The 60,948-nt window shown below is 38.9% G+C and overlaps 1 protein-coding gene across 2 annotated transcripts; it reads left to right on the forward strand.

Annotated features, from left to right (window-relative positions):
* The first annotated feature begins 30,773 nt into the window (after positions 1-30,773).
* Positions 30,774-60,576, forward strand: wnt7bb (wingless-type MMTV integration site family, member 7Bb). Of its 2 annotated transcripts, none has more exons than XM_033968483.2 (4): positions 30,774-31,302; positions 37,990-38,216; positions 56,732-57,003; positions 59,206-60,576. In XM_033968483.2, the coding sequence occupies exons 1-4, from the start codon at positions 31,232-31,234 to the stop codon at positions 59,683-59,685; spliced, it is 1,050 nt and encodes a 349-aa protein (XP_033824374.1). In that variant the 5' UTR covers positions 30,774-31,231; the 3' UTR covers positions 59,686-60,576. The 2 variants fall into 2 exon arrangements, with proteins under 2 accessions (XP_033824374.1, XP_033824373.1); XM_033968482.2 differs by lacking the exon at positions 30,774-31,302 and adding an exon at positions 32,686-33,065.
* Positions 60,577-60,948: the final 372 nt, after the last annotated feature.

Below are 60,948 nucleotides of genomic sequence, written 5' to 3' on the forward strand. Positions count from 1 at the left end.
ATTAAAAAAAAAATTAAAATAATAACCAAAAACACCACAAAGAGATGTAATAAACTCACCATTAAAATGTTCCACGCGTTTGTGCTGTCATCTGTGCGCACGCCTCCACGTACGGGCCACGGAGCAACTGGAGAACTTCACCCGGGGTAAGGCGCACTGTTCCCGGGCAGCGGTTTGTCTCTCTGCCCGGTGGCTCCCGAAAGGCACTGCGCGCACCACCACCACCACTACCACCGCTGCTGCTGCTATCTCTCTGTCTGGCTTTTTGGCTTGCAGGCTGCGCATTTCACTCGCTTAACCTAGAAATTGATCCTCGTGCGAGAGTTGTATTCTACGGCGGTCTGAATGTCGTGCGCACGGGATTACAAACTACACAATCACAAGTTTTTCATTCGCTCTTCACTGCAGCGTCCCTAATATCCCTATAACCCGGTGTTATCCTCGTGCGGCTTCTGCTTCTGCTGCTGCTGCTGCGGGGGCACATCGCACGTTGTTATTGCGACTTACTACTTACGCCGGCGTTGTTTTATCCACTCTGCGTTATCATCGGGCTACGTGTGGATGAACAGAGGCAGCATGTGGCGAGGGTGAAATCTCAAAGCCCACTGGAGTTGGAGCACTTTCCCGTAGGAGTCGAATGGAGTTATATGGGCAAATGGCACCAGATACCGAGATACCAGCCTTCTGCTCGGCGCACTTTATCATGTGGTCGGATAGCTATCGATGTGAGGGTCAGTTCAGGTCAGGTTTTGGAGAGTCATTCTAAATAGACCGTGCGTAAACAGGGAAGGCTAGTTTAATAAAAAAAATAAAATAAAATACAAGAAATAAATGAATTAGGGGGCAAAGTAAATGTAGCCTACAGTATGCCTATTACCCTATGTTATAACCTTAAAAGAAAATCTCATTCAAGATTAAAATACCTGCATAAATGTGAGGTCCAAACACTAAGAAAACATTTATAGCAACATCACCATACTGACTGACTTTCAAGTTTTTAAAAAGTGTGTAAAACGTCTGTATAAATGGTTAATAAGCACCTGAAGCAAATAAAAAAAGGACAGTCCAGGTATTTAATGTTTATACCTGTGGCACGCGCAGTGATTTTGTAAAACGTGTGAGTGAGGTTTTGATCTTGAGTAAAGAATTAAACCTTTAGAACAGGCTGAGCTAAAATAACCTTTTCCTACAGCACATCGACATTCAGTCAACTGAACAAATGCTTTGTATTCAATGACATTTCCATATTTCATAAGCTTCTGTTCACTAAAAGTAAAATATTTGTAGATTTTTTATCATCAGAGCTGCACGGGAAAAAATCTGACAACTAGATGTTTTCAAATCAGAATTCAGTTCACAGCACACGCTTTAAACACATCCACAGGCATTAACATTTGAGAAAGTCCTGAAATATGAACTGCTAAACTAATAAATCAAGCACATTTCAGAACATGTGGTAGAGGTCTAAACTACAGGGTTAGCAAGTTCGAATTTGTTTGAAGAGCACATTTTATAACGTAAATAATTCCAATTTAAAGTTCAATTAGTTATGCAGCTCTAATTATAAGGTATAAAAAATCTCTAGACAAATATCTTAATTGAACTTTGTCAAGTCACTTGACTTTAGGATTCTTTGAAGGAGACATATTACATTGACTTTTATGAGCTTTTAATCATGTTATAACGGTGTTCCTTCATCATTCAAAGTTCTGTTTCAATTGATTCATGCATGTTTGAGTAATTCTGTTTCGCATTAGAAACTAGAGCTTGGAAAAACTTCAGTTTTTACCTACCCCTACGCGTACATTTTGGTTTATCAAAAAAAAATTAGACTTTGTGTCATAGGTGGGGTTCAAAAGTGTTGTGTTGCCATTTTTTGATAATAAAAACACATAACTGAAAATCTTCTCCGATGCAACTATGAAGAGGCTGGGCTTAACAATTACATTTTTAACAAGTCATTTTAACAAGCCCTTTTTCTGTTAAGCTTTGTTAGATACATTTTAAGGTTTACAAAGAACAAATGCAAATATTGTTCTATGTATAGTATAGTTTAATATTAAATAATAAGAGAAAAGCATAATACATTTCCTTAAACAGCTTAACTCAAAGCCACACAACAACTTTCTCTGTAAATTCACCTGCACCTGTTGAACCATCAGCTCTGAATTGCAATATACTCTACAGACATAGGACATGAGCAAGACTAATTTCCCATACAAAAATATTCACCCTAACAACATCACATCTCAACAACCCCTATTTATAACATGCTTCCTAGTTAGGAGGCTGGAGAGCTCCAATACATGCTGGTAAAGGCAGAGTGAGAGCTACTTGTGGAATAAACAACACAACCCTATTGACCAGGCCGTGTAGAGACAAGGCTAATGCGATTAACCTATGTGTGTGAGCACGCAGCATTTGTGACGTCGCCTCTGCAGTTCATGTGATAAACTCAGAGCGTTCAGAGAAGTCAGGATTACAGCAGGGTGATCGGGTTCAGTGCTGTGAGCCGAGGCCAGGGGAAGCAGCCAGGGGCAAAATCTGTGTTCACAATTGCACACAATAATAATGCAGTGTTGTATTCACTCAAAATTATAAGTGACTGTTGGTGGTGATGTAACTTTTGCTGGGTCTGCCACTTTACGGAGATGTAGAATCTTCAGGCTGTGCATTTAACAGCATGACATGAGACTTTATTGATCCACTAGGGAGACAGCAAATGTATGTATGTACAAGTAGAACATAAAAAAAAAGTAAATTAAATACATCAAAATCTATCAATTAAAATCCCTGTTCCATGTTTTGGAGCAAAATTGGTTACCCCAGTACAGATTTACTGCTTAAGTAGGTCTTGAGGGTCCACTGTGTACTGTGTGCATTTAATTTTAAAACATTTTATTGTCTGATAATCAGGAAGCATGTAGTTAGCATGCTAGTTACCCGCTTGTCTCCACGGAGATGAATATGTTTAATTCTATACTGAGGAATACTCCAGGCAATGCAATACCATCTCCACACCTGCACCTTTAAGTGAAGTTTCATTAACCGGTGGGTTCATAATTATGCGCACATCACATCACAATTTGGGCTAAAGGACTAGAACTGGACCAAATGAAGTCTACATCAGGACTAAACCAGAACCAAACCAGTACAAGTAAGGATGTATGTTTTCCATATTGCCTACATTTCAAAACTGCTGTTAACAATTAATAATAAGCAACTGTACATTACCAGGAACATGTATGGAGTTAAAGTTAGAGGGACTCTGACAGTGCTATCCTATGCCTGGACAAATGGTAGGGCATCTGGAATAAATGCATGCAATGCAATTGGATGTATATAACTGCACATTTGACTGTGCTGTAGATAACCTATTGGAGCCACATAAAGAAAACCTTGAAAGAGAAGAAGCCACAGTAGTCTTCTGTGTCTTCACATATTAAAAAATAAAGCCTTTTTATGCTATGAACTGCAAAGAAATATATACTTGTCCAATCCAATTGTCTGGTCTCTACATTTGCAATAATAGTGTGTACCTCCAGCTCTCTGAAACAGAAAAATGTTCAAATCACATTTTAGTATCAAGTGTCTTGCAGTAAATGTCATTCCAGACATCATTTTCTTGGAGTACTTTTACCTAGTGGTGGTCATTAGTGTGGCTGGATTTGGATGCATTTTTGGAGCATATTGCACTTTTTAAAGTTAGCTAAATTAAATACAAACAAAAACAAAAAAACAAAACGGTTATTTCTCCTGGCATTGACTGATCAGCCATCGGTGTAGTCTGGTACTGCTCCATAAAAGGTTTGACCTCCTCTGGTACATTCTTGTTGAGCTGACCATTGGACCAATAACAGAACCGTGGCAGGGAGGCAAGTTTTGAGGTGCCACATAGAATAATAGAATTTCTTAAAATTTTACATTAAAAATCTTTTCTTACAAAAATGTGCCACACTTCTGGATTTTGAAGTAATCCACCCACGTCATACTCCCCTGAATCAATCAATGCAACACCAGACGGATTACATGGAAAAGTCCGATGGCACATCAGGCTGAAGCACCTGAAAGCAGGGCCAGGGGTGGAGAACATGCTTGCATTGAAATGGAATATTTATGTCTGCTGCTCTAACAGTTTCAACTTTGGAGCTAACAGCGCTTGCCGGGGGTGAAGAGGGCTGGAATTGCACATAAGTAGTTGTTACCACATTGGTGAATTGGCTTTGTGTCCCAACCCCAATAATTTGCCGAATGTCTCCACTCTCTCTCTACTCTTTTCTCTCTTCAGCTGTTCTGTTCAAAAAGGGCCAGAAAAAATGCACATGGTATATGAGTATGCAAACCTTTTCTAATTCATTTCCATTATTTCCAAAGTTGATAATTAAAAAAAACCTGACAGTGTTAATAAGATGAGGCAGGTTGGTTCTATACTATATTGTAATTTTTACTGTATAATATTTTTACTCTTGTTTTTAGGGAGACAGGTTTGCCATCTGTCCAGGGACAACAGATGAAAAATTGCCTTTTGGCTAATTCTGGTGCATTTGCAGCAATGCTATTAATGTACACTGTCCCTGTCAAATAAACCAATAAATAAAATAAATAAATTATGTGTGTGTGTAAGTGTGTGTGTACTTTTCTGGCAGTAAAAATCTTTCTGATTGGCCAAGGACAGTATCAATGACACCTACAGATGCACCAGAGTTTGGAGAGTAGAGTGAAACAGAAAACTCAATTTGGCCAAAAAAATTACATTCCTATATTTGCTATATTTATGTTTAAATTCAACATGCTTGTCAGGCTAACAAAGAAATATTCGTCACAGTTATTGAACATAATATCACTGAGGTCCAACAGATTGAGTTTCTATAAAAATCATACCAAAACGGTTATTTATGTGTAATTAGTAACGTCTAATGACATCTGCAGCTGCTCCCACACTGCAGAGTCTCATAGGGCTAAACAGCTACACTTATGTTTATATTCAAAGTCACTCAAAGTCACATTGTGAGGGAGCCTGAATGCACACAGCCTTTCTGTGTCTATCCTACAGACAATGGGACTTCATCAACATTCCAGACACAACACGCTCGGGAAGGCAAAAGCACTTGATATTTAGATGACGGATACTACGTCCATCTTTGCTTTTCCTTGAGGTCAGCTGGTTTCGCCTCATCTTTACGTGTGTGAACTGGTAACCGTGCTTTTCCGGCGGGCTTGGATGTTTTGCTTGAATGCTGCGTGAGCTCAGACTGTCTGGAGGCTCCGTGCAGTTCGACACATGCTTATTTGTAAACAGAATGCTTTGCCTCCAGTCTCAGCATAAAGCCATTTGGTACAAAGGGGCCATTCTTACCCATGTTTGGGCCTCAGTTTGCTCAATATGTGTAACAGCCAGACCATTGCACATATCTGGTTTCTTTTTGCTTTTTCTTACCATGAATTACTGAAGCAAATATTGACCTCATTGTTCAGTGATATCGTATATGGCAGGTGTAAAATAAATAAATGAATTAAATGCTATTTATCTTTGCTTCCAACAACCAACAATGCAACCAATAATTCAAAGAGTACGTTTAAAACAAATATATTTTCATTGGGATAGAGACATAACACAACAGGTACCTACAGGTATTCTTAAGTCAGTTCCAAGACTGGACTATAATGTACTGAATGCTCAAAATTTTAAGAATCAACATACAACTGACTGCATCAATCTGATAAAGGACATCCTGGAGGATAAATGAATATTTTTGGAATCATTATAACACAAATGAATAGTTGAAATAGTAGTTTAGGCAAGGCAAGGCAAGTATTTGTATAGCACAATTCGTACACAAAGTAATTCAAAGTGCTTTACAGAATAAGAAGGACATTAAAATCACACAAATAAAAACATAATAAAATTAACTTTAAAACAGAACAGTGCAGAATAAAAACCTTTCAGTCGTATGCACAGCTAAACAGAACTGTTTTGAGCCTGGATTTAAACATTGTCAAAGTAGAGGCCTGTCTCACATCTTCAGGAAGACTGTTCCAGGTTTTAGCTGCATAAAACTGAAACGCCGATTCCCCATGTTTAGTCCTGACTCTGGGCACCAGCAAGAGGCCAGTCCCTGAAGTCCTCAAATTGCGAGATGGTTGCGAGTTTATAGTTAATCTCCAAGTTATTACTCAGTACGATGGAGAGGCGAGCATGTTTTTCCAAGGTATTTTTGAACAACAACTACTACTGTGATTAAATAAATGCTAGATAGACTAGTTAAATGCCATACAGGAAAATACCAGCAAAGCAATAACATGTCTGTGGCAGGTGATGGACCCTCAACCACAAAATTTACCTAGTGCACCTTTAAACTGATTTGATCAATACTCCAAGTGAGAACCAAACACATCTCCTCCTTCATGCTAGCTAGAGTGTTAACCCTGGACTAGCTCCTCAGGAAAACATGTTCATTAGACTCTCAGCAGGAGTCCTTATGTGGGCTTCACCCTGTCATTGACCAACGCATGAATGATTCAATGTGTGCTTGTAACCTGCAAAGAGCTTAAGCAAAAGTCCCATAGACAATGGTCAGAGTAAGGCAAAGCTTAAAATCCTGCAGCCTAAACAAGATCTCATTGTTCCTGTTTTTTTTCCACATTAAGGGGGCATGCCATTCCCGTCCCCACCCCCAGTCCCAGGGCACTTGCGGGGCTGCTCCATGCCACTCTGGGCTCCATCTGAGTGGGTTGTAATTAAACATGGCTCCCTCTCAGTTTCGTGGGCTCTGTGGGGGGAGTGCCTGGATGAAACGTACTCTTATTCTGCATCCAGACTGATCAGGGATTATCTGAGGCAGGGGCGTGGCATGCACCCTCCATAATCTTCAATTAGTTCACTTCACGGTGATGTGTCGGCCGGTCCTGTCACTATCTTTCCCACGGCTCCTTCAAAAAACAACTAATAAATGCCACTGGGGTTTGACTTTTGTACTGCTTCGACCCTGTATAGACAAATATAAGATTCACAATTGGTTCTCCATGATTTTTTGTTAGACTAGAGAATGAAAAATGCATGTGCGGAAAAAGTTGAGTTTGAGTGGAGTCATATTGTGATGGCTAGACGATGGAGTCAAAGGTCAGTCAAAGATCATGCTGATTTTAATATGAAGCTGTCAAAATATTTAGTGCTTTACAACTTGTCGATATGGGGTGACATATTAAACCAGTGGTCATACTGTTTTGAATGGCATGCATGCAGTCTAAACCATAAACATGGTCATCTGCCACAATGCTTGAATTATATAAACAGATATTTCTTTTATTTGGTTGAAATGGCTAAGGTATTAGGTTAAGGAACATCCGCATTTGAACCATCCTTCAGGAGCAGTAGGACCCATCTCTAGATCTTGAGCTAAGATTAGTCAAAACTTAGATGGAGAATTTTAACTAATGCACATGTGTAGGTTTTGGGTTGATGGGATAAACTGGAATACCCACAGGAAACCCACTCACACACAGGGAGGTCAAGGAGCTGAAACTGTAGCCTCCTTGCTGTGAGGTGAGAGTGCTAAGAGTGAAAGATGAAAGAAATTAAATGAAAGAAAAAAGCCTCATGTGTATCAATTAGGTTTATGTATGCCCATAAAATTGCGCAGGGGACAGTTTGAAGCCTCAATGGTCCAGGACTTGAACTTGGGACCTTCTTGCCATGAGGTGACTGAGCCAAAAGACATTATTGGTCTTTAATGGTCTGGTTTTCTTTCATTAAAAATATCAGAAAATGGAAAAAAAGGAAATGAAAAAAAAAAAAAAATTGGAACTTCACTAAATTATTTATTTTTTCTTTTCTTTTAAAATTTTCCTCCCTTTCCCTCTTTTTCTTTAGTTTTCTTGTTCTGTTTTATTACTTACTGACCCATACACACACACAAAAGGCACATACACACGCACACACTTACACTCCAATATAAGAAGATCAGAAGAACTTCTTACTGTCTCGTCACCCCTTTCAAACCTGGACGTATGCACTGTCTCTTCCCTCAAGTCAAAATGTCTAATGTCTTTTATTGTTTGTATTGTCTCTAATAAAATAATAATAATAATAATGATTAATTAAAAAAAAAAATCAAAAAAGAAATAAATACAGTGCCCCACATTTTGGAAAAATTGCAATATTTTAATCTTTGACACCATCTCAATTTTTATTAGGAAAATGCATATTCTCAGCACATTTCTGACATTCTTTTGAGTCAAAGGCCTATACCTCCAGTGGAGATTTTATTGGACAGGATGTATGAGTTCAAGTTCACGTGTTTATGTAGCCCTTTTAACGTAAGTAAAAAGAAAGTTAGAGGCCTGACAGCTTGCACTTTGCTGAGAGGGCAACTAAATTGAGACGCAGTGCTTGTGGGATGTAATCGGAGATGACAGTGAGGTTGGAAAGAGCGCTTTATACTATAGAATATGAAACTCCCAGTGATGGAGTGAGCAAAGTAGATTAAAGCATAACTATATCTGACCCCATGTGGTAACTCTATTTAGAGACGATGCAGCATAAAAATACTACAAACTGAAAACATTTTAGGGAGGTGTGAAAACTGGTTTAATATGTTTTATTCACTTAGCATTTTATGATGGGAATGGACAAAAGTAAAAAATTAATTTGTGTCAAGTTCAGTCAACTCACATCACTGATTAACTTAATTCACAAAAAGAACACATTTTTTAGTTTTAGTATTTACCACAACAATATAAAGTAATAGTTGGGACAATTACACTTGAAAGGGGGATAGTGAGTTTGAATCCAAGTCTGCACACTCTAGTTCTTTATCACTGCGAGATCAGTCTGAGGAGGTCTACACTCCCCATTTGACTGGAGTTTTTATCTAGTTATTTTTGTACAAAGGCCTGTACACGATTTTAAACCATGAGCAATGAATCAAAATGAACTATAAGCCACGCCCAGAGATATAAGTGTCTGAGATAATCACCAACAGTTGTTTCCACATGGTTCTCATTCAACACCACTGATTGGATCATATTGACTGTACCTGGCAGCTGCTTCCTTATGATCCTCATCAAACAAAATGTACAAACAGTACAGGCAATATTATTCACAATACATGGCGAAAGATAAGTGAAATATAAATATAAAGAAAGAAAGGGATTGTGAGAGCTAGAAGTAAGTTTGGAAGTAAAGTATACCTTAACCTTATTGCAGGCAGCTTTAATGCATTTTTAGTAGGGTTCAAACGCAATATTCAAACACTCCGTACTTTTTCTATCCCTTAGCAGCCCATCCATGCAATTAAGAACCAATAATCTTCATGTAATCAAGTCAGATTTATATTTCTTAATAACTGTATACTCTGTGGAGCGGCCATCCCTTCAGGAGAGCCTGCACTTATTACTTTGCATTACCCCGAACTGTACAAACATAAGCGTTTTAATATTTCATCTTTCAACAGGCGGCTCAGGTTCTGGGGGATTGCATGTTAAAGGAAAACGGGCTGTGTATCAGACCAAGTGCAGTGTTTGGAGAGGAACTGAATACTTAGTGGAACCGGTTCTCTGCTCTGGCACTCACAAGGCTAAAACAGGAGAGAAGGGAAATGTAAGGTCCCGGAGTACAGTATTATAACAGGATATGCAGGGTAAAAGTCCAGTCATATGTTACTGGAGATTTTGATCGCACTAGTAAATGTCAAACTGATATGATATACGACATTGGGAAAGTGAAAGGAATACGGCCGGTTTGCTCGTTTTAAGTCATGGGAAGATTATGTGTTATTTAAGTCAATACGATGTTAATAAATATGGCTGTAAAAGCATGTGATTATTATTCTATTCTTATTCTAATGGTAAATGTAAATAGAAATAATTGCCCTTTGAATAAACATGAGAGGGAGGGTTGTCTTAATATGAAATAGACCGATGTTTCCCTATAAGGAGTGCTGGGCCTACTCGGGGTACAGGGCAGTTTCAAGGGATCTGGAATGATTTCAGATTAACAAGCAATATTTATTCTTTTGGGTTTTTTTGGTAGGATGGTTTTGGCATAAATATAATAAAAACAAGAAAATATTATTATAGTTATAACTTACTATACATCACTAAATAGACAATGGTTGAAAATGTGTGGTAAAGAATAAAAATCTTATACTGTAATAATGTGAAATATGTAAAACATTTTGGTGTTTTTTTTTCAGTTAGGTATAATTTATTCCTCTTTTATGACGCACATTTTATTAATTGAAATAATATTGTTTGGTATACCAGTCATACTAGACTTGTGAGCTTATCGTCATAGCACTTGTGGTGAGCAGTGTGACAAGGCATCACCGTAAAAATGCATCATCACTTTTATGATCCTTGCAATACGTCGTCATATAGCCATTAAATGAGCCGATAACTGTGTTTGCATACGCCAATAAAAACATTAAATAAGATGAGGTAACTCTGAGGTGTACTACAGTTCATGTGTTATTGCATAGGGCTAAAGGACGCAGTTACACCCATGTGTGAAGAGCCATGTTAATCTGAGCAGAGGTCATCCCAGGTAACTCTTCCCTCCTCCCATTGGCACAACACAGCTCCATTGTTCACCAGCGCTGCCATCTGCAAGACTGTGACACGGGCAGACCATGTGACTGCCCTGACGTTACCCCTGCCCCGGGTAAGGACAGGCCTGGAGGGATGACTGACTTTCAGAGGTGTGTGTGTATGTATTTTGTTTGTCTTTCTGATAGTCCTAGATAGGCATGGCTGACGTGCCTTAACAAGATATGGGACAAGCTGTGATAATACATTCAGATAGGACGTCTATTTTCGGTCACGGGACTCACTGCACTCATTCACCCCACATGCGGAAAAAAATGAAAAGCACTTCCAAGTAATTTGAATATCAAAATAAAACAATACTCTTTGAACTCAAGGCTGCACACGTTTCCCACACGCATGCACATTATAGTATGGAATTCTAGTGTTTATTTTGTGATGAAATAAAACCACAAGTTGTTACAAACTTGTGGACTGAAGCCTGAAGTCCAAAGCCACAATAAATGCAGGGCTGAAACAATATGCAAATACGCTACACATGATCAGGCAGATGATTGGCTTGGACAGCCACAGAAATCTGATAAGGAAGACCATATTTTTGATAGGAACAGTGCAATAATGAAATGAATCAATTGTATGGCTGCATAAAATGATCAAAGGTAATATTGGCTAACACAGTCATAAATACTGCAAGAAACAAACTGAATTGCAACAACCCTGTACAGTTTTGTTATTTAAAAACAAGGTTATTAAACCATAAAACTGCTGATTTCACTCACAATTTTTATGATGAAATCCTAATTTTGACCTGTTTTGTTATTAGATTTGTCTCTTTATTTGTCAACTTTATTTCTATAGCACATTTACAACACCAGCTGCCCGAAGTGCTTCACACACTCAATAAATGGTAAAAACAATAAAAAACAGCTGTAAGCGCATACATTTGAGTGCATATAACATGTTTTCATGTTTTCTACTTGTCAATTAGTTTGGTGTAATAATATCTTTGGTAAATATTTCTCATATTTTTACATCAGTTGAGTGAGAGTTTGTGGAAAAACTTGAAAAGTACAAAAATACAGGAAGAGTTGAGTTTAAAAACCACTACCCTTACCTATGTTATCAACACAGAAAATTCTATTAAAAATGAGGAGACAATTTATCCACAAGGAGGAAACGGATCAAACCCCAAATGCCTATAGTAGCTTTGCATGTGCTTGTGTTCACCTGATGTGGCCCGGCCTGGTTTGTTGGGGTATTACTATTCTTGATCCCTCTCAGCGCTCCTGGACGCTCTCCATCTAAAGGCATTATCAGATGACCTGAGAGCCCCTCCCCCCTCCCCTCTCTGTTGTCTTACTCAGCGCTCCATGTGTTCTTCATAACAAGCTGTCAGAGCTGTCAGGGCACCCATGACAAATGCTGCTTTTTCTGTTTAAAACGTCTTCAAATCTCCACCATTGACAGTTCTGTGCTGCAGGTGCAACAACACACGGAGCTCTCAAACTTACAGAGACCTGATAATGACAGTAACAACAGGATTGTAACACTTTACATTTGTGTACATTTTTCATGAAGTATATGACTACAGCAACTTGTCAGATACATTTTCAAAAATGAGCTGTTAAAAAGATTTGTCTATAGATCTTGAGAATACACTCTGAAAAGCTATGTGCTTAAAAACATTACTGAGACTTGCACTATTTTGTTTTAAATAAATCAACAGATAAATCGGTTGCCTGCCCTTCACTATCACATTTTAATAATAATAATAATAATAATAATAATACAGACTTTAATTAGCTGCCCTAGGGTACAGGCACACATTTGAGTCTTTGAGCCTCAGCTCTCCAATCAATAAAAGTGTCTTGGCCAAGGACAAAATAAACAGTGAGATTCAAACCACCAACCAGAGATTCTGCCTATAGACCACCCTCTGCCTTTAGTCACTTTTGCACCAGCACAATCCTCCACAGTATGTGACATGTGAACTGTGCAAGAATATGAATTTGTATTGTTTTGTATGTGAAGTGTATTTGTTTTACTCTTCATTTTTTCATCAGTGTTATATATTGTAGCTTTACTGCATTTAAATGTTCATAGCATAGCCCATACTGGACAGTATTATTAGTCCGTATCTCTTAATCCACACAGATTTGAAGTGTGTGTTGTTCTGGCTCAGATTAAGAACAATCAGTTCTTTGTTGATGGACACTCGAGGGTCAGGCTCGGTCAGGGAGCATTACAAGTGGAAATGTGCGTGTAGACTTATTCAGAAGAAGACTATTGTAAAACAAGTGGAATAAACATAAAGCTGTTTGACTCTATAATGTGTTTTACACTAAAATATAATGCAACACAATGTAAAAGTATGCCAAGTATTCAGAATACAGTACCCTGATTGGACCATTTAACAGAATACGTTACAAAAATATTTAGATGTATTCAGTAAACTGTAACTTAAAAAAGTATTTTTCCCATATACTGCTTTGGATGATACCTGTAACTTGCCTAGAATCCAGAATACACACTCCTCCAAGCACTAAACTCAATCAGCGGTGAGAAAATTTAGATTTTGTTCAAAATGATGGGTAACTAATGAGCTACTTCCTTCCACATATGTCACTGAAAAAAAAAATTTAAGATTTCACGGCCCTATTTGAGGCCAGCTCAAGATGCGGTGGAGGGAATGGTGACCAGACTGTATAAAAAATACAGAGAGATATCTTTTTGCCAGGAAAACCTGTAACTGCTCTCAGACAATAACGTCTAATAGTGCAGTGTATCATAACTCTCACTCCACCTAATTTGTTTGTTTGTATATTCGGACAGCTTACACTGCAATCAACAAAACTCCATTCTCTTCCAATGCGTTTCTCTCTCTCCCATAGTGGACTTGGGCTGATTCAGCACACAGGGCCCCCCAGTGTCCATCTGCAAAGAAATAACTTCAAAAGTGCATTGCTGGGCAGCCAATCACAGCACCCCGAAGATAAAATGGGCGGGCTGAGAATTTGAAACAGCCGAGTTAGCTCAAGTGAAAAAATCAGCAAGTTGAAAAAAAAAAACCTTTCAGATTTATGATTATATGGTTGTAATAAATCATACTCATGGCTTTACAGTTGTAATTTATTTGTGAATATTTTTTGGCTTTTGTTCGTTTTAAAACAACATCTGTGTTAGCTTTGAGTTAAAGGCCTTCTTGATCAAATCTGTGTGCACGATAAAGGAACGTAGAGCAAATGGGGGAGATCAATGGAAACGCGTGTTACTGTGACCCTGTAAGTGAACCGTGTGATTAGACACAACTCAAATGGCTGAGTTACTACACTTTAAGGTTTTGGAGGGTACTTATTTAAAAGGTGCCAATTGGTCTGGACAAAACTGAGAATGATTGTACGCAAATGTACTTCATTTACTGCATCAGGAATTTGCAGAGGTAGTACTTGGTTAGATTTATTAAGTACATTTACCTGAGTAACTTTAAATTTGTACCTCTCAGTGTAGTTTGCAGACACAATACTTTAGTCCAATTGATACATATTTTAGAGTGTATTTGAGTAAAGGTTTTGGTTACTCTTCCCATAATGACAGTAGCTTCATGTTGACCATATTAAATTATTTGAACATTTGTGTTTCTTGCACCATTCCTTCAGATATTATTTAGTCTTTTCTTCACTATATAAACCACATCAGATCAGTACAAAACAATGCTGATCAAGTGTATTGCTCATGGACACAATGACAGCATTTAGGCTCATCTGAAACTGATGCCATTTTTAAGTATAGATAATATAGTAATATAGTAGTAGTTGATAATATTGCAATTGTTGTTTGGAAGAAAGTTAAACATAAACTTGTAGTGTAACCTGTCCAAGATAGAAAGTGTTATTTCTGGACTATGTGGCTAATTTAACATGACATTTCTGATGCACTGCCTCATTGGGATTAAAAAAATAAATAAAATAAAAAATTGTGATAGTAACTGTATCAATACTGGCCTCATCCCTAAATAGTAGCAGCCTATATTAAAATGTGTATAATTCTATAATGCAAGTTTCCAACTTTCCAGGTAGGTTTTAGTACATTTACTTTTTCACATAACTTCCCCCGGACAGGAAATTACAGTCTGTTAAATGATATCTAACATACGCCAAGATTTCTTTTCCTAATATATTTTTCAAATCTTAGCCAACACTATTCATGATTTAGATTTTAGCACAGTCAGGTGTGGTACAAAAACACTATACACACTCCTGTTTAACATGCAATCATTAGCACGCCTAGCCTTTCCTCCCCAGAGAATAATCAGATGCATTTGTTATTACTATTGGGTTTATGTAAGACGTGTACGCCAGCTTTCTTATGTCACTCTGTGGGCTATTAGAGGAGACAAGCCCCAAGCTCGTTTCAGCTCAAATTGTGAATAATGAACTTTTACATGTGTTTGAAGTTAGCAGAACAGCAGTGTTGCATGCATAGCCACAGCTGGGGTGGACATGGGTTAGCAGGCACGATGTCTATCTTTGATCAAGCACTTTTTGGTCTTCTTAATGTGGGTACTGTTACCGAATAGTGATACCCCGTATGGGACAAGGGGATGTGGGGTGTCCAAGCCGGGCCAGATAGTTTCTATCATAGCGAGAGGTGGAATTAGAGGAGATGTGTTAGAATATAAAGGGCAATCAAGGGTTTTGGGAAGTTTGAATTTCAAATACAGTTGGAATCTAATAGTCATATTAAAATGTATGGCTGGTTTTCATGCCTTTTCTAATTATTACTTGGTATGCTGAGGTAGTATGTGTGGTTAATATTTATCATAGTTCATATCATTAGATCTGCAAAGTGCCAGTTTGTGGGGAAAAAAAAAGTTACAAGGAAACTAGAAAGATACAGAAAGTAGTGGTGAGTTGTAATCCCTCTAGCTTTGTCATGACACTGAAAATTCCATCCGAATTGTAGGGAATATTTGTATGCACAAGGAAGGCATTTTTCAGTTTAAACATTTATTAAGAAAATAGGTGTTGTCATTTATTTATATTAGTCTAATCATAACTATTGTGCGTTTTAGACAGGTTTTAGTTGTTAACATGATATCACATCTGCATATCAGCTGTCCGTGTCCAACTAGGGAGTAATATTATAAACTTCAACAAAATAGGAAAAAAAAAAAAAAAAACTAGGCAAGATTTTTTGTAAAATCTTAAATATAAACATGTGTTTTAGTGAAATGACTACTATCACCACGCAACTTTTTATCTTTTTATACTATACTACCCCCCCCAAAAAAAAAGAAAAACAACTGTATGTAACATATCCATTTTTATCTGTGTTCAGAGGTGTAGTTTGAGCTTTCCACCTTCACTGAGTTAATATCATGGACGTGAAGCCTTGCCACCAAAAAGTTACTTGATGCTTTAAATAGTAATAGATTTTTGATGGGTTGCAACTGAAATGTATTTACCATACAACTTTACAATAACAAAACAGCTTCTAAACTCTTGTGGAAGAAGTATGTTCACTTCAAATTGACAAAATATCATCTTGAGAATATAGCTAAGGCACATTGGTGTTGAAAAAAAATATTGATAACTTACTTATGATAAGGGTTGCATGTATTTGGACAGAGGGGACAGACCAGACCACCATTATGAACTGCTGAGTGAGCACACTCTACTTCTCTGAAAGTTATTTGATTCTGATTTATCCCCTCCAAAAATCACTTTAACTGCATGATATTTGACCTATAAAGTACTGAACTTCTTCTGCTGAGTCTGTTTTTCATTCACGTTATCGCCTTGGTTCGGGCTCTGAAACATGGCAGGAGTTAAGATGGCGGCGGGTTGGGGTTGGGGGACAGGCGGGCGGGTGGGCCTCAGCTCCACATGGGCTGATCCACTCTCTTCACTTCAGACAGCAGACACAAGGACCTCCTTCTCACTGTACACTCAATACTAGGGCAAGAGCTCCCTCTGCTGGTGGGGTGAACACGACAACCAACAGGTTACGTGTATTGATGGAAAAACTCAATTATTTTACTATACTTTGATTTTGTTCAAATTAAGTAAAGCAAAATATTAAATTCAGTAACAATATTGGTAAATATGTGTAGTTCCAAGCAAAAATATGTATCAGGGAGGTTTGAAGTAAACCAGACCCAGCTTAGTGCTTTGTTAGTCGACTATTACAAAGAAAATTTAACTATTAACTATATATTTTATAAACGAGTACTGCAGTATTTCATCTCAATGGTATTATAGTGTAAGAACTACATTTGTTACCTAATTGTTGCAAGTAGTTGTGGTAATATGGTAGCAGCAACACAGGGGGGGCAATAGTTTACTTAACTTAAAACACTACTTAAAAACAATACGGTTGGACAACATAATAATACAGTGAGAGCAGGACCATACACATTAAGGGTAGTTAAGATGTAGTTTAAAGTGTTACCACTTTACTCACAAAAACTATTACTTCACTTGGAATGAGGAGGAATTGTCAGATGCACTTACTCCAAAGTAAATCTCCACATACACTTCAGTTTGTGCTACATACTTTGCCTCCATCTACTGGTGAAATTTAGCAAAAACAACAAACAACTATTTCTTTCAGAAATCTTTTAAATGATCTACTATCAGACAAACATAAATTATGATAACTGTTATATAATATCACCATTTAGAAAACAACATTTGTGAGTACAGCAAAATGAGCATGTGCAGCCTATTCGACACCACTAAATAGTTTCAGACCATCCTTGCCCTGTACTCTCCCTCTTCTCATTGATGACACTGTTCTGTACTGGTCCTCTGACATATTGCTCTTATTAAGCGCCCCCACACAGATGAGCTGCTATTCCCTCAGACATCATGGTTCACGAGGATTCCTGATGACAGCATTCACGTCTGGGCTTCACACTGCAGTACCGGCCCTTAACCACCCATTAACCACCAATATATCCCTCAATATATTTAATCGCTGTGTTCTGAATGATTTATTTGTCTGACAGTGTGCGGCGCCAGCTCTGTGCACGATTGGGAGCCATTATTCTGTTCAAACTCATAGAAGATAAAGGAAAAGTCAATTTATTGCGCCATCGGTCCAAAAAAGAGGAATAGCATTGTGAACGCACTCTGCCACTTGGAGTATTTTGTGTGTCGTTGCCAATTCGGTCTCGCTACAATTTCCACCAGATTCCAGTAAGTGCAGCCTGACAGCTTTCCTGGGCTTAACGGGAAAACTGTCTTTAGGGTGCAAGATTATAACCTCAGAAAACCACTGGTCAATGGAAAAGTCTTAATCCACTCACGGGCCGACCGCTCCTGGGTGTAATACTGGCTCTGTGCAGTTATGGAGGAGGACATTTTGACCAAAAACAAATAAATTGAAGGAAGAATGAAATAAATAATGCGAAGAGCAGAGTGAGGGCGTCTGAAAATATCACCCACTGTTTTTCTAAGGTCAGATTTAGTCATGTATCTTACAGATTCTCAGCAGAAGAATCTATAATAATTTGAGGTCGCCATGTTCTGTTCAAACAACTGTCCAATTAAAAAATTAAGTACTTCAAGATGGCATTATAGTAAACTGACTATTGTCCAGCGTGTAAAGAGATTACTGTTTCAACAACCAGATTACAATATTCGAAGTATTAAGTCAATAAAATGTTCTATGTTTTATATTTAGCCTTGTGTTTGTAACCACACAATTAGGCTATAGGCCCTACAGTTATGTCAATATTCAAGCATTAGCTACATGGATGAGTGGCGAAACATATTCACTCAAAAAAAATTCAAATATTAAGTTTAAATGCATTGCAGAGGCTAACCAGCTATGTGCTAAATAATCTCCATAATACGGTTGTTTTAAGTCCAAAATTACCACTTAAAATGCAAGATTCTGCAAAATGTTTTAATAACTTTGTGGTTTATAAAGTTTCAGAAACAGATTTTAAATAAAATTATAGATTTTATGGTCATTAGTTACCACGTAGCTGATTATCCCAGTGCAAGCTTTCGAACTTTTAATATAATTTTTTTTCAGAAAGTCTATAAGTCTATAATGAATTGGAAATTTAGCTCTGGAACCATGGGGTGGGCAGTCACTGTTGAGCTTTATGAATGGAACCACAGAGCGACTAGTATGAACGACAAAGCAGCATCCAACATGCTACAAGTCTGCACGCTGTATAATTATGGGCCTAATTAGATCCCTATCAAGTGCCATGCACCTGCCCTATTAGTGATTTACACTGAACAAAAATTGAGACAACACTGTCATCATCTCAACCAGTTGTAAAAATCTGACGGAAAATTCCATAAGCTCACAAGAACAGTACATGAACACATACAAGAGGGGGGTCTAGGGGACCCAGAAAACAATTCTAGACATTTTTTCCTGATATCTATTACATTTTAATGTGTTTCAGTTGACTAATGTGGACCTACATTTATCATTTCTTATAAAATGCAGAACTGGATAGAGTAGCCAAAAATTTTACTCTGGTAAGGGTACCCTGAATTCAAATAATATTACTCAAGAAGTTAAAAGTAGTGGTCCAAGAAATCACTCAAGTGAGAGTAGCATAAGAAAAACACTGGACATCAGATGTACAATTTGTAGTTAATGTAATTGGAAGGGCAAAATATGTTTTTGTTACTTGTAGACTTAATCACAGCAAGAAGCTTTTACTCAAGTAAGTGTGCAGTTATACTGTTAAATATATTACTCAAGTGGGACTAAAAGTATGGGGTTTGAAAACTACTCTGAGAAGTACAATTTGATTACTAGTGACTGTGGTCAAATACTATATAGGCCTAAGTATATTTGATTACAGAGGCTCATGGACACTAGCTGGATGCAGTGTTCCAGACCCTCACTGGGGAACAGCGAGGACAGTATGCCGTGCTGATTCTGCATAAAGAATTTGACATCAGGAACTGGAACCAGTTTGAGCTTTGTGTATTGGACTAAACTGTACACATTTGGAGACAGACACCGGACAGCGCACTGGCAGTAGGGATTAGAATATATTATAATCGGTGAATAAGCCCATGACGAGGGGCTGAAGTTACACACACACACACACACACACACCACAATGAGCTTTGAATGGTGACTGTATGAAAAGTACCCTCATTCAGAATAGCAGAGAATCAAAGCTAAGCAAAGCAGAGTATGGGTAAAAATCGTGTTGAGACTTCTACACCTGAGTGCTGCCCAATGATCCGGTCACTATACGGGAAGAAAATGTAGCCTACTTCATTCAACTGTTTGAGACTGATGCATATGAGCAACGAGGTAGCAGCTAAACTGCAGTGGTGATCTATCTAATAGCCTACAAATATTGGTATAGCATCCTGACTGTTTTGTCCTTTTTATATTAGTCTTATTGTACAATCTACAAAAGATCAGGGATGTTCTTCTATCATTTATTACATCAAAACCAAACAAAAATGGAACAACTGTGTGTATCATTGTCTGAGAATATCACACTGTGCAATTAATCATCATTAATTTTAATCCCTATCAAGATTCAGTCATCTCAATGGTATGTTTGAGTCTTTTGAATCAAGTGGTTAACAGTCAATCCTGTGTCAGCAAAAGCATGTGGTTTGAGTTCAGACTTATGACTGCTGTTTCTTCAAATGTCAATGATTAAAAGTCTGTTTTGTTTTTAATAGTGGAAGCATTTGTTTAAAGGGGGTATTCTGCAAAATAATTTTTTTAAGCTTTCTGCCATGTTATAACATTGTTCCTTCATCAAAAACATGCCTGAAGAGGTTTTAAATGCCATTCATGCATGTTTCAATAATTTAGCGATCTCTCCCGAGCCCTGTTTGAACCGTCCTTGAGGTTAGCTGTAAGATTCTTGTCCAATGCTCAGACCACAAGCCTACGTCATCCAAGCTCCCACATGACAATTGTTCATAAATATAATATAAATATAATAACGTGATGCAATGTGCAGTAGTTTCATTAGCAGGATGTATGCTGATTGCGTTGTGATAGTGCTCTGAAGGGGGACTGACTTATCCTGGAGAACAAGTCACTCCCCTGGAAACTCAGAGCATCAAAAACAAAAGTGAACTTATTAAACATTGATATGCTGTTTTAGCAGAATATAGCATTTTTAAAACAATAAAAGGTAACATGATGATCAGCAGTTAATACCCCATAAAAGTGTAATAACCCCTCTCTAATTTAGTTTTTAGCATGACAAAATAGAACTGAATAAAAACTAAAGGGAATAATAAATGAGGAACTAAATCTTTATTGTTTTGTCATATTGCCCAGCCTTAGGTGAAATAAAACAAAATACTTTTAACCTTGACAAATCTTACTTTGCAATTTAATCTAAACCCAGACTCCAGTTTTGGTTTGGCACGATCCACTGTCTTTTCACCTAGTCTGATACAGAGACCAACAGACCAACCACAGCAGCCTGGAGTTGAACCAGCAGTCACCATCATCACACAGGAAGCCATTGCTCACTGGGATGCCTCGCTGCACAGTCACAACAAAGCCCACACTTTGACAGACACAAACAGCAGAAGAGAAGTGCGCTGGGGTCAAGCACAGGCTGAGAGCTCCCGACAGTTGAAATGAGGTGATTCGACTGTAAATGCAAATGTTGTGGGATCTCTGTCCTTAAAACAACTCTGAAAGCGGTGTAAACAGTTTTGACCTTAGATGAAGTATTCCGATGGGTGTTTTGGATAGAAGGCCTGCATGTGTGGTCCAGTGAGATGTAGTATCAGTATACAAACTCGTGTGGGCTGGTTGTCATCAGCTCTCCAGCACTGGGACATTGATGCTGCCTGACAAGTAAAGACTCAGGCCTGCCCCTCCTGACCGTGAATAATGCCACTGTCTCCGAATTTTTCCTTTGGTCTGGATGCTTCCATCCTTCCTCTCAGACCACAGGCACACTAGGAGATAGAAATGCTAAGAGACAAATAAGACTAAATTTGTTGCAGTTATAGTATGGTTTTGTAGATGTGTAATTTTCTTGGTGATGACTCAAAATGTATTATAGTGATATTTTTGGGTGACACATTATACTAAGTACATTTTAATTAGGCTTAATAAATTATGATCAAAAACTTAATACATAATGAACAAATAGACAACCTACTTAATACACTGATACTTAACCACTTAATTAAGTAGTAAACTATTTGTTCATTATGAATTAAGTCTTCATGCTATATTCAAGGAACTGTATACAAGATTTAGATTTAAAATTTCATAAACTTGATCCATCTAGATATAGCCCCTAGATATAAGGTAAACGTGTTCAAATCAAATAAAGCTTTTACTTGTAAAAAAATGTAATGCTGATTTATTCTTAGTTACAAAAACACTGGACATGATGAAGTTGTTACCATGTTATCATTTGGTGTTTTGATTCTCAAGATGACTATCCAAAGCAGAATAAGCCTCACATGAGTCTCTCATTTGGGTTGCCAATTCCAATGCTGGATTCCAGTTGTTTTAAAGCTAAAATGCCTCTCTTTGATCTGAATGGTCACTACCTAAACCCCAGCACTTGTAGTCAATTATTAATCAGTGCTAGTGCAGTCTTTGCAGCTCAGTAAATGAATTCTGGAGGTTCTGAGCTTTCACATGAGGCATGGCCTGTCTATAAATTGAGAATGAGTTTTTTTTTATTAGTATTGTATTTTGAATTGGGATCATTGGGATCCCCTGTATAAATAAAGATAAAGAATAAAGAAGACATGAGAATGTGTCTTCTATATGCAGGTTAAGCACTAGCAACCCAACTGTGATTCAATTGTGATTGTAGTACCTTTTCTAAAAATGAAAGAGCGCTGGCCAAATACAGTCACTTTAAGGCTAATTAAAGAGTAGTCATTATAAAGTGGTACCTAGTTTATTTTTTGAGGTTTGATCCATTCCAAGCAACTGTAAGTCACAGGTGGGGCACACCCTGAACATCAAATAGTTAAAGGCAAGAATGATTAAAATGAATATGGTTAAATTATTACAAGGCATGCATGTTTTGGATGGTCTGGTGAAGCTGGAGAACCACAACAACAGGGCATGCAGACTCCACTCAGAGAGATTGTGATTTGGCCCCTTTTTAAGTCACCACAGTAAACCACAGTAAACCACAGTTTTGAGCCAAAATTTCTGAGAAGCAGAATGTCATTTGCATGTTGTATTACGTAGAACAATAGAATGAAAAATAAAATGTGAGACCAGATTGCCCAGTCTAAATCAAATGCAAATTCAAACATGTCTTTTTTTTTAGTTCAGTGTGAGCGCAGCCTGTAGAGCCTCCCTGACCCACTTAAAATGTGTGATATGTTTTGTGCAGTTAAACAGCCAAACAAGCCGTGTGTGTGGCGATGTAATGGATCCCAAACATTCTTTGTGTATGTGAGGCCCCGGGGAGGATCAGCTCAACAACAAAGACGACCAGTGTCTGACACGCTGCACCAGGCTCAGCTCAGCTCCGGCACAGCTCTGGCACAGCTCTGCCAGACCTGAGCTGCCAGACTTTCCACTGCACCTGCCTGAGGTGACACAAACACAACCACCAGCAACCAACAGCAATCATTGTGTGTTGTATGACATGAAATAATTTTGTTGTATGACTGAATGAATATTAAGGCAATTGCACAAGTTAGAATAATTGATGAAAAAGAAGCAATGGAGAGCATTAAAATACAACCTGTAAGGTGCTCTTTGGAAGTAATTAATGGTGCTTGATAACTGTTCTACTTGTCTCCATGGTAGTTGCATTAATTTACCTGGAATTTGGACAGTATGGCATTAAACATTTTAATCAGTTGTTCACTTTATTGCTATACTGATACTAATAAGGTAATAGGTAATCGTATATCAAATACAGAAGGGTGCGTTCTGAAACATCATCTTCTGAGTCATTATTCGATCCATTGTTCAGAATATGTTGTGTCAAATATTTTGTTGGATTTCTCGTATAAAATAGCACATGTCTGCAGTGCATCAGTGAAGCCCAAAAATCTTAGAGTAATGAGGCTATTACATTCCATAAACTCTGGTAGCCACAAGTGTTTCGTGTGGAGATTAGTGAGGCTAATTGCTGTTTTATATCAACATGCATCCACCCTGAGCATTATATCACATAAGAAAACTACTTTTGTAACGTTTAGTCGTTTAGAACAGTATCACAGTCATTCTGCCAGGCTTTACAAGTTACATGCATGGCTTTACAGTCGCAAGACCATAAGAAAAAAACATGTAGCGCGCCAAAACAGGAAAACCACTTTGCTATATTCAAACATGAGCCCTCTGTTAAAGAAACCTCAAACTGACAAAAGCAACACTGAAGATAAACAGCACTGATAGACTGCGGGAATATGGAGAGACCAGACGAGGAGAACTGTTACTTGTACTTGGAAAGGTTACACAATTTATGTAAACATAATACATGATACTAAAACATTGATTAGGCATGATATTAGGACTCACATTTTTATTAAAAGTAACATCACAAAACTTTCTGGAGGTGGCACGCCACTTGCATGATTCCATAACAACAGAGGGTTAAAATCATATTTCAGAACATTCTCAATTGAAAAAATGCATGTTATGGCATACTGTGAAAGATTATAGCTGAAGGAACATTTCCTTGGAAACAAACAGGACCCTCCCTCAGGCCAAATAAGAGTCAGGTTTGTGGCGTTTTAACTCTACATCCTCTGCAATGGCTCAAACCTCATAGGCCTCCAGTCATTGGTTCAAAATGGTTCCGAGCACTTTTTCGGACCACTGATCAGGCTATTGGTTATTATGAGCGTATTTTAATCAGTTCAAATGTTCACTTTGTTTAAAGAAAAGTCTCTACACAGGCACTGCTTGGTGTCAAATATCAACAAATACTTAAAAAATAGTACATTTTTGGTACGATATATATAGACTGAAAACACAAGATCAGTATATCGCTACAGAACCAAATTGTCTCATGATCACACTTTGCCTTTGCACTATAAATGAACTGATAATCATTTCACCTGTCAGTTGGACCACTGAGGCTGGTCTGAAACCAATGCAGCTTTATTTCACCTGATTTATTCCAGTGAGGATTTCCTATTGTTAACACAGTTTCCGTTTGCTAGTCCTTGTGACTATTTGCTTTTTGGTCAAGCAAAGTTCATTGTTTATACTATTTCCAACCACTGAGGTTTGCCTTCGTGACTACCATTGTTACAAACCCTGCATGCTACGATTGCTCCAACATTATCAAACGCTACACAATAACCCTCACCAAACGTATCAGGTGCAATATTGAAATTTCTAGACAATTTCTCAATGAACTTGTTTTTTTCCCTTAGCAACCCCACTCTCCTTCACAAAGCAGACTCCAATGCATGCTTCAATGGCTAGCGTGGATGTTGTTTGAACTTGGAGCAGAGCAAACAAAGCCATAGCATGGGCCAGTCACCCAGCAAACACTCCCAGCTGTTCCCTGCCTCTCCATGTTAGCCTATGCGCAAGAGTCCCTTCCATAGCTGCAGTTGCATACAACTATGGGCCCACACCTTAAGTCAATGCGCCGTGTTTAGCTTTCACAGGTATGTCAACTTCACTGCCAAAGCACACTCTTGATGTATCCGCAAAGTTTGCCCATGAGGGAAGGAAAGTTAATGGCTAATTTGGGTTTTGCAATGTATTCCAGTCCATAGATGCTAGGCAAGGATATTCGCTAATTAACCCTTTAAAAGTTTGCAAATAAATATATTCTGATTTGGAATGAGAGCGACTGAAGGCAAACATAATGTGATTTCAATGGAGAAACTTGGATTAATGGAATCAAAATTTGTCTTGTCCCAGTACATACATCTCTGTTGGGTAGTACAGATACAGTAGGTCTTCAGGTCAAAATATGCCCACGAAATTATTGAAATGCTCAGAATGCATAAAGTAAGTGAGGAATAACTTTGGACCACTGCAATTCATAATGGTAGTTCTGTTTTTCACATTTTTAAAGAGGACAAATCAGCTACAGTGCTTTTAACCACATAATATCATACAATTTTAAAAATGTAAGTATTTTTGGCAAATGAATCACTCAGATACATGTGAGCAATATAATAGGCTGGTTTAAAGACTTGGACATATATTGAAGATTGCTATTTAATTTTTGATCTAAACACTTAGAACCATTAGCATTTAGATCTGATGTCAGTAATCATTGAAAATGTATTATGGTATATACTTCCATTTTGGAATTTTTAACATTCCTATGACATTGTATTTTAAAGAGGCTATAGCTCAGTGTGGCTAATAGGCCTTAAGTTCAATGATGTTCAACTGCAGGTCATCTTAGAAGCATGGGGTTCTCAAAATAAACCTCAAACTGAGTGATTTATGTCTTTTAATGCTGTTTTCAGTCAAGCTTTCCTCTCAAAACAAAAGAACAATTATCAAGTTGGATTTGCTGTTTCTTCTGGACACGGGTACTATGCCATAATATTCATATTTCACATTAAAGACTTCCAAAAAGCCACACTTGTGTAGACAGTCTGTTGCCTTGGATACTCTTCTCTATTGGCTTATTACTCCACTGCTGCAGTGCACGCAGGGTCCAGGCCTGTTATAGACACAAGCCGTATGTCTGTCAGATTTTATAGTGCTGTACATTCTTCATTTTATTATCGATAAAAAATTAAGAATTTTACTTACATTTTTATTTTTTGGCCCAAAAGTTCTCTCATTTAGATAAAAGTCCCTTTGGAGAGTTGCCATAAAAGGGTAAAATCTTTATTATGAGAAAAACCAACAGTAATTCTTCCCTCACGTATGAGTTATTGAAAAGGCGGGTGGGGCCGCAACCACAGCAATTCAGTAGATTCATTATAATGAAGAGTGAGCAGATATGGCCATCATCATTTCAATTTACTGGCAGTAGGAGCTCAAGGTAGTTACTGCTCCTGTTGTGGAAAAGACATTTGTTTTAAACACATATGTGGTGAGCCAAAGATGAATTTGTACCTCCAACCATAGACCATTAAGATATTCTATTCTATTCTAACACTATGAGAACATGTGTCAATGTTAAAGGTGAACTATGTAACTTTTCTGGAGGCTACCATGGAGATGTTATTGCATTGCCTGTAGCATTCCAGTTATCTATGTTAGATTTATTTAATTACATTCTGTTTTGCTCTAAAATTCTTGCATTTCTAATGTCCTCTCTGAGACAGATCTGACCCATAACTTGGCCTGGTTACCAACTCTCCATGAACATAGAAGTTTAATGCCATAATGTGGACAATTCAAAACAAAGCAAAACTATATCAGTGAAACATACTGGTGGGGGACCCTCCATCAGAAAAACTTGCAGTGCTTTTATAATTGTTACCCTAACTATTATTTTAATGAATATAAATAGATATTAAATAACTAAACTACTATGAGTCTGAATGTAAATCATATGTCATAGTCACAGTGGGTCTAATCCCAGTCATTTCCAGCCCTTCACTCCTGAAACTAGACTCTTCCCTTCTTTAAGCCCTTTCATTCATTTCAGTGAGAGCTTGACTGAGGGGAGGCAAAAACTTTGGCCTGCTCTCTGACTCTATCAGGTTTAGGGAAAGTGATCCCGACTTCCATTGCTGAGCGCACACTCCATCAAGAAACAGTATGACTATTACACAGCATTAGACAGTACTACACACAATATGTATTTGCTTCTGATTATGTAATAATAATAGTGGCTGCAGAGACGGTAATACAACTTTAGCCTTTCCTATTCAATTTGTTCCATTTTTAAAAGTCCCTGAAGGGTTAAGTCCTTGCTCCTTAAAATGTCATGTACAATGCTTCGTTGTACCGGAAAAGGTAAAACAGAGGGTACACACATGTCAGTGCATCTTACCCACGATAATGAGCCACCAGCACTTCACTGTATTGCTGATCATGGAATGGAATTCATTAACCACCAACCTTTCTCAAGCTGTGACTTTGGCAAAAAAAATAAAAATAAATAAAAATTCAGGAACATGTAGGCACTGAGTTGTACATTTACTTAGAGCTGTCACATTAACAGATTTTGTACATTTGTTTCAAATAGGTCAATGTAGTAATTATCGCAACAGACCTACCTCTGGTCCCACTCAAATGGTTTTGGCTTTCTGGAGTTTTAATATTATAACTTTTGGAATAAATAATAGTTGTTCATTTGTGAAAACTTTAAGTGATAAAATAAATCACAAAAATAATGTTCAATATGTAACATCAACTTTTTTATCTATGACATAAAAGTAAGAGTTGTTTTCGGATTGAGTCAAGGCGATGGGTTTCAAGCTATGGTAACCATCTTTTTTGTGGTCACAGCAATTATGCAATTCAAATCAAAATATTATATCTTTTGAATGGGAAAAGGTCCTCTTTCCTCACAAAATCCTTCAAATCAGGAAGGAATTGTTTGTTTCAAACCCTTGTAAAGAGTGCTCAGAAAATTTGTTGTTTCACCCACCCCCTATCTCCACCCACTTACAATTATCCAAATGTAGGGTTTAAAAATGCCACATAGCCATTTGTCAGCAATAAAAACACGTAAAGGAAATTCCACTGCTTGCTACAGTGGAAAGGCTCTATGCAGTGCTTCTGCATATGTTATCAGGAAGTCAATGGACCTGATTTTATTATTGAGCCGTTTAGACCAATATTGCTTTTAACAAAATTTTAAATAAAATGTAATTCATTTGAAATAATGAATACTGTATATTTTGAAAAAAATATAAATATATGTACTCCAGTTAATCTGAAGGCTGAAGGCCACTATAGAGTAACATTTGGGGTGCATGATTTCTCCCCCTCTTTTGCATGGGGCCCAGTGTAGCTGTGGTGACCCAGGCCTCAGACAGAACTCTCTGGTTTGGCACACAGTTAATATGGGCCTTCTCACTGTTTCCTATTGAATGGGCTCCCATACAAACACATGGGCTACCGGCGGCTTCTCCTATTTAGTTGTCGGTCAAGAGTACTTAATAATATTCAAAAAGACAGTGCGACACATCGTCCTCGTCTGGCCAAAATTGTATGATCATTTTTCCTTTCTTTCCCGCACTTCCTCTTTAAATGAGACGGAACAGATGCACAGCGGTAAAGTCTTGAAATAGCCTGTCAGAAAGTTATTATATTATTAAAGCAACAATATCTTTTACCATGAAATGTATACAGATATGTAGCTTTAAGATTATCAGTATTACATATCCTTATATAAGTATGCCAGACACTCCACTAGGTAAAGTTGGATTACCTCACAGCTGTCACTATAATTTGTACAATTTATCTAATATTTATCCAAGCTCGTACTGACTGTTTTTATACTTATACACAAACCATCTGTGTGTATTATTACCATCGCTAATAGGGATTATGAAAAATTATTACCTTGAAAGATGTTAAAGGTACGTTTCCTGGAGGGAGTCCGCCACCTGCTTGTCCCCATGGAGCTGTTATTGCTTTGTCTGGATGTTCCACAGCATAGCATTAAATGTATCAACCTTGCATTTATTCAGTTACATACATTTTATTGCAGACCTTCAGACTTTCAAAAACATACATTTATACTGTGATAAGGGTCGCTTCTCCACATCTGACGTGTGACTTGTGCTGGAGACATTTTTTGTTTCCACAGAGAGGGATACATTTAATGCCATAACGTGGGACAATGCAGGTAAAGTAGGTAAAAATAATATCTCCATGGAGACAAGTAGGTGGCAGGCCCTCCAGCAGACAAGTTGCACAGTGTGCCCTATGTATGAATATCCAACAACTGCCCACAAGAACAGAAGATATATTTTTGGCTGATTCTGTAGCAGCACAGGTCATCAAAATCAAATGAATAAATAAACAGTAATAAATCTGAAAATGACTCAGTCTCAAGAATCAAAATTGATCGGATCATCTGACACTAAAGAACTCTCACCCCAAAATGCTACTACTTCTATAACCAGGTTAAAAATACCAATCTAAACATTTAGCCACATGCCCTCATAAAAAATACTGCAAGACATAGCTTTCCCAAAAACATGCATCCATGCAATATCACCCATGAACAATGTGTGTCTGTCTATCTCTATTTGATTTGTGGATGTGACATGCACTTTGATATAACATAGACAGAATAAAGCCAGGAAGTTTGGGACATGTCTACAACAATAATAGCTGCTGACAAATAAAGCCTGACGCACATTGTCCATGGTCTAGGTCCTGCTCCATAAATGTGCGTCAGTGCTTTGAACATTTTAATTAAACTAAGCAGGACGATTCCCAGCCGGGCTGCCACCACTAGCTGTGTACACTGGAGGACAAACAAGACCATCTTTTACAGAGCAGACATCAAATGCAATGTCTTCTTTTATGTCACCCTGGGCCCGCCATGTTGACTCTCATTATTTCTTGAATCCATCTGGAATTTTGATGGGCATGTTTTGAAAGAAAAGGCCCGAAACCACAGAGCAGCCATGTCTTCAAACAAAGGTCTTGTGGTGGAGTCTGTTCCTCATGGTCAACAACAGCCTCTGCACTCACATACTAGCTCATGTCTATCATTTTAGCCCCTACCCCATGGTCATTATAACAACTATGGCAGTTTTCTGGTCATTTTCTTGGAAGCACATACAATTAATGTTGCATTTGATGTTTTGATGCTTACAAAATGCCCGAAAAATTTCCTGGGCTATACATCTGAGCATGTAAATATGATTTAGCAGACATAACCTGGCAAATGACACAATGTTTTAGTTGATATTTTTGTCTGTTTCAAAAGGGTAAATGTTTCCTCACTGCCTCGGAGCCATCATATGTCAATGTGTGCAGTCCGTGGTGGCCACTAGAGGGAGTCTCCTGAGTCAGAACATTCCTAAGGACACGTCTCTGGAGATCAGCTCTAGAGTGACAGCGGCATTGGTTGTTATTAATGTATGGATAATTAATCACAAGAGTGGGTGAAGCTCAGTGACATGTTTCTCATGACGCCAGTAGATAATTATCAGTCATCATTAGTCAAGTTGTGGTAATGTCCCCATGCAGCAGCAGAGCCACGGCTGTCTCCGCAGACAGACTCACTGTTGTGGTGAGAGTCCTCAGTGTGAGGCAAAGCCCATTGTCACAGGCCCAGCCTAGCCTGGTCTAAAGGCATATAAAAGACATTTCGGGTCGTTTGTCTGCAGTTTTCTGTTCCACTGCAGCACGTGTGGCCTAGAGAGAGGCCCTCCCCATTGGCTCTTATTTCCCTGCTCAGGAGGAGGAGGCAGGTAGAACTGTGTTACCTGAACGCACATTACCTGGCTGCGCACTCACCTGCGGGCACTGCGCCGAGATGGCTTCAAAACAAGGGCAGTTCAGGCGCACTGGTACGGAGGCATGAAAACTACCGGGTCATTCCACCTGCAGCCAAGAAGACAAGATCATTAGACTTTGTGGCGAATTATCAGGGCTCAAAATAAAGTACTTTTCCAGACCGACTTTTGATTTTAGACTTTGAGCATCGCACCTGCGCTCTGTATCATGGATTTGGCACGGGCGGACACTGACCAGAGGATTCAGCTTGATGTGTTGGGAAACAGACGCCGTACGACCATTTGGAAAGGTTAGGGGAGTCTCCAATGTGAACGCTGCTGTGCGCAACCCATATTTACAGTGCATGGCCTAAGGACTATCGATCATGCACAAACCCCTCCGAAAGCGGAGTCTCTACGTGTTCCTGTGTTTTGGCATCCTGTATTTGAAACTCGGGTGAGTGATTGCTGTTACCTGTGATTCCAAGTGCACGGCATTTACGCGCAGTTTTAGAAACACAAGAACTGGCATACTTGTGTGTCGCCCTTCGCGACCTCACGCACACACACACACTGCGGATCTAAAACATGTACTTGCACAGGCTAATGTAGGGGGGTGCTTATAGCCGTATGTTAGCTGTTAGGGTCTTGCATCACAATATTACAGCCACACCACTCGAAACAGATAGGCGTACTTTGGATAAGAGATTGCCTTAGCGGCAAAAGATAATTCGAGCCACTGTATCTGCTCCAAAAGCAGCGCGGCACCGCATTCCTTCATTAATAGCGGCACAGTGAGCTGTATTTCCACATTCCTTTGCCCACACGGACTTTTTACCTGTTTTGCAATAGCTCACCTTGATGCATAAACAGAAGGACGTGTATCTAATCCTACTGCACTTCAGCTACAGACAATTCCCTTGGACGTTTTAAAATATGAAACCATTTCTGTCTCACGTCAGCCAAAAGCGCGTGAGATTTAATGTTTGAATGTTTAGGGAGTTGAAATGAAACGGCTTGTGAGGCATGTTTCACAAGTAACTATGTGCTTATAGAATCAGGCCTTAGGCAAGGCAGGCAGGGAATGGATGGGAACGTCCTGCTTACACCGGCTATATATAGCCCTCGAATATGCTATGTTTGTGTAAGGTTCCAACATAATATTAAAATTTTATTTTCACATCTCCTAATGAGAATGCATTATCATTAGCTAATTTCCGCTCTTCATTAACCCTGTCAGACTTTTAACAATGTCAAGTGACTTCTTCCCCCAGTACTCCGTATTCCTCATGCTGTAAAACTCTCCACCTGCGCGTCCTGTTCGTTTAGCCGCGCGGCTCCAGCAGCAGGTGCTGCTGATAGTCATGGAGCAGACACGACAAGACTGTGGGCATCTTCAGTCACATCACTTATGTATGTGGAGAAAGAGACTCACTATAGAGTAGCATATAGTGTAAAAAGTGAGGCAGACTAAAACGATGTGAATGCACCTCAGGTTAAAGAAAACGCTTATGTTCAATGTATCCTGCGAGCGGACGGGCTTATGGTTTAATAGGTTTTATCTTTACATTTGACATATTTGGCTAAATGATGACTATCGTCCCATCTCTAAAAAGGCTAGATCTATACAGCCTGAGTCCAGCTTGATGGCAGCAGTGATTTTGGAGAAGGTGGAAGCTTTGCGCACGGGAGGGCAGTCTCCGTTTCGGGCGGCTGGAGGGTGTTTGTGGACGAGTTGCTGAATGAGTATGAATGAAACCTCGTTCTCGTCTAACGGATCGGATCAGTGTCACCCTATTGTCCCACTGGGGCCAAGTGGGCGGATTGTAGCGCGTCTCTGCCCAATGGCAGCCGCGTCTCTCGTGAGAGCAAAGCGAGGCACTTCTCTGCCATACACGAGTCCTAAAAGCATCATCATCCTCAGCCTCAGTCCGGCTCGTGAGCTCACACATGACACAGCCGATGTCCGCGCGCGCACGGCACCGGGAGCTCGGAGCTGCGTAGAGCCTGCACAGACGAGCAGCACGCGCACCACGTCTCTTCGTGATTGAGCTCAAACGGAACTTAAAGCCGAGGATTAACAGAACCTGCGTTTTATCTGAGTCGAGCCGCACGCGGCCGTTTGCTCCATGTCATCATGATCATCTTCTCGTCGCGCAGTGTGCTGCTGTCAGTCTACTACCCGCAGATCTTCCTCATTTTGACGAGCGGCAGCTACCTGTAAGTCCAGCCAATTAACTGCACTCATTAACTTAACAGGCGCACTTGTCCTGAGCCAAGGACAAACAGGGAGGACTTACTCATTCACCTCAATAAATATTGGTAATTTGGGTAATCAGTTCTGTGGTCAGTGTGCCATGTGGGCACAGGCGCACAACACTGTGCTATGTGGCATATTCTCAAATCATTTCAGCCCTAATTTATTCAACACATGAGAAAAATAATGCATTATTTTGCTCATTCGACCACGGACGTTATGTTATGTTTTCATATGATTAGATTATACAACGCAGCCTATAAATGAATCATTGGGTAGCCTATAGTTTCTTGGGCTCAGTTTGGCCACAGAGTGGCAGAGATGTTCAAGACAATCGGATGCAGAGTCAGTGTTTTCGTGTAGAGTCGGCTGACCAGTGAGAGCGCTCGCGATGTGCTCTTTACGCATTACCTCGCGCATGGTTAGCACTCAAACCCGGACTTTGTTAGCCTACTACTGTGCAAGTATGTATGGACTTGACGGACAAGGCAATTCGCTGTGGCTTTAGAATAAAATAATGACTTGCTTCCTTGAATACGCTTTCAAGAATGAGTGAGCCGTCCTCGCGCGCAGAGGAGACCCCAAAGCTGACGCTCAAATAGATGTGGCTTTGGTCTGCAGCTGAAAGAGGGCTGCGCGGCTATCTTTAGTGACGGCCACACCGGTGTTTGTTTGGGTTATTCCTCTGTGCCTCTGTTCAGAACTGGCCACCGTAATTAGTACAAAGAGCATTTAAATATGGTTAACTAATGCCAAAGGAGGGTACTTTCTCAAGATGATGATATTGGCAAATAAACAGCTCAGAGGGAAACTATGTAACACTTAATTTTGTAAAACCTCAGAAAAAGAAGGGCTTTTAGTAACGTGAATGCAAAAACTTGTGTCTTTGGTATTTTTTTTCCTCCTGAGTGCATTCCTGGGCAGAGGATGCATGCCTGGTAGTTTAACAGTGTGTCAGTTGGCTTCAAAGTGTCTTGGGTGATGAAGTAGGTGGCTGTTGACTCTCTTGGTTTAAAGATGTTGCAATTCAGGCCACACAAATTTTGACCCCTCAATGCAATATTTCTTAATGTATTTTACAACAGGTTTTACTGAATAAAGCCATAAGTAACAAATGGTAAAGAATGCAATCCACTTAGATAATGCATTTGAGGGGACCCACCCAACCACATGCTGCAGATATTGTTTTCAGCTGCAGCAGCTCCATACATTCACTCAGGTCATTTATTGTCTGGATTTTGCTAAGTGTCCTGATATCCATGTGCTGAGCAAACAGTTGAGCACAAGGTCGATGTAAACATTTCAAAGATTATGGTATTTTGTTGTGAAAAGCATGCTATTCTAAAAAAATAAATAAATAAACAAGTGCAGTACATTATACAATTAAAAAGTATGATCTGACAATTAAAGTTATCTATTTTACCATATTCAAGTATAAGTGCTCAAAAACACCTCACTAAACAGGCATTCTTACTTTTTTGGCCCTCCACCAAAAAAAAGTTACATAGGACACCTTTAAAGCTACAAAAAGATAAAACTGTTCGAAGTGCATTGTCCCACATCAAAAAACAAGATCAATCTCTGTTAATCCCACCATTGCTGGATCAACTAACTTTGCCTGTATGAACTTCCCCATTATGTCCAAACTGCCCCGAGTCCCTTTCACGATGGACAGAAGAGATGAGAGAGGATTCCAGAGTGCTACTGTTTACTGAGGGCCTTGAATGCACCTGACTCTAGCCATGCTAAATGTTTCACAGTGCGCTGTTTGAAGCATTTTGACTGGAGCATAAATCAAACTGGACAGACTCAAAAAGAGACAAATATATAAGTACAGAAGATAATGACAACTTTGGCAATTGGCGATGAGCGAAGCATTGTAGGTGCAGAGCCAGATATGAGATGGGACTCTTTTAAAATAAAAAGACCTGAAAAATCCTGTGCAAAGGAAGGCTGTGTGAGGTGAGTTTAACGATGACATATTGTGCAAAATCAAGTATGAGAATAATGATGATGTTATAATGGTATTCCCTCATCATTATTTATTCAAAAATGTGTTTTCATTCATACATGTTTGAGCACTCCTGTGGTCCTGCATTATCTGGCATTTGAGACTTGAGGCATTGTTCAGAAAACGCCTGTTTTCACCTACCCCCTATCTCCACCCACATTCATGCCTTTCATTGAAATTATTTAAAAAAATTAAGACTCCAATTGATACATGCAGGGTTCTAAAATTTCACGTAGCCACTTCTCAAAAGTAAAAACATGTAATTGATAATCTGCTGCTTGCCAATTCCATAGTAAAAAGGTGGCCCCGTCACTACTGCAGTTTTTACACAAAGTCAATTGTCTTTTTCTGTTATAGGTGTTTTAGATCAATATTGTGGTTTTCAATAAGCTAAATGTAAAAGAAGAATATATCTTCTTTAAAACAAGTTGTCAGGGAACTGATGCTGAGATGGGCATGACAGGGCAGTGGCCTGTGCATGTGGCGATGAGCAGTGAGTGAGGTTAGGCTGAGCAGAGAGTGAGGATAGGCTGAGCAGAGAGTGAGGATAGGCTGAGCAGAGAGTGAGGATAGGCTGAGCAGAGAGTGAGGATAGGCTGAGCAGACAGTGCAGGCCTGAAGGTGAAGCTTGTACAACTGAAGGAACGAGTCTCCCAGTCTGAGCCTTTACTGACACTCCACTTTTCAGCCTCTATACTGCACTGATTTTGATTTCTAGCTCTACTGTATATATAAAGAGAGAGAGAGAGAGAGAGAGAGAGAGAGAGCAGTGTACTTTTTAAAGTTGATCTGAATAGATGTTAGATAGACAGACTATTAAAGAAAACAGGCATAGGGTGAGGAATGAATACACTGCATCTCAAGCTAGAGAAAAAAGGTTTATGCTCAGTGCAATACCAGGGGCCTAAATAACCATGAGGTAAATAATGACAAAGTAGAGGGAAGGAATGGCATGCATGATATGCATGTAATGATGTGTAGAGGCTTCACTGTGGACAATGATTAATAATTGTCGATTTAAATTTTTTTTATATATTAACTAGATCAAATGTATTTATATATTTTTTTCCATCAAGGAACGCATACAGAGGAAATTTACACAAAGTGAAGGCCCTAGGCTGGTAATCAGTACAATAAGGCTTGGAATCTTAATGTGACATCTGTCCTCTTTGTGATCAGTGGCAGATTGATACACCAGATGCCCATCACATATAAACCCTTTATAAAACATTTTTACATCTCATCATCAAGCTTAAATAATTTAAACCTGCATGATTTACTTTTTCTTCAGTTCAGTTGTTTTCAGTGCTCCAGTCTGCATTGGTTATAGCCTTGATTGTGGTGAAGCCCTCTCGTACGTCACACTTCAAAAGATGCTGTTATTTGTCCGATCTCATTTATGGCTTCTCACGTCTGACATGTTTGAAAAGTATGTGTCTACAGGGTCTGCGCAGCTATAAACACCACTGTGCTTTGCTGTAATCTGTTTTGGCTTTGCCCGTGGTCACAAACCCCACCGCTCGACATGTGTTTTGATATTATCACATTGACTGAGCAGACGTGATGAGGTCGGGGTGTCATTTTACTCAATGCACAATAACTATCCACAAACCTGTGTTGAAAGCCTCCCTGTGCATAGTTTCCACACGCACGACAATCTGAATGAAAGCTCTTTGGTGAAATTCATGCGCTTTTAGACGTGAAATATGTTTCAAACAGGTCATAACTAATAGTATTTTGCATGACATTTGGTTTCGAAGTCAGAGTTGTGGGTTTACATCATACGATACCAGAGCAAGTGGATGTACTTCTTGGCATGTCCTCACACCGCTATGTTACCTAACAATTAACGTGAAACCAAGTCATTACTCAAAGTACCACCATCCAAACCCATGCGGAACAGAGTGTCAGAAGTCGAATAAGCGTTTTCTGTTTTAACAACTTTTCGTGTGCTCCTTAAAATGTTTTGTGTTGGATTCCATTTTCAGAGTTTGATGGGCTGCTAATCCAATACTTGTGTAAAAAATATGGGATTCAGAGAGCTACAAGATGCTCATTCATCATCACTGACAATTTGACAGTCTCTAAATGAGAAACACTTTTAGAGTAAACTATGAAGCCAGGACATAAGACAACAGGGCTTGAATTAATAATTGTAAATACACTTTGGCCAGAAATGTATAATATAAAATGTTTGTTACAACTCTTACTTATATTTGCAAAATAAAAAAAAAAAAATTTAGACTGCTACTACACTGATAATACTATGGCCACAACTACTACAATCTTCTTTGCCATTACTGCCACTGCTCCTAGCCTCCTACTATGAGAGTGCTGTTTAAGCAATAATAAAACTTGAATAAACATAATCAATACATTTATATTATAAATATCCTATTACTGCAGTATTTCACATTAAAACAAATGTTTTGTTCTTTGGTGTTTGTAAGTCCCAATAAGTAGTTATAATTCTTTACCTAAAGTTGCACTATGCAACTTTTCTGGTGGACGGTCTGCCGGAGATGTTATTGCTTTGCTTAAAATGTTTTACAATATGGTATTAATTTAATATACAGCCAAGGAGACAAGCACGCCACCAGTTCAAGTTAAAGGTCAAATCTGTGGCAAGGTGAGCTCTCAATAAGAATGTGTATTTTTCAAATTATCTTTACAAATTAAAACACTTTTAACTGAAAGATGCAAGATATGCTTAATGCCATACTCTGGAACATTTGAGGCAAAGCAATAAAATCTACATGAAGACAAGCAGGTGGAGGACCATCCATCAGAAAAGTTACACAGCGCCCCTTTAGCAAACAGTTTAGTTTTATTCTTGTCTTGCAATGTCTCTACTCACAATCTTCTGTGAATTGCAGAGCCCTGTCGTCCGTGGTCGCTCTGGGTGCCAACATCATCTGTAATAAGATCCCCGGATTGGCCCCTCGACAGCGGGCCATCTGCCAGAGTCGGCCGGACGCCATCATCGTGGTGGGCGAGGGCGCTCAGATGGGGATCAATGAGTGCCAGTACCAGTTTCGTTACGGCCGCTGGAACTGCTCGGCTCTGGGAGAGAGGACAGTGTTCGGGCAGGAGCTGCGAGTAGGTCAGTCTGGGTCCTAGCAGCTTGTGTCGTGAGTCACGTTTTTGTGCATTGCAAAAAGACTGTAGTAGACTTGATTTTTATGCAATGTGTCGAGGAATTCTGTTAAATGTTGCTGAATATCACCATCTTCTAGACAAGAGAAGCTGAATTATCTGATTCCACAATAATAAATATTAGCTAAACAATGTAATCATATGACTCATGGGGCATGGCAACTCACCTACTTGGCATTGTAAATTTGAATTCCACTCTGACAGTTTACATAATAGATGCATTCACAACTTTTATAATAGAGTTTGCTGTTTAATAGTTTGATTACAGACTTATCCCTGGCATTAAGTTCAACATCTTCTCTGTCAGCACAAATAAACAAATGTGGTGTCATTATTCAACCTCAAAGACATGATAGTTGTCAGTTGAAAGGACTCTAAGCCATAGAATTAATATGGCAAATTTGTGGAGCCAATCCCAAACAAATAATGATAGGGTTCAACATTTGTGGATCATAAGTTTGGATATTTCTTCCAAAAGAAGTGGATCTCCCATAGAGTAGTAAATTCAAGCTCCTGCCCTCCATCTGAAATGACAGCATCACAGAACCTATTACATCAAAACATATAATCCAGAAGTGAATTTTAAAACTTGCCCTTGGGGTAACATTCGACGACGCAGTCCCAAGTCTGCATACAGGCTGTGTCAGAAGAAGTGATTTTAGGAAATGCTGAAAAGGAAAATAGAGGTAGTAGTAAATATAAACTGTCCAAAACTCCCGGTTACATCAAAATTAATTAGGATATATGACCTTTTTTTGGAGGAATACGGATTCACATTTAAAAAAATATTACTTCATGGAAAAAAATATGGTTCAATACACTACAATTTTTAACATAACAACCAAAGTTTAGGTCTACTGCAGTGGTAGCCTATGACTGATTCCAATGCCATAAACATACTAGTGCTTACAATACACTCTCTAACAAACAACCCAAAGTTTACACCATGAAGATTTAGAACAAGATGCGGTTTGAATATTTTTATGATAAAATGATGTGTCTGCTCAGAAAGAGGAAGCCCTGCCAATAATAATAGTCACAATAAAACTAAAATGACAGTTATAATCTGCGTTTTGAGCCATCCTATTGTCTTTGGTTTATTACAAATCTTAAAAATGTGGTACAAGCGCCCGCCCTATGAGCTGCATGAAATATGGCCGCTCTGTAGCCAAACCCAAGCTCCACACATCACACAGTCTCCAGTCAACGCAGGAACACGCAGTTTCTTTCAATGTTTGTTGAGTAACCACTTGACAGCACTTAAATAGGCCAGATCCCACCCCATCCTTTTCCTCTTCTTCCAGAATATTGCAAATGGAGTTTTGGTAATGGTTTGTTTCGTGAGAACGTTTTGCTAGATTTTTACTTGCCATTGAGAACAATTCAAACCAGTGGTGTAGCCATGATGCTACCATTTCAAATGCAATTTCAGGAACAGATTAATACAAATTTAGATACCATGTAAGTACCATGTTTCATGACTGATATAGATCAAGATATTCTAAACCTATTTGGTAAAGTAAATAAAATCAAATTTTGTCCTATTTATGTGTTTTTGATAGATTTAGATGATCATCTAGTTTTGATATTAGTTGTCATATTGATTATTATATAGGGATTGAAACAAATCATATAGTCAGTAATCCTACTATTTGTGAATTCAATCTCAACATCTGGTAGTTGCATGTTTTGTATATTGGCTTTACTGTGATCCATAGAACCTTTGAATTATTTTGTTAAGGTGACACTACATGACTATCTTCAAACTAAAGGAAAAAAAAACAAAACAGCAAGCAAAACAGTTAGTATTCCTTCTATATGTTATGTTATATTAAAGAAATAACCAAAATTATGGGGGAGACTGACCAATAGGAATAATGGATGGAGAACAGTGTGAGTTTGAGTGTTCATTATAAGTACTGAATCACAATTATAAAAGAGCAAAAAATACATAAATAATATTTTTGGTGATCAAATCACAGTTGTTTTTATTGCCATATCACCTAGCCCAAACCTATTCATATAATTGTGCCCCTGAATATCAACAGCTAAAATTACTCACACATTATACTTTTACTTAACAGTATTTTTAAACCACTACTCTTGTACTTCAGTACACATCTTCAATTCTCATTCAACTTCTGGTGACTCTGCAGTGCTCTGGTTTTTGTATATGGATTGTCAGTAATGAAGCACTTGGTTAACAGCATACCAGCTTTAGCCGATGTTGCCAAAGTTATGGGCAAGCTACCGAGAAGAAGCTCTAATGAGAAAAACATACTGCTGAAAAATGATATCACAAACAAAGAGACGACTAATGACGCTATTTCAGAGAGGGCTGGGTGAGCTAACATGGTCAGACACATCTGTTGTTGATCGGGCAAAATTGGTGTCCATGGTTCATGCATACAAGCACAAAACATCTTCAAGCAGGCAAACATTTACATTGACAGTGCTTTTGTTTGAGAAACTTGGCACTCCACAGACCTCTTTAGAATCCCATTTGTTATACAGTGACTTTTACGCACTTCCTTGCATTGAGAATAGGCTTTATTGCTTTTTGACTGTGGTTTGGTGTTCATTTAAACTACTGGTTCAGCTAGCAACCTCATCTAATTTCTCTTTGTTCTATAAGTTGTCCTTTCTTTTTAATGGAGTTGTTTTTCTCAATGCAGGGCCTATTGCTTTGAAGGAATTGGAGGTTGGTATTGGTCAGTAAGCATAAAGAAGCTCTATGTCAAACATGCATTCTATATAGTGTTGGAATTTACAATGATTTTTGAAGTTGGCAGTTTTAACACAGTTGCCTTTCCACAAGATTTATTGAGGTAGTTTTCATCTCTTGCTCTTGTGGTACCCAAGTGAATGGTTTTGGTCATGATAGTATCTTGTATAGTGATTAAAGGGTCTGTATCAAATTTTTGCCATGTATTTGAGCAAAACTTGTCCCAGTACAGATATATTGTATAAGCAGATTTTGAGGTCAAAATATGTTTGATGCTGTCTGCATCTAATTACAGAGCGTCTTTAAGTCTTAAAGCTGTGAAAAGCACTGGTTAATAATTAGGATGCTTGAAATGCATAAAGGAGGTCTGGAATAACTTTGGACCACTGCAAAATGTTTAAAATGAACTAGTCCTGTTTTTCACATTTTTACGACAGTAAAAATCAGGTACAGTGCCTTTAATGGAGGTAGTTTGGGTACATGGGGGAGGAGTGCATGGATCATGGGTAAATATGTACATGACCTTAAAGCCAAGTCTAGCACTTTGGTTTAGTGTCCATTGTGGATAGGAACAAATAGATATGATTGTATGAGTCAATAATGACAAGACGCGATCTAGGTCAAGTCAGACTGAACTGTTGATGTTAAATATTGCCACGATGACATCTTTGTTCAGTATAATGTGGTTGATGACTTTCTTTAGGGTTTCCACTTGCTCCCACTGCAGTGGGAAGTAATTCTTTCCTTGCTTGTTTTAGCAATGTGGCAATACTTCCATGCAATGAGCCGACACAACATCAGGACCACTAACATGTTTTTGTTTATCACTGGCATTAAACACATGTTGAAATGAGTGAATGTTGCATTATTTCCAGCAGCCAGGTAAAAAGAGCAAAGAGATATGATTTTGTTAGGCGATAAATGATGTTGTGTGGGAGTAAAACTTAGGCACTTCAGTTTCGCTCATTAACCTAAAACATGCACAATAAGTAAAATCATACAACAAAGGTAGTCCTAACCAATTGATTTTCAAAATGTGTAAGGATAAAGCAGGTATTTAAATCTATCTACCCTTTGGCACATAGCTAGTGCATTATTTTTGGCCACTAGCACAGATTTACAACAACACGAGTAGCAGGGTGGCTCATTGCATAGCCAATCAGCTCTCATCCCAAAGCGCCAGGCAGTGATTCCTGGTTTGAGTTTTCTAATTGTAGGAAGACAACATGATTTTTGTCATAAAGTATTGCTTTTACAATACACTTTAAACTTGGATAAACAAGCATAGTTCAGTTAGTTAAAGTTGTCTACACTGGTTATGATAAAAGGTATTAAAATACATAAAGCCATGGCAAGCCTGACATGTATCATGTATATTACATTGCACTGCAAAAGGCTGAAGTGCTGTAGCACTTCTCCACTTGTTAAATTCCTCCAATGCTTCCACCCTTTGCTTTTAGTTCACTGAAGTTACGATTTCCAATTTGCATGTTTTCTTTGTGCGGTGCACCTTGTGTGACTGGCTGTTCCTGATACAGATGATTGATGAAGTCTGCTGGTGCACTGTAAGTGGAGCTACTATGGGCTGAGTTCTAACAGAGCTCACAGAGTCGTGCAGCATCCCACTAGGTTACCGCGGGATACCACAGACACCACAGCTACTGCTCTACTCTGCTGCCAGTCAGGCATTGGAAAAGTCCACCATTTGGACCTTTCTCACAACACCTTTTTGTCAAGCTACCAAATTTTCTTTTTAGCTTTGATCGTTTCTAATGTTAGTTGCTTGTGATTGAAGATTTTATGTTTTCTGACCATGTCTATCTGAGTTATGGATTTCTTGGGTTTGACATATGAAATCATGGAATACACCCCTCGGACCAAATGTTCCAGTGCCTTCTCCCAATCATCATAATCAAGTAGAGGGGAAAAGCTATGTGTCGTTCCTTTCCCCATTTTGATTTTTTTTTTATTCGAATCCCCCAAATTATGAACACTAAACCTTTCCCTCTGCTTGGAGATCCAGCCGGAGTGTTGGTCTGGAGAGAAGAAAAAATGTGGAGTTTTTCAGGAACTGAAGATCAGACGACCACAAGTTTAATGCATTCTCCGAGTACTTTTTTAGGCTGCCGGTTTTGCCTGGTCACATTAGCTTTCACTAATAGTATTGGTATAAGGTCATATAGACGGACATCTAAAAATGAAAATAAGAACAGAATAGATTTGTTTCAAATCCCATGACATGTTTTACGTACAAAGGCCTAACAAAACAATGTCAAAATGTCGGTAATGTATCTACGGAAATCATATACTAGTTGCGTGTGTTCATATTTCAGTCTTCTCTCAAATGTAAAATTTTATGGACATGGTTAAAAATGTAAAACTCAATTCATAAACTGCAAGAAATTTAAAAAATGTTATAGTCTGGGACGCAGAATACACACTTCTTCCAATACTTAAGGGAGATGTGAGTCTGATCACTGGTTAATCTCACTGTTTTCAAATGTGTGTGATGGATGGATCAGGAACATGCATGGTCTGTTTGTATTGGGGGAAAAATAAAGGAAAAAAATATCACAGGGGGCTGAAAAACATAACGGATTTCTGCAGAATCAAAGACTGAAGCATTAAACTCTGTTAATCTTTGCCAGACAAGAGATTTTACCCAAATCGTGCAGTTTTAGTCTAAAATAGATGAAGTATTCACAGCAAAAGCACCAAAATGGGTATAGATAGCCCTTGTATCTATTGATCTAGAGAGAGAGAGAGAGAGAGAGAGAGAGAGAGAGAGAGAGAGAGAGAGAGAGAGAGAGAGAGAGAGAGAGAAAGAGAGAGAGAGAGAAGCTAAGGAGAGTGGTGTCTCAAGTATTGCATATGCCCTTGCTGTCAGTATAAAGGGTTAATTTACTCTAGATGAAACACAATGAAGTTAGATGTTAGTGATGTTTCCTATTAAGATGGGTACAATCAATTAACCATTGCACTTTACAATTTATGTAAACATAAGTAGTATGTTCCTATCACGCTTGTAAAATCATGTGATCTTGCAGCTAAGTTTTACAGTGCACTCCATGTCAGTGACTAGTGCCTAAAAGTGAGACACTTTTCAATAGCTCCACTCAGCATCAAAGGCCTACACTGCACAGCCCTCTGTCATAAAGCCACTCTGGGTCCTCTCTGTTTGACTTTCAAGCCAGTTTGTCACCACTAGCTCCTTTCATCCCCGCCAGCTTTACCTGAGAGCTGCAGGTGAAATATTACAGGAGCAGAGGTCAGTGAACAAGAGCAGACCTGTGCAGATCAAGGCACTGGCTAAATAATGATTAAAGGTGCACTGTGTAACTTTTCTGGTGAGGGGGTGAGCTACTTGCCCTTTTCTATTACTTTGCCTGGGATGTTCCACAGCAAGACACTAAACATCTATATTGTATTTATTTAACTTTAGGTGTTTTTTACCCTTACTCTTACTGTGAGTGGGATCACCTCTCCACAGCGCATGTAATGCCTGGTGACGTTACCTGCTTGTCTCATTGTAGATAGACATGTTTAATGCAATACAGTGGAACATTCTAGGCAAAGCAATAATATCACCATGGAGATAAGCAGATGACAGTACCAGAAAAGTTCCATAGTCCACCTTTAATTTCAGCCACCGCAACCACCACTCCAGTGTCTACTGAAGCAGTTATGTTTGAAGGAATGAATGGAGGTCAGAGAGGCTATTGGCACTGTGTTAGCCAGTTCTGGACAAAAATCCAATTGTGTTTTTGTGCTTGTGATTAGATTTATGTTTGATATTTTCAAATGAACCAGTTCACAGAAAACATTCTTAACAAATCCAAGAGCATTACAATTTGAGTGAAAGTTGGAGAGAACTGCAGAGTTAAACAAATTCCACACGTTCCAAAACATGTTTGTAGAGGTCTAAACTAGAGTTAGCCTTTTTTCATATATACAGGATATTTAGGTGTTTGCAGAAGATGTCCTATTACTTAAATAATTACATATTCAGATAGCGATTAATTGTACAGCAGTGTTAGCCCGTCTCTTTGCATTCTTTACTTTTACAAAAAAAATATAACTTACTTTTGCCCCGTATCCATCTAGGTACGTTAGCACATCTAACTTTGAAAGCGGGTTCTAAAATAAATATATTATGCAAAAGGCAGAAAACACAAACTCATTGACAAACTTTACTGTTGCGCATTACCATTTGAGCATCCTTGCACAAACCTGCCCTTCAGTACATAGGATATTGTAGTTTTCTGGCAGGTAACTTGGGGCCAAACCAGAGTCTAGTGAGATAAAAGGAGGGGAAGTGAGCAGTTGTGGAAAGATCTGTTCAACAGGCACATACTTGACATGAGCTAAAAATCTCCCTGTCAGAACAAGGACACCATTTGATAACACAGCTCCAGCAAATGAGAAGATGAAGCCAATACGGGCATTTTCTCTGGATCTTAGCCTAGGGTTTTCCCATTCTATCGCCAAAATTCATTCTGTTTTGGCAGCCACCTGGCAGAGATAGGACAGTTAAATTCTCCAGTTTCATGCATTAAATATTTGTCAAAACAAACGTCTCAAGTGTATTCATAGAACTGTCATCAACCTGTTTAGTATCTCACATATTAATTATTTTCTCTGCAAATATTTAAATCATTTGATATTGTCAACATAAAATTTTGTTGAGTATTGTCTTACTCACTGTGGGAAGAGTAACCAGTGCATCTACTTAGTACTCAATAAGAGTACAGTTACTTCAAATAAGTTATTACTCAAGTATAAGTAAAAGTATGCAGTCTCAAAATGAATACAAGTAGTACAATTTCTACTCAAGTAAATGATTAAATGTAACTGAGTACTATCTACCAGTGGTCAAAGTCAATATGTAAAACAGTGACCCTGAAGATGTAACAAATACAAAAACAACAACAAAAACATATTGCTTTGCAGACCTCCAACATTGGCTTAGCTTGATGTTGTAAGGACCTAGCAGTATTAAAAATCTTCCTGTCGAATACATATTTTACAATCCTTGTTTTCTTTGTTGTTGAAGGCTTTGAGTAGTATTAATTTACGTACTTTCCCCACACCAATCATCTATGGCAGGCTCTCGTGTTGCAATATGCGCGGCTGGTTTGAGGACAACAGAAAGACACACTGGCATGGCTCCTGTAGTTTCTCGGAATCCGTTGCTGGTCATTTGTGGTGAAATTATATCCCACAGAATCTGAGTACAACATCTCATTCCAACCAAAGGCTAATAATGAATGGACTAAAAAAATCATTTAAAATCACCACATGATTCCATTGTTTTCCTTATTTTGACAGTTGATACTGAGTGCTGTGAAAATTTGGGGAGGTGTCAAAAATGCACTTTCCTAAATGCGTATGTCTTTTGATTTAATCACGATTCATGTATGCCAAGCATCTATCTTTAAAAAGTAACTTAAATTCACTGTGGTTGGTTAAATTCACCTGTCACTCATTCAGAGCATGACCAATAGAGGGGTAGGTGGGGAAAAGTCTGTTTGACTGCGGAGCTCCATAAAACAAAGCAGGACTGAATCATGATAATATCGTGCTACATCCATCCATTAATTTTTAGCAGCAAATCACAGGTTTTCTGTTTAGTGAGATGAGATTTTAACCCTGAATGAGAAGATTTAACACATTAATTTACCATTTGTAAAATTCATACTTCTATTGAAATGAACAAAAATATCCTTGTTCAACTGCATCATGTACAGGTTTTCTTGTTGGAAGAAAGTACTTATTATGCATTTGACTTGCCTTTCATCTTTGTTTACGAAGTAAGATTGAAAAATGACATATGAGCTTTATGTGTTGACTAATACCATTATTTAAAAGTACTAGCTTCATAAAGACATTCATAAAGACAAATTCATTCATCAAAACAGGCTTGTTCAAACGCCTGAAGTAGAAATGACATGGCTCAACCAAATATCATCCATCATCAGGCTACAGCCTAAGGGTTTCCTCTTTGTGGGATATTTTTCTTGTTGATCGTTCACCTTTTGGGCAAATAGTCATCGAAGATAAGTTATCACAGCGGTCATCTAATGATTACCCACAAGAGTTATTTGTTTGTGCTGAAAAGATATGCAGTGGCCTAAGCTACATCATAATGAGCCAATAGCTAGAACTGTCACGATAAAACATTTTGAAACACAATATACTGCTGAAGAAACTACAGATGGTAAACAATAATACTGAAAGTAATTTATGCTAATGTCACAATAAGTAGAATTATCCCCCAAAAACTATTCTAAATGTACAACATGGTTAAAAAAAAACACAAACTGCAATAAATAAATATATATTTATTCAACACTCCACAGCTCAGGAAAAATAACAAAGTTCCCAACTAGTAGTAAGAAAAAGTACTCGCGATAAATACTGACCCCCAAAAATGATTGTTCCATCTAACATATACTGAACGGTAAGTCGAGTACAGTATTAATCGTGACAGGTCCAGCAATAGATCTAAAATACCTATTGAAATAAAGCAAAACAGCAGTGCATGAAACTTGTGTTACTGTGGCTTCTCTCCACTGCCTAAATGCGCATTGTTCAGAGCAAGTTATTTAACAACTACAAATACAATTACTTTACAAAATGTATCTGTCTCAGGTAAGCTTCAGTCAATGACAACCCCCACAAGAAAACATGGTGGTATGTTAAATATTCAAAACATGCACATTTTTTTTTACATGGAATAAAATATGTCTCATACCACAATTCAAATTCAAACTACAAGACCTAGAAGTAAATTTCCACAAAACCAATGACCCAGAGTCTCACAAGCAATAAACTGGCAGTTAAACCCAATTTGAAATCCTTTGACTAAATCAGTCAGTGCAACTATAAATCAACTCAACATGAAACGAGTTCCAAACAAACTATGAAAAATTTGCCCCCAAATATTCAGCTCTTGGTAAAAGGTCTGGTGCTTTTCAACTTAGCGTAGCATAGCATTACCCTAAAGTGCAGATTCACTCAATGGGCAGCCAAATAGCTGATAGCTTGGGGATAAGAGTGTGGAAATGACGCGTGTATTGTGTTATGGTGCAGCGGAGTCGGATAAAAGGCCTATGTTTTAACACATCATCATGTGGGCAGCTCTAATCCTCTGGGCCGCTCTCCATCGCAGTGTACAGACAACAGAGCGGTGTTAGCTAGGCCCAATGTGTCTGTGTACATGCTTTAGTTATCTCTTTGAGACCATGTGCTGTGGTCACTAAAGGTCACTAAAGGTCAGCCTCCCCTTCTCCGGCAACTTGTATTTGACCATAACAAAAGTGTACAAGACATGGTATCCAAAACCATTGATTTATCAGTTTTTTAGAAGAAATGTCCCAGGTGTCGCTATTTTTGACTAATGTGATACTCTACAATGGTAAAAGGGGAAATATATTGTCATTTGTTTAGCTAAAATAAATAAAAAACGTGCTTGAAAATGACCACAATATACCGACCCACAAGTGAGTCAAGAATGGACAATGTTACGCACTCTTTTCACAATTTTATTTATACCAACTATCCCAACCCGGGTGTGTCCCAGTTTTTAATTTTGAAAATCTGGTCACCCTACAGATTCAACTATTGGAATCCAGCAACGGAAGGGTTTAATTAAAATACAGTTGTTCTCTGGTGTAGTGGTGGCACATTGCACATTTCTAATTTGGATCCCCCATCTCTGGTTAACATCAAAACTCACTCACACATATTATTTACAAATGATTCCAGCTTTGTTTTGAGTATAAAGCCTTAAGTCGGGAAGTGAACATGTCGACATATAGACCTATAGATTCAGTACAGCAATGTGTACTCTGTTGGATCTAAATGTGTATAATAAAAATAATAATGCTCACTTCTAATGCACTTTTATAGGCTTGTTGAAGTCTCTCAAAGTGTAACAATGTAGTCATTATACATTCACTCTATACTCTGTGGTGGTATGCTATTGGCTTTGGTGAAGGGTAATGGAAGTGACTAGCGAGCAGTGTTGGGCATCTTACTTCAAAAATGTAATTAGTTATAGTTACAAGTTACTTCTCCTGAAAAGTAACTGAGTTAGTAACTCAATTTTTGGGAGAAGTAACTAGTTACTAGGCAAAGTAACTACTCCGCATTACTTATTATGTTAAAACAATAAAAACACAACAGATGTGAACCTTTAACATTTATTTCACTTTAACAGATTGCAATTATATTGCATTTGTTTCCAAGTAAATTATAGAATGTATCAAAAATAAATATATATATATAAAACACTTCATTTGAAGTGCAAATAAGTACAGACGACTGTACTTCAAGTATTTTCTTCATTAAAATAAACAATAACAATAAAGTGCTTTCAGTATAATACTGAAAAGATTCATTACCATGCTTCTCTGGCCGCACACTGTGATTCTCTGTCCAGTATTCATACTTATACAATATTAATCACCTCTGATCTGAGCCTGTTCCTCTTTGGAGAGAACACAGTCACGTTTCTGATCAAAACACAACTCGGACCCAATTAGCTGTCAATGTACATGTAGACTGGACATCATTTCCCATCATGCATTACGCGTTTGTAGTCCATGCAGGCGGCCGCAGTCAGTGGAGAGCTGCTGCGCTCGCTCAAAAACTTCCCGTTACTGGTGCACAGGTTACGTCAGAGCAAGTCTGTGGCATCTTGGACACAAAACTAACCGGCATGCACCGTGCACCGATCGACGGTGTCGTATCTGCGCCCGTCTCATCTCAAATGAGCCTTTTTTCTCGGCCCAGCCTCCTCTTTCACCACAGAAACACAACAGCGTTGCAGCTCCTTGGCTGACAGTCTCTGATGAAGAGCAGAGTGAACTCAATTAAAAGTAACGCGCCACATTTTATTGTCAGTAACGGCGTTAGGACGCTGAGAAAAGTAATTAGTTAGGTTACTCCGTTACTGAAAAAGTAACGCAGTTAGTAACGCCGTTATATTTTAACTCCGTTATTCCCAACACTGCTAGCGAGGTTGGCAATCTCCACCATTGGCCCATTCAACCACCAACAACACTCACCACATTCATACTAAGTAAGATGGGTGAAATGTACTGCCTAAGGAATTGATCCTTTGACCTTCAGATTGGTGGACAACTGCTCTAATCACTGAGCCACTGTCATCTGCTCGACTTATGTAGAATGCATTTTTGAAACTTGGATCCTTCTTATCAAAATAGAGAACCAAAGGAACAAGCATTTTAGTACACACAACACCTAACATGAATTGCATGTCTGCTTTCCAAGAAGATTAGGTACGTTTGGGATTGGAGTTGGCAATGCTGTTATCTTATTATCAGTACACATAAGGATCCAGACTCCACTCGTGACTGCATCTATGACCTCAACATGGCTTATAGCTCTTGTCTATTCATTGCTCGCCATGCATCTCATACTGAGGGGGTGTGTCTGTGTTTGTGTGCTGACGTGGTATGGGGTCATCCCGGGCTCTTGTGGCTCTTGGGCCCTGGTTCGTGCTCAGTTATCAGTGGGATCTGTGTCTGTCTGGTCTGCTGTGCGGTGGGCGCAGTAGGAAACAGGAAACAGGAGGATCAACCGTAATCTCCCTGCGCGCTTTGTCTGACACTATCCCAGGCCCATCTCAGTATCCTCTGCCCAGGCTGGAGCACTGCAGGACAGTCCCCTGGCCAACAATCACAGCCTCCAACCACCATCAAGGTGTGTTCAAGGTCTGGTTTAAGAGGATCTTTAGTTGAGGTTGGATCAGCTGATAATGAAATGGTATTTATACTAAAACAACACATTTTAGATCAGGCGTATTATGACACATTGATTATAGCAGCAGATAGAAGCCATGATATCTCCAGTGCTGTGATGGGGGATTAGTGATTGGGATCTATAGTTGAAAATGTTCCTGTAAAAGATGAAAGTGTCCTAGCATGAACTTAGCATTACCATGATATTCTAATAGTGCAATATTACAACTTAATATGCATGTTTCTTAAAATGTCTGAGTTTGTTCTCATATGCTGGGAAGGAGGACTAAAGCTTGTTTTAGCAAGTCTTGGTATTCTGTTGATCTGTACCTCGAGGACATCAGTCATGTTCAAGTTTGAGATATTTTCTTTACCTTAGAGGCAGTGTCTGGTTTGCAGTTGCAATACAGGCAACAGCAAATTCCTTAGTAATAGTTTTAAAGACTAACACACAGGGCTTTGCAATTAATCAAATTATAGGCAGTATGTAACTTTTCTGGTAGAGGGGCAACCACCTGCTAGTTTGAATGAAAACGTTATTGATTTGCATGGAATTGCTCGCATTATGGCATAAATCTGATCTTTTTGTTAAGTGTTCCAAAGTATGCTTTTTTATATACTTTACTGATTCCTCATGAGACAAATTCATTCTCTACATTTGACTCATCCTTCAATACTGTTGGAGCAACCTGTTAGGACCGGTGGGCTACTGTCATATAGCACTCAGGGACCATCTCCAGATCTTGACCTCGGCTTGGTCAGGACTACTTTAGCTGGAAGATTTTTATTGTCCATGTTTTGGCTTGATAGGGCAAACCCGAGTGCCTGGAGAAAATCCCCGCGGTCATGGGAACAACATGCAAACTCCACATAGATCAAAGCCAGAACTTTCTTGCTGTGAAGCATGAGTGTTAGCCACTTAGCCATTGTAACTTTTTAAGAAAACTTTCTATCTTCATGGAGACATGCAGGACGGCACCAAGCACTGTATAATCTTGTGTAATTGAATCAATTATTATAGATATGTTTAATGTCCTCCTAATGAGGAGAATGATGATGTACATCACCCATGCGTTAAATGTTTTTGTCTATAATTAAGTATAGACAAATACAGTCACATTATATATATAATTTTCAGGAACTTCTTTTGTATGTAGAAATAGTTTGTCACAAGCATTCACAAATGTCTACTCACTGCCATTTGTATGACTCATACTGATAGTGCCAAATGTCCCTGCTCTCCGTGTCTCGCTCACAGAGAATGTTGAGCCCATTTCTGGTAAAACAATATTATTTTATTGTACAGGAACATGGCTGTGCTAATTCCTCGAGCTGCAAACCTCACGGACCACAGCTTTGTCTGTAATTTTCTGGGAGCATATGTTCATAGCAACGGTACATAAAGCGGAACGGAAAACAGTAGTACAGAGTGCATTAGTCAGTTCAGTGATTGGTATACAAAGACAGGGGTTTTCCTCCAGCTTTCCCCTTTGCGCATAGAGCCGCTGCCCCCGTCTGCCACTGCTTTGGCTACAATTACTTTTCATTCTTTTGGTGTATACATAGTGTTTAAAATTATTATATAGGACACAACATGGTATATTTCCATATATTTCAAAACTAGTCATGTGTTTATATTCCAGCTGGGGAATTACTTGGCTTCAGCGTTACCCTTCTATATGCATAGTGATATTGTGGCAAAGCTAAATTATAGAAGAAGAGTGTCCATATTGTTTCATAAAATATTTTTTTCTTAAACCACATGAACCAAGTTACAGTTCAGCATTTTCATAATGTAAATAATGTTTAGGAAATGTCTGGTCTCGTTTTCAAGGTCATGGACTTTTAGGCTTCTGATGAATTGTAAACAGTGTGCCCTCTGAATTGATAATTAATCATAATGTCTTTGCCGTTTGGTCTAAATCCATATAAATAAATAAAATCTAAATAAAATATAATTGGAGATCTTTATGCCAAGGTTCCATTTTTCTGTGGCTAGTATAATGCACCTTTTTCTTGTCAAACTAATAGCATCCCACTTTCTAGAATACAAAATAAGCACCTTTCATTTAAAGGTTCACAACGTAACCTTTCTAGTGGAGAGTGTGCTACCTACTTGTTACCATGGATATATAGATGCTTTGCCATGAATGTTCCAAAGTATTAAACTTTGGCATGTATTTATCTATCTGGCATTTATTTTTTATAAATGCCCCCAAAATACCGTGAAATTTCAAAGTACTGTGACTGGGATTGATTCTCCCGCAGATTTCACGGTCAGGTGCAACACCTGCTTATCTCCATCTAATAAGTTTAATGCCATTCTGAAGAATATTTAGGCAAAGCAGTAATATCTCCATGGTGACAAGCAGGTGGCGGACTCTCAACTAGAAAAGTTTGCAGTGATAATTGATTGTAGTCAGTATTGTATAGGCAGGTTGCATATATGTTTTATAGGTTTAAAGACTGCTGTGTAAATTTTACATGTTGGGATTTATCTTAATATGTATATTTTGTAATTACAGTTATTGTCATGGGAACTTCAGCTCTACCTCAAGTTCTGGAGACATTTCCAGTGGCAAGGAGTGCACATTTAATGATATTGAAGTTCAAATATATTTTATAGTTACTTCACACACCCAAATACTCCCAAATACTCCTTAACCTCTTAAACGTCAGTCCATATTACTACAGTTTGTGCAGCTTGGTCATTTGTTGCTGTTTCAGTGACCCACTAGACAGGAAATCATTCTTGGACAAGGGCACAGCAAATAGCACTTTATTTTTGACTGTTCCCACTGACTGTTGGGTCTCCTTCGCTAGTTTCCTTCACGTCCTCACCACTATGTCCAGAGGCCGTGGGTGCCGCAGAGGTCAGTCCTACATCAGCTAACCTTTTTTATACAGTGCAGCCGAGTCGTATGGTGCTGTGGGCATAAATCTTCCCTGCTGTGTCATGTGAATTTGTCTGGTGGTGCAGTTGCCTCAGGATCTAAACACAGATTGTAATTTTAGTGGCCAGCCGCGACATCTTGAGTTTTCTTTTTGTGTCTCCGATGGTAAAAGATATGATGGACGTTACACAGAAGGCAAGTGGCCAAAGCAATGCGGTCAAAACAAGTGAAGGCCAAGTCAGCGGGCTTCAAACCTGTTTTTTGGATTGAGAAACATTAGCTAAACGTTTCTATTGTAAATCAACTGTACCTGCAGTTAGAATAGCAACACTACTGAGGATAGTGGAGCAGACACTTGCCTCTAAAGTCCATTAGACATCTGGTTTAATATTTCCCCATTCTTCTTTCCTGGATGTTTCCAAGTTCATTGAGGTTTTTCTGGTCACTCCAATTTTCCACTGGCAGCTCGCAAGGCAATCCCAGGGTGGTTCCTCCTGGAGGGCTGTCAGGACTCTGGGGCCAGCCTCTTAAGGGCTCACTGCTGCAGAGATGGGTGCGTTTTCTGCTCCACATTTCATCAATCACATAGTGCACGCTTGGGTCTGCTCCTCCTGTGGTCATGACCATACCAGTATGTTACACAGGCCAACACAAAAGAACATTCAAGTTGTGGAGGGGCCATGCTTTTTAAAGTTATTTTCTAGTTACAATGGATGATTTAAACGTGATGCTGAATGCTAATGAGGCGTTATATTATAATGGGAATAGTATCTCTTGTCTACTCTTGTTTGTTTGACTTGAGTTGTTGTAATTATTGTTAGAGGTAGATTATATGTTCGTAGACAACTGAAGGTGTAACATTTTTAGGGAGGGAATGTGCAGTTAGATTATGTTTGTGCTTGAGTCACACAGGAGGTATCTGAACCACCTCACCACTTCTCCATTATCATCCTCATCACGAGCAGCTCAGTGGGCCCAGACCGCTCTAGCACAAGAGTGGTGCAGGGACCCACCCTTTCTCCTGTTTTTACCATTACAGTGTTTGTGAGCATGTGCAAATGTGTTTTGACCAGCGGACTCATGTGGATGCGTGTCAGGGTGGAGGGAAGTGTGAGTGCGTATTTTTATGAAGCAGTGGTCGCTGCAAGGCTGTAGATGCATGGTAATGCTTGTGTGTGTGAGGGGGTGGGGGGCAGTAGTATGTTACCACACGTTGGTGGGGCAGACCAGAGAAACAAGTGGTTGTGATTCAGGCAAGCTATGGTGCAGCTCTGCAGGCGCAGCACTGCCAGCATCGGAAATGAACAGTGGCTTTGGGTGAAAACAAGTCCGAGTTCAAAAACAGCCCAGAGATTGGAGCGAGGTGCAAGAGGAGCTTCTGCAGGACCAGAGGAAATGAAAGTGACATGGAGCAGATGGAGCAGTTTTTAGCTTACAGTGAGCTAATGCTCACTTTGTCCACAGTAGGGAAGATAAACACGTTTTATTATCTTGCTCCATGCAGAGTGTGGCCATGACCAGGCCTGACTCCAGCTCACACCAGCAGCCCCGCTCTATCTGACCACACTGGCCATAAAGGCTGCAAAATAAGCAGCAATTTGACTTAAGTTACTTTTAAAATGGTTATGGGTTTATTTGGTCAAGATTTATACAAACCATTCAGTATTATTCTGCTTCATGTCTGTTTCGTACAGAGAAACAATAGTACAGAATAGATTCAGAAAATGTTTTTGTTAAAACATACTTTGGGCTTAAGTCAGGCTCCTCTTTATATATGGTGTGAGTGCATGATTTAAAATCTATACACAAGATGCTTCAAAATGAATTAACATTTTGTGTGTAGATAACAGTAAAACATAGTTTCACACTTAAATCCTGTGTGGTCAGTCATAAAATGTATGGAAATGTTTCAGAGTACAGATTGTTGCCAAACTGATTAAAATATTCCTTCTTCTAGAAGTTATAAATCACAAAGAACTTTATAACCCTCAGAAGTTCAGTAAAAATGTATTTTACCTCGAGATTTTTTTTTAAAAGTGCATGTGAGTACATTACACAACATACATCATAAGACTTGCAAAACATTCCTTTCCAGCGTCTGAAGGCCCCTGAAACACTTTGTGGTTAGCTTGGTTGTGCTGGCCCCTCACATTACTGCCAGTCGAGGGGAGATGGGAGCAGCAGTAGCCTGCAGCGGGTTTTAGGGAGGGCAGAGGCCTTTTAAGGCACAGCCCATTGTATCCATTAGGAAAGGAAGAGTCACACAGGTATTGAGCAACATCATTAAATAATACTCTGTGGGTATTATTGCTAACCATTAAACACTGGTTCCATTATGGAAAGTCTGAAATTATGAATTTTTCTTTTCCTTATTTTCTATGATTAGGGGGTAGTGAAGAGCAAAGTCAAAACAGTGTATAGATCATCCTGATGTTGCACATTTGGCGTGCCTTTGTTGTGTATGTGAGGTTTATTAAGGGACAGACCTGCCGACCCCGTTGCTCTCACTGTGGGCAGCTACACAAGGTGCTCCTGTGGAGGAATTCAGCACTTTGGACAGCACCTTTAGGCCAGTGCTCCTTCTGCTCACACTCCCACATTCTCACAGGCCAGTCATGTGACCACATCTTTCCAAAGGTGCTGGCAAAGACAAGGACACGCATACTTTTTCATTGCTGGAATCAGTTCCAGAAAAAATGACCACTATGCTAGATCCACCATGTGTGCTTCAAAACACAAGCATGAGATGCAAAGGAAAACAGAAATCATTACTATCATTACTAGTATTCAAGAAAATTATCTAGATTATTGCATGCCATTTTGTGTTATATTAATATGGATTATATTTTCATGCAATAACTTATTAGTTATTGTTGTTGTTGCCACAAATTTTAAGTGGGAGGTGGGTATAGGCTACTATATTTATAACATAATTATTTGATCTGCTATCAGCCTGTGTTACTTTGATTAACAAGGTCTTTTTTCTAAATTGCTTCTCTATACTAATGCTATGCTGATGCTAAATGCTCACTGCATATATATCAACCCTTCTTCACGTGCCTTGTTCTTTGTGCAGGCAGTCGGGAAGCGGCCTTCACCTATGCCATCACTGCAGCGGGAGTGGCCCATGCCATCACAGCAGCCTGCAGCCAGGGCAAACTCAACCAGTGTGGCTGCGACCGGGAGAAACAGGGCTACTATAACCAGGAGGAGGGCTGGAAGTGGGGGGGCTGCTCAGCTGACATTAAGTATGGCATTGAGTTCTCCCGGCGCTTTGTGGACGCCAGAGAGATTAAGAAGACGCCACGCCGCCTCATGAACTTACACAACAATGAAGCTGGCAGAAAGGTGAACATGCTATACAACTAACTTTTCCAGCCAAATATAAAATATTGTTATTTGTGGCCAAAACTCCTTGTTAATGCCAAATCAAGTAGTTAAGCAAGGATGGCAATGGTTAGTACTTAGAGGGGAGACCGCAGGTGCAAATCTTCATTCACCCATGTCTACTTGTATGTATGTGGTGTGTGAGCGAATGATTGGTCAGAGGGGTAGATGGCGCAGATTGCTTTCTTCTTTCAGGACCCCAGGGCAGTTGTGGCCACAGCAGTACCTTACCACCACAGATTATGGAATGAATGAAACATTGTATGGCAACTTTGGAATGTCTGGAACATCTGCAAAAGCACAATGGGTACCATACCTCACAGCGAGAAGCTCCCGGGTTTAGGCTGGGTTTGCTTCAGATGATACAACCCAAAACATGCACAATAAAATCCTCCAGCTAAGTACTTCTGTCCAAATACAGCTCAAGGTGGGTCCCCAGATGTTTCTCCTTACAGGTTGCCCCACGGTGACAGGAAATCCACAGAAAATGTACTTCTCTGGACTAACTTTCTTAACTTTTTAAGATGTTACAAGACTGTTAAACTGGATAATCTATATTTCAAGTGGATTGAGAAATGAGACAAAACATTTAGTTTGGCCATAATTATGCTAATCAAATTGTCAGTGAGAACAGGGCAGACTTTGATGGAAAATGACCTGGCCTCTTACCACAATAATGAGGAGAAAAATCAGGAAGAGGAAATTATTGCTGTAGTGGCGCTGCCAGTGGGCTGTGTCTATGGAGCGTGTGAAAGCTGGCGGACAATGCCAGTGTTAACACAGCAGACTGACGGGACATTGGTGAGTGCCAGCTCTGGGACTGGCATCTCTATTTTTGACTGATACCAACAAAATACTTCCTTATACTGCACTCTCAAAATACAGTAACTACAAGATTCTGGAAGAACCAAGCATCTTTGAAATGTACTAAAAGATACTAAAAGACTGAACTTGAAAAGTCGAGATTGACAGTAATTGTTATGAGCCAAACGTGTGAGGGTTATTGGAAGGCATGTTGTAAACACTAACTATTATGGGTCTTGGATATATCCTAGACTAGGTCTGGGCAATATGACAAAAAAAAATGGATTTAAGTTTGTTTCATTAAAATAAATAAAATTGGTTTTCAATATTACTTTCCTTAACATAAATCAGACTGACCTTTAATCAGTGTCACAGTGTCATATTTCTTCCTCCATAGTCAGACTTTGCTCCAAACCACATTTTTCTGACAGAGGATTGGTTATTAACCTTTTGATCAAAATGACAATCATACCATTGGACAATAGTCAATTAGTGAACAAAGATACTGCATAGAGAAATGCACAACTTCCTTGCTGAGCGGCAGTGGCACTTGTATAGTACTAATTAAATAAAGGTCTTGCATGTTGGTTAGATGATCATATTGTACTAATTAACAGCAGATGAGAGGTTTTGACGGACACCATTTTACTAAATGTTTCCATACATCTATCAGACTGCTGATGCCAGACAGTGTGGTTTGTGCTACATATACTTTTGGAAATCCTCAACTCTAAAACAACATGACCCAGGTCTTTATAAAGATCTGGAAGCTCATGTTTTTTCAATCAAACCTATTTGAATCCACAGAACGCATAGACAAAACAGACAGTAATATTGGATAACTTTGATTGTTCCTGTGTACATTTAACATGTCTGATGGAAAGGATGATATGTGTCTCTGACCAGGCACAATGCCAGGAAAAACTGCACTGGAAACTGCCAACTGAGCTTGCAACTTACACTCTGATGATCCCCGAGCCCGGCCAAGTTTGGGCTCCTAATTGGGTTTAGAGTCAAGTCCAGACTCACACTGTGTGTGTTAATGTCTGGCATTTGGGTCGCAAAATCTATACTAGTTTATCAACAGCTATTCAGAAATGTATTTTAACAAATTTTAGAATATGGTTATGTAGTTACAAGTTTTTGTATGTACATGTTGCAGTTTTCTTTTTTTTCCTGTATAACAACAGTAGTTTATAAAAAATAAAGTGTTGTACATGTTGCAGGATGTTAACATAGCATCAACGTTAAGAATATCCCACTATCAGAAAAGTAATAGGTGAAGTGATACTTACACAATGATATTTTCTCACACTTTGTTAATTAGCTGTAATTTTCTTTTCCTCTTTTTGTCAACAGGTGTTAGAGGAGAGGATGAAGTTGGAATGCAAGTGTCATGGTGTTTCCGGTTCCTGCACAACAAAGACTTGTTGGACTACACTTCCCAAGTTTCGAGAAATTGGCTACCTTCTTAAGGAGAAATACAACCATGCAGTACATGTGGAGGTGGTGCGGGCAAGCAGACTACGACAGCCCACTCACCTCAAAGTCAAGCAGACTCAGGGCTACCGCAAGCCCATGGAGACAGACCTCGTTTACATCGAAAGGTCGCCCAACTACTGTGAGGCGGACACAGCGACAGGGAGTGTGGGCACCCAAGGGCGACTGTGTAACCGCACGTCACCGCACACGGACGGCTGCGACCTCATGTGCTGTGGCCGAGGCTACAACACGCACCAGTACACTAAAGTGTGGCAGTGCAACTGTAAGTTTCAATGGTGCTGCTTTGTCAAGTGCAACACGTGCAGTGAGAGGACCGAGGTGTTCACCTGCAAATGATAAATAACAAGGAACTTATTACCAGGACGTGTTCTGCCCAGGACTAGCTGAATGACGAAGACACCCCTGTACGGTGTCTTGGACCTGTAAGAGACATTGGAATAAAAGACTAAAGCTCTTCAAGGCATCGATTTGCACACCACAATCTATGGAATGCTTTTCAGAGTCTATGTTTAATATTGGTTGGTCTTCTGTAAAGTTGGGGCAACAGCTGTGGGAACTGTCCTCTCTGACTTGTGAATGAGGTTATACATCCAAGAACGTTTCTTGAGTAAAGGTACATTGAGACAATAGGAGAAAAACATTAACCCTTAATGTTATTAAAAGAAGCTGTGGACTTTAGGGTCCAGAGCTAAATGTGGACCATGTCTTTTGAATAAATGGTATGTTGGAAGTGTGTAGAAGTGAAGAACTGAAGTAAGTATTGTGCATTGGGGGTGCACCAAACGCTTAGGAGGACTGTATCAAATCCCCTGCTGCCAACTGGAATATGTTTTGTTAGTTTTCCAGTCACACTGGAACTGTCTGTTCTGAACACTGAAATAAATGTTTTATTTATGTTATAGTATCTTAAAACTAAGCACTAACGGGTAGAGATATCTTTTTGTACTAAGTCAAAGAAAAAAACAAACTATAGAAACTATGACTGATAGTGTATGTCTATTAGACTTTCCCTTCATCTCTAAGCTGGACACTTCTTTGCTACTGGTGTCATTACATTTCATTTCAAACTTATGTTCTTTTGCCAGTGAATAGTAAAATATACAGTAAGCCAACATAATAGTGGCAGTAACATGTAGCTATGTTGTTGAGTGCTGCACTGATTTTCTATTCAGATACAATTGAAAACCCAATAAACTCATCTCATCTGACTATGTTTAGCAGTTTAAATGTGATTCTGGTTGTTATTATTATTTTATTTTGGCACCTCTTAGAATGAGAGATGAAAAAGGAAATTCCTCAACGGGCAAGATGGAGACAGTGACCATAATCAAGCTGATTCAGTACTTAATATAGATAAGACTGTGCAGACAGTCTGCCACACCGCACCTTGCTGATTATGTTATGTTATCCAAAATCCCCACAGTGTATTAAATACTATTAATGTGACCGGCCCACATCTGGACACAGTGTGAACAGTGTCACAGACAGTCAGACTGATTTGATCTCAAATGCTGCTTTATTTCTCTGGGTGTGTTCTGTTGTTCTCAGATAACATGTCTGCTCATTCTACATATTCAATGTCTAAGATTTATTGAATCA

This window comes from Periophthalmus magnuspinnatus, chromosome 6 (genome assembly GCF_009829125.3).
Source record: "Periophthalmus magnuspinnatus isolate fPerMag1 chromosome 6, fPerMag1.2.pri, whole genome shotgun sequence".
Classification (NCBI taxonomy): Eukaryota; Metazoa; Chordata; class Actinopteri; order Gobiiformes; family Gobiidae; genus Periophthalmus; species Periophthalmus magnuspinnatus.

Bases quoted from the DNA above. Each gene is read 5' to 3' on its own strand.
- wnt7bb (XM_033968482.2), top strand. From the start codon at position 32,983: ATGATCATCTTCTCGTCGCGCAGTGTGCTGCTGTCAGTCTACTACCCG. The intron at 38,217-56,731 runs GTCAGTCTGGGT...TTCTTTGTGCAG, and splicing joins CGGGCAGGAGCTGCGAGTAG to GCAGTCGGGAAGCGGCCTTC. The intron at 57,004-59,205 runs GTGAACATGCTA...TTTTGTCAACAG, and splicing joins ACAATGAAGCTGGCAGAAAG to GTGTTAGAGGAGAGGATGAA.